This window comes from Gossypium hirsutum, chromosome D09 (assembly GCF_007990345.1).
Source record: "Gossypium hirsutum isolate 1008001.06 chromosome D09, Gossypium_hirsutum_v2.1, whole genome shotgun sequence".
In the NCBI taxonomy this organism is placed as follows: Eukaryota; Viridiplantae; Streptophyta; class Magnoliopsida; order Malvales; family Malvaceae; genus Gossypium; species Gossypium hirsutum.
In genome coordinates this window covers 11,187,728-11,259,816 of record NC_053445.1, presented here as the reverse complement: position 1 = coordinate 11,259,816, position 72,089 = coordinate 11,187,728, and the positions used below count along the sequence as shown (strand labels likewise).

At 31.6% G+C, this 72,089-nt stretch overlaps 3 protein-coding genes and 2 long non-coding RNA genes across 6 annotated transcripts; all 5 read left to right on the top strand.

The window, feature by feature from the left end:
• The first annotated feature begins 3,073 nt into the window (after positions 1-3,073).
• LOC107893007 (GDSL esterase/lipase 7) lies at positions 3,074-5,580 on the top strand. Its single transcript, XM_016818001.1, has 5 exons — positions 3,074-3,423; positions 4,227-4,357; positions 4,461-4,700; positions 4,858-5,110; positions 5,223-5,580. The coding sequence occupies exons 1-5, from the start codon at positions 3,099-3,101 to the stop codon at positions 5,438-5,440; spliced, it is 1,167 nt and encodes a 388-aa protein (XP_016673490.1). The 5' UTR covers positions 3,074-3,098; the 3' UTR covers positions 5,441-5,580.
• Positions 5,581-33,836: 28,256 nt separating this feature from the next.
• Positions 33,837-39,299, top strand: LOC107892198 (glycerophosphodiester phosphodiesterase GDPD2). Its single transcript, XM_041100170.1, is given in 5 exon segments — positions 33,837-33,854; positions 34,846-35,169; positions 35,172-35,771; positions 37,789-38,482; positions 38,572-39,299. Coding segments are annotated over 3 exon segments (594 nt in total). The 3' UTR covers positions 35,424-35,771; positions 37,789-38,482; positions 38,572-39,299.
• A 5,843-nt stretch (positions 39,300-45,142) lies between these two features.
• LOC121221174 (uncharacterized) lies at positions 45,143-45,825 on the top strand. The gene is made up of 2 exons (XR_005918670.1): positions 45,143-45,236; positions 45,480-45,825. It is a non-coding gene; the product is annotated as an uncharacterized lncRNA (long non-coding RNA).
• A 3,394-nt stretch (positions 45,826-49,219) lies between these two features.
• Positions 49,220-54,371, top strand: LOC107892200 (uncharacterized). 2 transcript variants are annotated; one of them, XM_016817216.2, is made up of 16 exons: positions 49,220-49,376; positions 49,441-49,535; positions 49,619-49,732; positions 49,984-50,088; positions 50,238-50,309; positions 50,808-50,920; positions 51,282-51,416; positions 51,691-51,759; positions 52,131-52,218; positions 52,303-52,374; positions 52,489-52,589; positions 52,869-52,986; positions 53,212-53,271; positions 53,385-53,495; positions 53,621-53,744; positions 54,028-54,371. In XM_016817216.2, exons 1-15 carry the CDS (start codon positions 49,280-49,282, stop codon positions 53,729-53,731), a joined length of 1,461 nt encoding a protein of 486 aa, XP_016672705.2. In that variant the 5' UTR covers positions 49,220-49,279; the 3' UTR covers positions 53,732-53,744; positions 54,028-54,371. The 2 variants fall into 2 exon arrangements, with proteins under 2 accessions (XP_016672705.2, XP_016672704.2); XM_016817215.2 differs by having other exon boundaries at positions 54,024-54,371.
• Positions 54,372-59,467: 5,096 nt separating this feature from the next.
• On the top strand, positions 59,468-61,042 carry LOC121221173 (uncharacterized). The gene is made up of 2 exons (XR_005918669.1): positions 59,468-59,836; positions 60,404-61,042. It is a non-coding gene; the product is annotated as an uncharacterized lncRNA (long non-coding RNA).
• The last annotated feature ends 11,047 nt before the right edge of the window (positions 61,043-72,089 follow it).

Genomic DNA, 72,089 nt, shown 5'->3' with positions numbered 1-72,089 from the left:
AGCCAAACATCAACTTTCGTCCGGTTTACTTCAGCCTATTTCAATTCCCTAGTGGAAATAGGAACGAATCACAATGGATTTTGTGTGGGATTGCCAAATTCACCGAATAAAAGAAATAATGTTTGGGTTATAGTTGATCGTTTAACGGAATCTTCTCATTGTTTTAGCTATGAGAACAGATTGGTCACTTCAAAAGGTTGCCAAAGTATACATTTATGAGATAATAAGACTTCATCGTGTATCATTCTTTGATTGAGACCCTAGTTTCACGTCCAGATTTTGGAAGCAACTACATAGGTTTTTAGGTACAAAGTTGAACTTTAGTACTAATTTTCATCCTCAATTAGACGAACAATTAGAGCATGTTAGACAAGTGTTGGAAGACATATTACGAGTTTGTATTATCGAGTTCAAAACTAGTTAGAACGTTACTTGCCTATAACATAATTCATTTATAACATCAGTTTTCCATTAAGTGTTTTGATGGCCCTGTGCGAAGTTTTGTATGTTCGGTGGTGTTGAACTCTATTGTGTTGGTTAGAACTAGGCGAGAGAACGATAGATAGGTCGGATTTGATCCAAGAATTCGAAGATAAAGCATGGTTGATAAATGATAAGTTGAAAGAAAATTTGGATAGACGTAAGTCTTATGCAGATTTCAAATGGAAGGAAATTGAATATTCTATAGGTGAGAAAGTGTTTCAAAATGTCTTTCTGTGGAAGAAAATTTTGCGTTAACACTACAAAGGAAAGTTAAGTCCCATGTATATTGGGCTATATGAAATTGTTGAGAGAGTTGGCATTGTTTGGCATTGTTACAAGAGTTGCAAAAGATTTACAATGCATTTAACGTGTCAATGCTATAGAGATATCGCTCTGATCCCTCCCATGTGATACACATAGAAATGATTGAACTACAACCCAATTTAACCAACAATGAAGAACAAGTGGAAATGTAAACTCAAAGTGGTGACTTGGGAGCCAGAAGAGATGATGACATTGCAATATCCTCACATTTTTCTAGGTAAATTTTGAGGACGAAATTTAATAAATGAGGGGATAATTGTAACGAATCTATCTTAGGCGATGTCAAAAAAATGCTATTTCGAAGACGAATTTAATAAATCAAGTTGGTGAAATTATGAATAGAAAGAATTATGTATTTACAATGAGAATATATTATTGGATTGTCGAGTAATTAAGTCAAGAAATTTGTTAATTATAGTACAAAGCCTAAATTGTAAAACTATCATTAGTATTGAGTTTTAATTTAGAAAATGCAAGAGGGTTTAGTTAGCAATTACACAAAGGACATAATAGTCATTTAACCACCATTAAGACATAATTAGTGGCTTGACTTGATCATGGCCACTCATTTCCACTTAGTATATTAAACATAGATCTTAACCATCCATTATAATCTAATTAAGTTTAATTAGTGTTTAAACATGAATATATATGTTCAGATAGTGGGAGAGAAAATAATAATAATAATAAATTTCCTTCTTCTTCCTACCCTAGGACCAAATAGGAAAAGAAAAAAAAAGGTTTGGGTTTTCTTCATTTCGTCACAATTTCACCAAGGTAATCAACCTTTTTCTTTGAATTTTTTTTATAGATTATTCATCATTGGAGCATGATTAAGCTAACCCAAGTATTAAATTCTTCAATTGTTAGGTTTATACCAAGTTGCCATCAATGAATGTTGGTAAGCTTAAGCTTGGCACTAATAAATTTATGAATGATGAGTTTGATTATGCTAGCACTATATTAGAATGTAGTAAAAAGAATTGAAATTAATTATAAATTAAGCTAAGCCTTATGGTTGATTTATGACATTAGGGGCTAAATCGAATAAATTGAAAGTTGTTAGAAAATTATTGTATAGTTAAAAGTAAAAAATCCTTATTGAATTAATATGGATACTCATTTTGATTCAATAAAAAATAGTAATAGATACCAGCATTTTAGATATTTGAGCTTATAGTGACTAAAATGAATAAATGCTATTCATGTGTAATTGATGTATTTTCATGCATTTGTGTGAAACTAATACCATTTTTGCAATTGAATTTATCATACATTGCTAAAGATGATATAGAGACATCATGAGATAAAGGAAAAATGAAGGTCGTAGATGAATACCTCTATCCTTCAAAACATCGATAGACAATTTGGTCCAAATTTAATTTGGGCATTAGAGCATTGAGAGGTTTAAGAAGGACACACCTCTAGCATACCTCCACAATTTCAAATTCCCTATACCGAATGACATGTTCTCTGCGATCGAAATAGGTGATTGAATTCCTTATTATAAAGTCATACTTGAGAACTTTTTTACCTCATACGACTCAAAAATCAATTTATACATATTTAAATAATTACATTTAAGTAAAATTATTGAACATGTATATAAAATAATTTGATAAGAATCAACAAGCCTAATTTATTAGGAATTTAATCTAGAATTCATTCAGTTTGAATAGAAAGTGAAAGTGAATATTAAGTTTAAAATTGATTTTCCAAGAAAAATTATAATATAAAACAAACTTAAACGACATTATAAAATTTTATGGCATATATGAAATTGGGTTTTTCATAAATTTTTAAAAGTTAAATTCTAATAATTGTATTAGAAATCTAATCTTTTCTTAACAATGATATTTTAAATTACTTTTTTAGTCTCATTGAATTATTTTTTTAAAAACGATGTGGTTATTATTTATCCTAATTTATTAAATTTCAATATCATAAATAAGAAACGAAATTTATATTGTAGTTTTCCCCTAACAACTAAAATTTTTAAAGGTTTTAGAACCAAAATAGAAAAATTAGAAAAAATAATATCAATTTTGTTTGATAACAAATTTCAGTTTATATTTGAGTGAATTTCCTTAGAAATGTTTTATATATTTTCTATATTTAGTTTATAACTTTCCAATATTCAAGAAGTTTTGTAACCTTAATTTATACAATTAGTTGAAGTCTATAACAAAATACTCAAAGAAACACAATATATAAATCTACTCAAAAACCAAAGCGCAATATAATAATTAAATACCAAATATTTTAATATTCTTTTGAGTGCTACAACTATCATGGTTAAACTTGATATATCCATTAATTTTTGTGTTTTTATGCTCTTCATTTATTTATTAGAATTTTGTTATGGAGATGTGATAGAAGTGCCACCATTGAACATCAACCAACAAGATCTTTTGAAGCATTTATCATTAAGAGATATAAAAATTGATTTTCCAGCTCTTTATGTATTTGGAGACTCTTTTGTTGACAATGGAAACAACAAAGTAATTTTGGGAAATGAAGATGCAATTGGAGGAGGTTATTTGCCATTCGGAATTGATTTTGATGGAAAATCTACTGGTCAAGTAACTAATGGTAGAATTGGAGTAGATTTCATTGGTATGACACACAAAAAAAATACTTTATCTCAATTTATTATATATATTCTTTATTTTATATCATACTATTGGATTTCCTTTTTATAAGATAATGCAATTATATTTTAATTAATAGTTTAAGACAAATTTCTATTTACAAGAGATGATTATAGCCTAGGCTAGATTGTGCTTGGGTCGAGTTTATGTACTGTACTAGCAAAATTCATGATTCTCGAGCCCGACTTGACCTGATATATGGACTACAAATTTTGGTTCGGATCTTGAATGTTGGAGCCTAATCTCATTCATATTATAAGCATGCCTAATTTTATTTTCCCTAGCACATTTCAAGGGTCTAGTATTTTATCTAAAGTTTCCCAAATTTCAGGCAAGACATTGGACTTGGGCGAGTAGCTTGTCCCTTGAGCATGGCTACTACTAACACTACAATATTTGCATTATTACTTTGATCTCGTTGGATATGAATCTCGGATGTGATTCTTTTAATGATATAATTTAATTTAACTAAATTTTTAACATTTTTAAACTAGTAATATCAATTTTTACTATTTTTTTCACTTAGATTTTAATTTACCCAACCCCAATTAACAACTACGTAAGTCATTCTAATTTTCAATATTTTAAACAGAAAGACTAGAAGAGACGGATCCCTTTTCTTACTTAATTATTTTCTTAGACCAATGATTTAGTAATAATAATCTTATTTTGAATAGACATGTAAGGTTTTGTACACATATGCGTGTGTGAAAGAAGTCCAATTAATTTCATTTTATCTAAATTGATTTTTTCTATTTGATAATACAGCTACAGTAGGAGGTTTGCCATACCCACCACCAATTATGGGAATGTCTAAGATAGACAGAAAAACAATCAGTACCGGTGTTAATTATGCCTCTGGTTCTTCTGGACTTCTCCCTCAAAATGGACATGTTTTGGTAAAACACCTAGAATTATTGAACCATTTAGGTTGATTTTTTTATTTAAATAACACAGTTACTATATATATTCATGAATTTGATTTGGATATATTATTTATAGCATAAGAATGTCATCAACTTCTTTCAACAAGTAGACTTGTTTGAGAACTCAACAATGAAGGATTTGAAGGGTACATTTGATAGTCCTAAAAAACTCAAGAAATACTTGTCCAAGTCTCTATTTTTCATCCATCACGCAAGCAATGATTTAGGGGTTACCTTTGAGGTCGAAATGAAGAAAAAGTACTCTATTGATACATATGCCAAACTTCTAATTAAAGAGCTTTCCAAGCAATTGCAGGTAAAATGATACTAATAATAATTGGATTTTGCTAACACATACTTACGACTCATTAGATGGATTAATTTTATTTCTTCAAACCGATAACCCAACCCATTACATCAAATATTTTAGTATTTCTTTTAATGTCTAACGACTTTTACTTTTAATATTGCAGAGATTATATACACTTGGTGCTCGAAAATTTTTTGTAAGCAATGTATCACCGCTAGGATGCTCACCATATAGCATAAATACAATAATTCATAGTGGACCATGTGTCGAAGAAACAAACAAACGAGTATCTCTTTACAATGACCTCCTTCCTGATTTGTTGGAAAAATTGCAATCCAGTCTTTCAGGCTCTAAATTCGTTCATGGAGATATTTACAAAGTTTTTCAAGATGTGTTTGAATCACCTGAATCTTATGGTGAGTAAATAATATTTAACAATGTTCCTTAGAATCACAAATGAATAAACTATTGAGCGAGATATGTTAAATTTTAAAAGAAAGATATAAATGTGTACATTTATATATGCAGGATTTAAGGATGTGAACAGCTTATGTTGCATTGATAAGAATGGAACTAGAATTCAAGTTTGTGCTCCAAATATTGATCCATGTGAAGATAGAAAGACTCGTGTATTCTTTGACCCATTCCACCCAAGTGAAGCCATGCACTTCCTTTGGGCCAGGCGTTTCTTAAAGGACTCCTCCATTTGCTCCCCTATCAATTTGATTCAGTTAATGCAAGCATGATTACTTGCACTAGTGTATGCATGCCATGTCTTTTATTCCTTGCATATCAATCATGTAAGCATAAACATAAGTTATTGAGTGCATATCAATTTAAATATGAATGCGTACCCTAATTTCAAATTGCGTTCAAAATCATCTAATCTCTTAATGAAGTCTCTTTAATTTTAATTCAAAATGCTTTATTATTTTCTCAATGAATGGAAAAGAAGAGGAAATAAGTTACATTTATATGCCTCCACTTCTTCTATGGCCCCTGATCAACACTCTTTCTCTAGTTTCACTTCCACATCTTCATTTTGAACCATATTCTCCTTACCACTCTTATTGATCTAGCTTGTAGCTAAGATAACTTTATTTGTATCTAGAGTAACATCTTCAACTCGTTTATTTTGTTCCAAGCAACACTCCATCATGTTACTTTCTAGGATTGTTAAATTATTGCTATCTCACAATCACCATTACAAGTCACACTAAAAACCTCTCCCTAATTAGTACTACTTGCCCTTATAATATCATCCATCAAACCCTATACTTCGCTCCTTATTGTTATAAATATATTTACAAATTTACAATTTTCCATGAAAAAACCTTTTTTGATCTAGTAATTGTTTAAAATGCCAACACTATCTTTCTTTACCTTGTGTGATTCTCATGAAAAAACTTATTTTGACAATATAAATATTTTTTATAAAACCAACACCGCCTCTATTTACTCCATGTGACTCCAAAAAGGAACAAATTTTATATGTAAAAGAATTACATAAGAAAGACTTCCTAATTCATAAGTTTATAAAAAAATTCAAATCTTTATTCTCAATAGTTAAAACTATACAAATTGGATAAAACACCTCATATTTACCAATCACAACTGATAATACAAAGTTCATTTATATACGAAATAAAAGTACATGATTATAAATTAATGTTATCTGTAACACTTGTCACATCCCAAAAACCAAGTTAGTAAAAATTGGGTTAGTGAATCAAGAGTGGTCAAGCCCTGTTTTAAAATAAATGTTGAAGGAGTTGAGACAAGTATTTAATTTGGCTTATTGGTTAACTATTCTGGATGTGTGCTTGAGGACTTATGTTCGATTTTCTTCCTTTCAAATTTTGATTAATTTTATCCTTATATCTAGCTTAAAGCACCTAGGTTATATTTAATTTTCATAAGTTTGTCAGCAAGAATGAGACTATTGGCTCATTGGTAAGGTTCTAGCCTACCCTTGGGTCCCAAGTTTAAATTCTGTTGTGTACAAAAGTGGAATTATTTTTGCTCCTTCCTTGCTGTACTGCCCAAGCTGTTAGGATTTGGGCCAAACTTAAATTTTTAGCAACCTGATAGGATAACAGTTAAATATGATAGATAAGGATAATATGGTTCACTATTTTTCTAAAATTTTGAATCATTATCCCTTAGAAACATTCCTTGTGTCGTCCCCCCTCTCCCCCCTCTTCTCACTTTTCTTTTCTTTTTGTTTCATGTTTGTTGTGGAGACTCTTTCCTCTTTCTTTCAGTTATTTTTTAGTTCTCCTATTGGCAACCTCTCCTTTTTCTTCCTTATTTTCCTCTTATTATTCTTTCCTATTATTTTACAGCTGCCCATACTTCAAGATTTTTTGTCGTTTCTTTCTTTGATTTCATTTTTGGTCATGCATGCTTTAGAGAATTGGTATGTTATCATAGCTTATTGGATAATCTTAAGCTACATAATCCTCTTACAAATTAAGTGTTGTGGAAATCTGTTCTGCTTTGGAGTTCAGTGGTTGTTGTAGTAACGTTGTCTTGAAAAATAGTCAGGGTGTGACATAACTTGAAACATCCGTAAAATTGGGCAAAATCTAAACTTATTGTCGATGCCATATGGCCCTGTGAGCCACACAAACGTGTGTCTGGTCGTGTGGGCCACACTAACGTGTAGGCCTACTTCAAACGATTAATTTAGGCCAATTGTGCGAGTTAGCAAGATTTTGAAATTTGGTTATGAGATTACAGTTGACTTCTGATAAGACTAATTTTTTTATGTATGTCGTTAGATGTAAACATTTTGGCAGCATGTTAAATTTGGTAAATTCGTAAACTTGTTGTATGAGTAATTGAGTGAGCATGTTCCTATACTGTAATTACAACTAAGATTTTGTACATAATTTTGATCTGCAAAATGTGTACTCTATTAACATATTCTTATATGATAAGCTTATAAAAAAAGCAATTTTAATCTGAATATATCTGTATATGAATTATGACTTTGCATATGCATTTGGCGAGGGATGTGATTATGATATGGAGGAAGTTCTGTTAGTTTAATGATCTACATTATCTGGTGGTTTAACCACATACCTTTTCTGGTAGTTTGACTACGTTTCTATTGGCTTGATCACATATATCTTTTATTGGCAAAATTACCACAAATAAATCTGGCAACCTGACTGCATATTTCTATTCAGTAATGTAAGATCACTAATTTCGTCTGTTGATTGGATGGGTCTACCATAACCCCATTTGGTGTGTTAGATGGACAAAGACGGTGTAGCAGATGGTGTAAGATCTATTCTATTTTACAATATGCATTCCTTAGCATGCCATGCCATCTGTTATCTATTCTGATATTATATTTTTGTATATTATTTTTCTATATGTTATACTTTTGGGCTAAGGCACACATTAAGCTACATAGCTCACCCAATTATCTTTATCTTCTGAGGTAATGCTCAGGACTAGGATTGGGCGGCATTCGGGAGCTTTGATTAAAATTTTCTAAATCAAACAAATTATAAAGGTTTATTTATATAAATTATGGACTTTGATTCGGACTATGGACAATTATCAGACTTTAGTTTTTGGTTTTGGGTTTCTGTTGGGTTTTTGGTTAATTAGTTTTAATTACCCCGCATAATTTTTCTATCATTTAAAAAGGATGTACAATTTTCACAACTGAAATGTTTAAAAACTTTACCACTACAAATTCAAAATAAGCAAATTAGCCTTTTTTCAGAAAGATAAAATAAGTTAATACTACAAATTTCAAGTCAATTTGGTGGAAAGTAATGTATGTTTTCAAAAACACTTATTTGACGAAATTAAGTTTTCTACGAAATAAACGAAAATGAGTTTTTGCAAAAATATTGATGTTAGAATAATCAATTATTTGAAAAAAAATTTATCAAAGCTTTGAAATTTTAACGTAACCTTAGTGATCTAGTCCCCTAGGCCGGGTTTTGGGTGTTACAGTTGGTGGTATCATAGCTCGATTAAAAACTTGGGTTGTGGTATTTTGGGTTAAAAACAATTTCATATGTAAATTTAATTTATGATTTTAATAAAATTTTTTGGGAATTAGAATATGGGTGAATTTTTATAAAATTTACTAAGATTTCATAAATGAGAATCCTAGACTCCGAGGCTGACCCAAGTAAGATAGATATACTCTAGTTACTTATACTTTAGCTAATTTAGTTAGATTGAAAAACTTTAGAGACTGTGGAATAAGACTCTTTTCTACTTTAGATAAGTTACTTTTCTAAGAATTTAGACTTAGGATTAAGAACTTTCTAAGCTAATCTTTAGAACTTCTGAACTAAAGAGAAGTATTAATGAGTACCCAGATACACATTGTCGTGGTATGTGAGGGCGTGATGGACGCTAGCTGAGCCCTTTTCTCTAGGTAGCATACCCAATCTAGAAACAAGTGAAATTACTGATACACCTACCACTAAAGCAGATAATCAGGAAACTAGAGATGATGTTGTGCACCATGTTACGCTTAGAGTTTTATAGAAGGTCGATGGGCCCAATCTGGATCTATGGGCCAAGGGTCAATGGTTGAGTAACTCCAGCTGAATGGGACCAATATAGTAAAAGTGAGTAATTGCTTGGATAGTGAGGGAAAAGAACAGAATAAAGTACATAATAAGAGGGGTTCTGGTCCTACTGGCTCGAATACGTGACTTTGGAAGTGGGCCAAACTAGGCAGACCTCAACAGTTTGAGGCAGTTGTGGGTAATGATCGAGTTCTGACTTGTGCAGTTTATGGTAGACGCCACCCAGGCGAGTGTTGGAGGAAAATGGTGGCGTGTTTTAGATGTGGGTCCGTTGAGCATCCTGTTAAGGATTGTTCACATCATTTTCTTAGTCAAATACAAGCTTTAGCTGAGAAACGGAATCGGAGACTAGTCTATGCAGCTAGGTATCGAGAAGATCGAGACGCATCTGGCATCAATATAGGTACTTTTACGTGATTCCAATTGTACCTTGTATTGATTGATAATTGGTTTTATCCAAATGTTTGTTGTTCCTGGGAATTTAAGGTAGAGGAAATCATTAGTGATATTTCTGGAGATAATTTTATGAGGCAATCCATGACAGTGAATAGGAAGTCCGTTGGAGGTATAAGGTGAAGTGTTGTCCAAACTGCACTGGAATTTGGGTTGCACAATGGAAGTGTAGTGGGCAATTGGAAAAGAGGAACTACGAACTTTGTGGTTAAGTGAGTGGTGTGATAGTAGAAATTTCGAGGACAAAATTCTTTTTAAGGAGGTGAGAGTTATCACATCCCAAAAATCGAGTACATACAAATTGGGTTAGTGAACCAAGAGTGGTCACACCTTGTTTTAAAATAAATGGTGTAGGAGTTGTGGCAAGTATTTAATTTTTCCTAGGGGTTAAGTGTTTTAGATGTGTGCTTGAGAACTTGTGTTCGAATCCCTTCATTTCAAATTTTGATTATTTTTATTTATATATGTAGCTTGAAGCGTCTAGATTATATTTAATTTTCGTAAGTTTGTCATCAAGAATGAGCCTACTGGTTTAGTGGTAAGGCCTTAGCCTACCATTGGTTCGCAAGTTCGAATCCTGTTGTGTACAAAATTAGAATTATTTTTCCTCCTTCCCTGCTGTGTCGCCAAAGCTATCAGTAAATGGGTCAAACTCAAATTCTTAGCAACCTGATAGGATAACAATTAAATTTGATAGGCTAGGATAATATGGTTTATTATTTTTCTAACTTTTGAATCATTATCCCTTAAAAACTATATTTGTGTCATCCGCCCTCTCCTCCTCTTCTCACTTTTCTATTTTTTTCATGTTTGTTATGAAGACTCTTTCCTCTTGTCATTTTTTTCTCTGTTACATTTTCTTTCTTTCAATTCTTTTTCAATTCTCCTATTGGAAACCTCTCATTTTTATTCCTCATTTTCCTTTTGTTATTCTTTCCTATTATTTTATTACTACCCATACTTCGAGATTCTGTGTCGATGTTCTTTTGGTTTTGTTGTTGGTCGTGTGTGCTTTAGAGAATCGATATGGTATCATAACTTATTGGATAATCTTGAGATGCATAATCCTCCGGTGAATTAAGTACAGTTGAAATCTATTCTACTTTGGAGTTCGGTGGTTGTTGTACTGATGTTCTCTAGAAAAAAGTCAGGTGTGTGACCTAACCTGAAAAATCAGTAAAATTGTGTGAAACCGAAACTTATTGTCTCTGCCACACAATCGTATGTCTGGCTCTATGCTCAGCCATGTGAGCCACACAGGTGTGTGCCTGGCCATGTGGGCCACACGGGTTGGACAAGTAGGGCGTGTGGGCCCATTTCGAACGATTAAGTTGGGTCAAACATGCGAGTTAGCAAGAATCTGAAATTTGGTTATGAGTTTACAACTTACTTCTGATAAGATTAATTTGTTATGTATGTTTTTAGACGTTTTGAAAGCATTTTATATTTGGTAAATTCGTAGACTTGTTGTATGAGTAATTGAGCAAGCATGTTCCTATATTTCAATTTCGACTAAGATTTTGTGCATAATTCTAATTTTGAAAATCATATACTCGATTAGCATGTTCTGTTCTGATAAGCTTATGAATAAGAATGTTTAATATGAATATATTTGTATATGAATTATGACTCTGCATATGCATTTGGGGTGGGATGTGATTATGATATGGAGGAAGTTCTGACAGATTAATGATCTGCACTATCTGGTGGTTTAACCACATATCTATTATGGCAGTTTGACTGCGTTTCTGGTGGCTTGACCACATATATCTATTTTTGGAAAATTTACCACAAATATTTGGCAACTTGACTGCATATTTCTACATAGTGACGTACGATCACTAATGTTGTTTGGATGGATCTACCATAACCCTATTTGGTGTGTTGGATGGATGGAGATGTTGTGTAGCGAATAGGTGTAGGATCTATTCTATTTGACAGTATACATTACTTAGCATGCCATGCCATCTATTATCTATTCTAATATGAAATTTTTGTGCATTACTTTTGCTATTCGTTATACTTTTGGGATAAGGCACGCACTAAGCTTCGTAGCTCACCCAATTATCTTTATCATCTCAGGTAATCCTCAAGACTAGGACTGGGCAGCGTTCAGGAGCTCTGATTCAAATTCTCTAAACCGAACAAATTATAAAGGGTTATTTATATAAATTATGGACTTTGATTCAGACTATGGACAATTTTTTAAATTTATTTTTGGTTAATTAGTTTTAATTGTACCGCATAATTTTTCTGTTATTTAAAAAGGGTGTACGACTTTCAAAACTAAAATGTTTAAGAACTTTTACCACTGCAAATTCAAAATAAGCAAATTAGTTGTTAGCTTGATTAATCAAACCAAAATTTCCAAGAGGTGCGTGAATTGGCCTTTAAAAGTTTTGGTGGAAGCAAAGAAAAAATATAAAACAATAAACACTAAGATTTAGAGTGGTTTGGCCCCAATTGCCTACTCCACTACTTTAGCTTTCCACAACTAAAAAGTTTCCCAAATTCACTAGTTTGTTCAACCTTTGAGGACAAGGTTTAACCTTACAAGTCTCTTAAGATTTCTACCCAAATCTTATGATAAACCCTCTCAAAGAATTATAAAGAAGCAAACAAAAAAATCCTAACAAGATCAGAATGTTTGCCAATTAAGCACAAATAGACAAGAATACACTTGAGCAAAAGAAAGAAAATAACAGCTCACAAGTGTGTACCAGAGAATTACGGAAATATTGAGTACAAAGGTTGTTTGATTGATAATTTTTGCTTGAATATAATTTCTTGTTTTTGTAGGATCTTTAAAAGCTGGTATTTATACCACTAGTTGATTTCCAACAGTTGAAGTTGTTGTGGTAGTTAATAGAGCTATTGGGGATGTGAAAATCAGAGCATTTAATACACCTACAACAAATAGTATAGATACCAAATAAGAAGGTATCAATATTTTTTGTTATAAATGCTAAATTCAGTTACCATTGAAGTTTCAATATCAATATCATAACAATTTTATTGATACCTTATTATAAGGTATCGATACTGGATCGATACCTAGTTGATTTTGTGAAAAATAGAATGCCAATTTGGTATCATTTATTTAAAGGGGTATCGATATTTAAAAAATATCGATACTTGGCCAAAAAGGTATCAATACTTTTTAGCTTGGAGCAATTTTGACTTGTTTAATTTGTTAAAAGATTTTTGCTCACACACTTAGTTCTAGACCATTGCAGATATTTAGCGTTGTGGTGTGAGAGTTACAGAAGTGATCCAAGTTAGACTTAGTGATTAAGTAGGTGAAATTATTGCTATTATTTTGAATTGTGGGAATAAGGAAATGTGGTAAAATTTTTGGATGATTATTGCTATGATATTTTAAATGATTGCTTGGTTTTATAACTCATTTAATTTATGGATGTTTGATGTTAGTTCATTGGTTTACTTAGCTTAAAGTATTGATGACGCTTTGAACTGCGAATTTTGGGTATCTTTGATGTTGAATTTGTGGATTATGAATGCATGATAAATTGGTTTGTGTATGGTGGAGTTAATTGCCCTGTTATGCTATGAATTTTAGTGTTTTATGTAGAGGTATCGATAATTGGGCATTTAGTATCGATACCTCCATATTAATTCGAATGTGCAAGAAGTCATTAAATCAATTTGGTATCGATACCATGTCTCAAGTGTCGATAATCGGAGTAAAATTACTAATATTTTTTGATAGGGTATTGATAGTTTGCTAGATTTAATTTTTGTAGAGAAACAGAATGTTGATTTGCTACCAATTTTCTAACCGTTATCGATACCATCTATGAGAAATATCGATATCATTGAACTAGAATCGGTACCTGTGTAACATTTTGGTAATTTTGGTTAAATAGTCATTAAGCCTGCTTTTATCTTGTTACAAGCTCATTTAATGTATGCTTAGCAAAATTTAATGTCGCCTAGGATATTTTAATCTTGGAATATTTATAAATGTTCAAATTAGATGCTGGTTGCATGCTAATGAGACGTTATGTAATTTGCGATGTTGGGACAGTGGTGCAGCGTCCTGTTACTCGGGCTCGGTGACCAGGCTAAGTACAGGGTGTTAGAAATCATCTAATGATTGGTCTTTAAGCATACTCTAACAGAATAGTCGTCAGCAAGCACAAAATCATATTATTTTCCACCCAAGCTAGTTGTCCTAATAGGACCAAACAACTTTATGTGAATTAGTTGAAGAACTCTACTTATTGGTACATCATTAATAGGTTTAAAGGAAACTCTTTTATGTTTACCCTTAATACATGCATCACAAACTTTATCTAATTCAAAATCAATTTTAGGCAATCCTCTCACTAAGTCATTTTTAACTAGTTTATGAAATATGCTCATGCTAGCAAGTCCTAGTATTCTATGCCATAATAAAGAATTATTTTCATTTTTAGCAACAAGGCATATTAGTGAATCATGAAAATATTTATTATCCTATGTCCTACAAGAAAAATGTTATTAGACACAATATCAACTATTTTACAACCATTAGACTCAAAAATGACATTAAGACCTCTATCACACAATTGACTAATTCTAAGTAGATTATGCTTAAGATTGTTGACATAAAGAACATTTTCAATAAGAATTGAAAAGTTTTTACCAATAGAGTTGATTCCTTCTACTTATCCTTTAGTGTTTTCACCAAATGTAACTACTCCATTTTTAAGCTTCAAATTGACAAAGTGGCTCTTGTCATCGGTTATGTGCTTTGAGCATGCACTATCAAGGTACCATGATTTTTTGAGTGAATCTTCTACCTTGAAGTAATGCTCCTTTTCCTATAAACATGGAATTAAGCATTGATTTTTACCTAAATTATTTTGGGTTTTGGTCTATAAGCATTAGTTCCTATAATTTTAGTCCCTTTAGGTATCCATTTTGAAAGAATGTCATTATCTTGAGAATTTATGAGTCCTTTGGGGACCCATATACTTTTAATAAGTTTTCCTTTGTAAAAATTTTGGAGACCTCTATGTTTATAAAAATTAAATCTAGTTTTAACAAAGTTTTGTTTTGAGCTTTCTCTTCTAAAAAATCATTTTGGTAAAACATTGTTAGAGTGAGCTTTTTCATTCTTAAGCAACTCAAGTTGCTTTTGATGACCGTCATGAACTTTAGAAAGCAAATTATGCAAGTCAAAATTATTTTTCTCAATATCATTTATACTAGCTTGCATATCATTTAACTTACTTTTAAGTTCATGCTTGACTTTGGAGAGTGAATTATTTTCATCTTTTAGTTTTGAAATAGTTTCACTATATTTTGAAATCATTGATTCAAACTTCAAACCCAACTCATCATAGGCATCTTGTAACTTATCAAAAGAATAAGAAGTTGAATTAGATGAGTTAGAAGTTACCTTAGAGTCGACGATGGTCATAAGGCAAAGGTTGGCTACTTTTTAATCTTCATTGATGGATGAATCTTTATCACTCCAAGTAGCAACATGAGCCTTGTGTTTTTTTCTTGAACCTCTTTTCTTCCATTGAGAAATATCAAACTTGATGTGTCCCGACTTTTTGCATTCATAGCATATGATTGGGTCCTTTCCCTTGGTAGATTCAATCCTGATTCATTCCTTCTTTTGGAATTTTCTTCCTTTATTAGACCTTACGAACCTCTTAAATCTTCTGCAAACATAGCCATCTCTTGATCCTTATCTGCATCTTCATTAGAATCAGTTTCTTCTATCATGGACTTGAGGGCAATACCAACCTTCTTCTTTTCAATTGTTTCTTCTCCTTTATTCACTCCTTTGAGTCTTATTTCATGAATGAGCAAAGAATCAATTAACTCATCAAATGAAAAAGATGTTGGATCGTTGGAACCCCTACGGCACAGCAGAAAAATTAAAAATTCAGCGACCCTAACCACGGATCCATGTGTGAGGAACGAATCGGGGTGAAGAAGGTTAAGAAATTACCTAATGTTTGTTCTGTGTAAACAGTGACGCCTTAACAACGAGTAGTCTGATCTTCTGTCGAACCTAGCCGCAATCTATCTGACCCCGGCCTCTACGTAATCTACCCAGTTGGTTATGAACGGAAGGAATCCCCAAAACAGTTTTGAAAAGGTTTTTTTTCTTTGACGGATGCTAGACCAAATTAAAGAAAAACAGGATTCTTATATATCTTTTTTAGGGTTTTTAGGAATTAAATAAATATAATAATAATTTAAACCAAAAATTATAATTACATTAATTATAATATAATTTTGGTAAACCATATATTTATTTGAATTCATATGCTAACCAAATTCATGTCCTCATTATGTGTACAACAACCTTGTACATAATGTGTTGGAAATTTGATTACCGAATTAAATTAATTCTATAATTAATTTAATTCAAGCGACCCCCAAAAATAATACCAACTATGGTTTATTCCGTTCATTTCAACTATAGGGTGTGACCCTGTAGGTTCTTGTAACGTTAGCAGTAATACTAGAACGATTCCAATGTTGCAAACAATGAGTGGCATCTAGCAATGCATCATTGCTACCTAAGTCACAAGAGATCATGATTCGACATAACCTTTTTATGATTAACCTTTTATGCAATAATCCTTAAGTCCTTTATCTCTGGATTGGACACAAGTCATGGAATAGTCACACTTGCATAGTCCATTCCATGTTCCTTGATATCTTAAGCAGACTACAATATACAAATAAGTATGACATCTCATATCAACTTATTTGAGCATGGCCATACATTTCTAGTCTCACTTAATCAAGTGGCCTACGATATTACTCCCATTATGTAGGAGGGACTTATTCTATATCAGCCAACCATATCCCTCTACATCGATTGTGGTATATCCAACATCAGCCTTTATAGAACAACCAGTTACGGTGTACGTTTGACTGTATCAAAATATACTACTCACGATGTTGGGATTATGATGATCTCAAGTCTGAGGAACATATACATATTAATCACTATGAGTAATGTCGTGCCAATTACATGATAATCCAAGAAACATACTCATAATGGGTCAGTCCAATATGTTGTTCTCTAACACACATATTCATGCATCGATTCTGACATTCCATATCAATGACAACTCTTTATCATCAATCAACTACATGTTAGTCTTAATGCATTATCGTTGTCCTATCCAACAATAATACTTGACTAAAGATCTTTTAAGAATAATCATATTATTCTTAGGACATTATTATAAAACAATTTATTTATACACACAGAAAAGAAACTGAAATAATAATGGTAATTCCTTATATTAATAAACATGATAAATCAAGTATGTTAATACAACCATCTCATGATTGATCTTTGGGCATACTCTAACAAGAGACTCCAAATTTTTAGCTTCCTTTATGGCTATAACTTTGGCATCCCAAGACATTGGCAAGCTTCTAAGCATTTTCCTCACTATCTCTTCATTGGGATAGGTTTTCCCGTAGGATTTTAGTTCATTGATGATAATGGTGAATCTATTGAACATAACTTTGATGTCATCATCGTGCTTCATCATAAATGTCTCATAATTAAGAGTGAGAATTCCTACAATTGATTTCTTGACTTGAGTGCTACCCTTAAGAGCGACCTCCAATTTGTCCCCAATTTTATTAGCATTGGAACATGACGATACCCTACTATATTCCTCTAGACCAAGTGCACAAAAGAGAGTGTGCATGGCCTTGGCATTGAATTGTATTCCTCTCCTATCTTCTTCGTTCCATTCCTGCTTGCTATTTGGAACAAAGATCTCTCATTGTTGCTTTTAAGGTATGGATGGACTACCATGATGATGCCTCATACGGCAAGATTGTTGACTTTGTATGAACAACATTCTTGTAGTCTTCCAATATGAATAATTTGCACCATTGAAGTAAGGAGGTTTGTTAATGAATTGAGACTCACAAACCATAATGGAGCCGGAAGAATACGTCATCTTGAGTGGTTTGAACAAATGGAAGTTAAGTTACCTCGAGGATCTTCTTTTGGTTGTTAGACCGTCTTTTAAATACTAGCTCTGATACTAATTGTTAGCTCGATTAATCAAATTGAAATTGCCAAGAGGGGCATGAACTGGCCTTTAAAAATTTTGTTGGAATCAAAAAAGGAATATGAAACAATGAACACAAAAATTTAGAGTGGTTCAGCCCCAATTGACTACTCCACTAACTTAGTCTTCCACAACTAATGAAGTTTCCCAAATTTACTAATTTGTTCAACCTTTGAGGACAAGGTTTAACCTTACAACTCTCTTAAGATTTCTATTCAAATCTTAAGATAAACCCTCTCAAAGAATTATAAAGAAGAAAACAGAAAAATAATCCTAACAAGATCAGAATGTTTGCCAATTTAGCACAAATAGACAAGAATACACCTGCTCAAAATAAAGACAATAAGAGCTCACAAGTATGTATAAGAGAATTATGGAAATATTGAGTACAAAGGTTGTTTGATTGATGATTTTTGCTTGAATATGATTTCTTGTTGTTGTTGTAGGATCTTTAGAAGCTGGTATTTATACCCCTTAATTGATTTCCAACCGTTAAAGTTGTTGTGGTAGTTAATAAAGCCATTGGGGATGTGAAAGCTAGAGCATTTAATACATTTGCAATAGCGAGTATCGATACCAGAAAAAAAGGTATCCATATTTTTTTGTAATAAATGCTAAATTTAGTGATAGTTGAAGTTCGAATATCGATACCATAACAATTTTATTTATACCTTTTAAAAAGGTATCGATACCGGACTGATACTTAGTTGATTTTGTGAAAATTAGAATGCCCATTTGGTATCATTTATTTGAGGGGTATCGATTTTCAAATATATCAATACTTGGCCAAAAAGGTATCGATACTTTTTTGCCTGAGCAATTCTGACTTGTTTGATTTGTTAAAAGACTTTTAACTTGGTTAAAAACATTTTAACTTGATTTTAAAGTTGCTTCAAAAAGTTTTTAAGAATTCAAAATAAATATTTAAAATTTTATCTCTTAGACTTCAATTTGAAGAATCATTTTATCAATCTCATTTAATTTTAACTTTTATTTTTATAAAAAAACTTAAATTTGTTATAAAAAATTTATCAAATAAAGTTTAGTTTAACGTTAGTTTTTTGTTCAGAAAGATAAAATAAGGTAATATTACTATTTCAGTTTGATTTGGTGGAAAGTAATGTATGTTTTTGAAAACACTTATTTGACAAAATTAAGTTTTTTAGGAAAAAAACGAAAATGAGTTTTTGCAAAATAAGTACTGCTATATTAAGCAAAATTTTGAAATCAAACAATCAAAGCATTGAAATATTAACATAACCTTCTTGATCCGGCCCTAACGTCTAGGTTGAGTTTGCAGTGTTACAACACCCCATACCCGACCCGATCTAAGGGTCCAAGCTATGGGGATGTCACATTCGTTGCCAGAGCAGCTACAATCGATTATATCGTAATTTTATAGTTAATACATATTGTTAATATTAAAACTTCATTATGACGTGTTAAACAATCATATACATGCTTTCAAAAGCTCTTTAGATGTCTTGCGATCGAATCACAACCAAATTGTAAAATTTTCAAAATATCGAGTTGACGTTGCAACTTCAGGGTTTTAGGTTGTGATGCAACTCACTATTGATTTCTCGTCGCAACTTTAAGGGTCCATCTTCATGATGTCACTGTCTGTTTGCCAAAAATCCATTTAAATCTCAATTCAACTTTAAACAAAATCAACAATTAACTTCAATTGGCATACCAAATAACCATCTGATACAAATACACATATATGCTACAAGTTCTACAACATTTCAGTCATTTAAACTATTATATCAATCTCAATTGCAAAAAGCCAACCATTTGGCCATATCAAAATTAACTATTTCTAACTTTAAATATCAACATGATCACATATTATGCAAAATAAACTCAAAACCTAGGTGCACTCTATATATTAAAATAAAAAGAGACTATACAAACAATGTTGAGTCGAAGGTTGTAGTTTAAATGCTAAAATACTTCTTGGGGATTCGAGATCCACCTAAAAACGTGCACAAAAAAACTGTACGTTGAGCGATAAAACTCGGTGGTACTTCCATGATTCAAGTCAATTAAACATTAACATTAGGCATATAAGCATAATTGATTCAAGCTTTATATCAATCAATTTACATCTCATTCATGCCAAACACTTCATTTATCATCATTATATAAACTAATTCATATATCATTCTTAATTCATGTCATCATGAATTAATATGTATTCAATATCATATAGTATAGTTCATATCACATGTCATATATTATATATCACCATTTCATTTGCACTTAATTCATCACATGGATCATTATGAATTTTCATATAGAATTCATTTACGACATACACATCTCGATTCAATTCCCAACCAATATCATCAACACGAATCAACTGATACTATTAGCATAGGCTTGCCTTATTAATGAATCATGCATTCAATACGTATATGCATATCTTTTTAATGCTCTCGAATCATAAAAGTACAAACTAATAATTCAACTACTCGTTTAGGACTCTAGCCTTTCCCTTCTCTCGCGACAGCCCGACATCATCTTTAGCTTACAATTTTTCTTGGTTGAATGTACAATAAAATTTAAAGCTTTCTTTGTCCCTAAAAAAATGGTGGACGATGTGAAAAATGGGGAAGATGGTGAATTCTCCACTATATAATATATTTATACTTTAATTAGGCTTTAATTAATCTAGTCTAATTAACTTAATTAAGATTTAATTATACTAATCTTATCATTAATTAATCTAAGTAGAAACATCATCTACATCTACTATCTCATGTTATGGATTTTTTTTTACCATTTTGGTCCTTTGGGTAATTGCTATTTAGGAGCTTAAGTCTTTTCTTAATTAAAATGCAATAGCGATTGGACTTTTACAATTTAGTCCCTAAGTTTTAATTAACAATTTTATCGGTTAAATTACTTAATGGATCATTATTATATTTTCATATTAACTTCATGAATATTCTTATTTTATATTTATGGACTCAGTTTACGAAAATGGGGTTTCAAAATTGCATTTTTTGAAACTACTGAAAATTAGGTTGTTATGGTTCTCCCCCTTAAGAAAATTCATCCTCGAAATTTACCTAGAAAGAGTTGGGGAGATTGAGATCTCATCATCTTTCTTGGTTCTCAGGCAACTTGTTCTATGCTATGACTACGCCATAGAACTTTCGCCAATAACATGTGTTTGTGTAATAGCCCGTTTTTAGTGAAATCAGAATAGTGATTTTGGGGCCACAAATTTGGCGTCAAAATAATTATTTTATTGTCTACAACATGATAGTCGTACTGTATAAAAATTTTGTTAAGAAATTTTATCATTTGCATGCTTAATTAGATAAAAAGAACTAAATTGCAATAGGTGCAAAACTTGAGTTCTATAAGCTAAAGGGATCTAATGGTTATGATATTAAATATTTGAGAGTTTTATGTGGTAAATAGACCGTTAAAATGTTGATTGGACTTTTATAGACATCTTTAAATAATTATTAAAGGTTAATGATAAGGTTATTTACGTAAATTAGTAAATACATTAAGTAAAAATTAAAAGAAAAAAAGTTGTCATCTTCAACCTAATTGAGTCCACCGGAAATTAAGTTTAGAAACACCATGGGAGGAGCTTGAGATTCTGCCAAAACCCCTATGCTTGCATATGAGTAATTTTTATCCCCTTTTTAATGATTTCTAAGTTTTTGGAGTCGTTGTAGCTTAATCTAGCTAGCCTAGGGACTAATTTGCAAAAATGTTTAAAGGTTAAGGTTTTATCATGAATTCATTTTAGTTTTTTGTGATCTTTAATGGAAGAAAATGAATCCTTGTTGTTAGATAAATAACTTTTGTTAAGTGATTTTTGATAAATTTGTCAATTAGGGGTTAAATTGAAAAATGTGAAATATTCATGGTGTAATTTGTGAATTAATGAAATGCGTGAGCTGCTATAAGCTTGTATGGTATTCGGCTAGGCTTGGGTAGGGATGAAATTGCATGAATTTCATTTTAGAGCCTAAAGACTAAATTGTAAAGAAATCAAAATATTAGGGGCAAAAGTGTAATTTTGCAAAACTATGAATTTGGATTGAATTGAAAATAATAGTTATTAAATTGATTGAATTTATTCATTTAGATCAAGATAGATCACATACGGCTCTAGATCGAGGCAAAGAAAAAGCTTTGGATTAGTCGATTTAATTTTCTACGTTTATCGTTGTGGTAAGTTCGTATGTTTAAGTTTCATTTTATTTTATGAATTTTATGCTATTATTTTATAATATTAAATTAAGTGTTGATAGAAAAATCCAACGGCGTAACGTCGATCATCGACAAATGAAAATGGATAGCTTTGGCTATCAAATTATGAAAATGATGGTGACGACCATCAGCAATGAAAAGGGATGGTGACGACCATCGAACTATGAAAAGGGATGGCTTTGACTATCGACCTTTGATGGTGACGACCATCGAACTATGAAAAGGGATGGCTTTGGCTATCAATCTATGAAAAGGGATAGTTTCGGCTATCAAATTATGAAAAGGGATGGTGACGACCATCGAACAATGAAAAGGGATGGTGACGACCATCAAATTATGAAAAGGGATAACTTCGGTTGTCGAACTATGAAAAGGGATAACTTCGGTTATTGAATTACGAAAAGGGATGCATCAATCATCGTATTATCACCTCGTGTGAACTTCGGTAAGAGCTTTCAACGTAAATTACATTAGTTGATGAAAGGTAGGCAGTGTGTACCTTGTGAAAATTAAGAGCATGAATGTACAAATATAAGTTTTTGAATTAGTTATTCTCATGTTGGATTGGGTTTACATGCTTTATGGTTGTATATTGTATTAGTAAGGTTAGACCGTATGTGTTACGAACTTACTAAGCATGATATGCTTACTTTGGGTTATTTTTCTGTGTTTTGTAGTTGTCGGAAGCTCGTTCGGGTTGGAAAGTCATTGAAGATCTATCACATTATCTATCAGCTCTTTTGGTATTTACGGATGTTTATTTTGGTTATAATAGCATGTATAGGTATTTTGGCTAATGTTGGCCATGTGTTTCAATTGTTGGTATAGCCATTTGATTTGGCTTGTGATTTAGCATTTTGATGTTGATATGAGCTTAGTTTATGGCATGTAAATATAACCTTATTATGGACGATGTTGGGTTAATATGTTTGAATTATGATAGATGAATATGCATATTGTATAAGCTTTGTAACTTGTTGTGGTTTGGTATCTTGTTATGAAAGATATATATGTCTATTGATGTTAGTGAATGAATGGCATATTTTGTACCATTTGATAGGCTATGGTAAGTTAATTCAATGGTTTGAATTGATGCAAGTTTAGTTGAAAGTTAGTTAGTCATTTTGGCCAAATTGAGTACATGGTTAAACATGTTTATATATTGTCATTTGAGGTGCCTAAGGACATATTGGTTGTATGATGTTATACCATATGTATATGACTTGTTTATGCTTGATTTTGGTGCCTTAATAAGGCTTGTGCATATGTGTATTTTGGTTATACGTACATGCTAGTTTGAGTGAGAAAAATGGCTTGTAAAATGACCAATTTTCATCTACACGGGTAGAGATATAGGCGTGTGTCTCAACTGTGTATGACACGGTCATGTGTCCCCTGTAGCTTTCGAAGGGTTACAAGTTAGGCTGTTACACGGCCTAGCACATTGTAATAGCCCGATTTTAGCTAAATCGAAATAGTGGTTTCGAAACCATAAATCTGAAGTCGTAAAATTATTTTAATATTATTTCCAGTATTTCTAGCATGTTCTTTGATATGTGTGAAAATTTCGTGAGCTAATTTTATCGTTTAATTTCTCAATTTGAAAAAAAGGACTTAATCGCGTAAAATGCAAAAGTTGCATAATATCAAATTTGATGGAATATTAAATTAGAGGTCCTTAAGTTGTAATTAGACCATAATTAAATTGAATGGACATTAATGGGCATAATATCATGAAATTTGATGGTTTTTCATTAAGGTTAATTTAGTAAAATGATAAATAACATAAGTTAAATAAAACAAAAGCTAAAATTTGGTGTTCATCTTCTTCCTTAATCGAAAATAAGAGAGGAATACACCATTTTTGAGCTTTAAAAGGTTCGGCCATAGTTCCTTATGCATGGTATGTATTTTTTGCTCGGTTTTTGATGATTTTTATGTTTTTGTAATCGTTACAGCTCAATCTAGCTAGCCCGTACCTTTAATTTCAAATTTTTTAAAAATTTTGAGAGTTTCCATTGTTGAATATATGTGTTCTTTGATGTTTAATGTTGAAATATGAAAGCTTGATGATGGTTTTACATGTTTTATAATGTAATTTTTGACAAAAATGTCAAATAGGGATTAAATTAAGAAATGTGTAAATTGAGTGGTTGAAATGTGAAATAAATGTAAATTTTGGGTTGCTAGGGACCTCTAATAAATTCGGCTAAGCATGGGTGTATTGATATTTTGTGTAATTTGTGATTTTTTGAAATAGGGACTAAATTGAATAAATTTGAACTTTAAGGGCTAAAGTGCAAAAATGTCCAAATAGATATTTTTCAATGAAATTGAATGAATAGGTGCTTAAATGAGCTAAATTTTAATTTATATAGATCAAGAAAGAAAGAAATCAGATTTAGATCGGAGGAAATCGAAAATTGATGAATAGTCGATCCGATCTGTTCATCGTATATACGAGATAAGTTCATATTCAAATAAATACCTTTAAATTGATTTATATATGTTTATTTGTTATTGAATTGCTTTGGATGTTGAATATTTGAAAACGAGAAAGTATCAACCGAATTACGACGTCTGAAAGCCCCGTACGAACCATAGGAATAGTATAGGATACATATGTCATGACATTAGGATTCCGAGGTGTGATTTCGTGTAAGACCATGTCTGAGACATTGGCATCATATATGATTTCATGTAAGACCCTGCCTAGGACAGTGGCATTGATATATTATAAAATGTAAGACCATATATGGGATATGGCATTGTACGAGCTTTATGTACTATCCGAGTATTCTTATCAATTCTGAACGGTTCAACAGGCAATGTTGAGAAGTGGATGAATATGAGATTGAGTAATCAATTCAGGTATGTATGATGGTATATGAAAATTGAAAGGTTAAGGTAAGTGACGCTTATGAATCATTAACAAGTGAGTTAGATGAGGAATGTGATATTTAAACATGTGATTAGCCATGATTTTTTTCATTAATGAGTTGGTTATATTTACTTCATGTATTACAAGTTTATTTGTATATGGCTTACTAAGCTTTTAAAGCTTACTGTGTTTATTTTTCACTATTTTATAGATTATCGAAACTAGGTCAAACTTGGGGATTGTCGGGAAATGTCATCATACTATTGATCATCTTGTTGGTACTTTTGAAGCTTTATATATATGGTATATGGCATGTACAGGCTAGTGAACTTTTGGTATGTTCTGAATTGTAATTCTAGCCATATGAGTTGGCTTGGAAATGGTGTATATGATGGAGTTGTGTTTGGGATTATATTATGAGATGAATCATGGTAATTGATGTGTATGTATATTGGCTATGTGTTTAGCATGCTTATTATGATAGGTGATGCCCTTGAATTTGGTCAATTTGGTTTGGATGTTTTGATGATTAAATGATGCAATTGGTATGATATTGAGATAATAGATTGGAATGTGGATGAGGTATGAGTTGGTTGTTTAAGTGTTGAGAAAGTGCATGTTTGAACTTAAGATGAATTGATGATTATACTAAGTTAAATTGATATACTTTTAAGTTAGTTTGTAGACATGAAATGAGTGGTAAATGAATGGTTATAAAATGGTATGATTAGTAATTTGTTAATGAAATAAATGTATGCAAATAGATGTTTTGGCATATGCTCAGTATATGAAATGTAATGATATATGCTTGAATATATTTTAAGCATTCGAATAACATGAATTTGATGGTAATGAAATGGTTGAATTTCGAAGCATGATTTGAAAATGTGATTTAATTAGTAAAGCATGTTTGTTTAAATTAGCTATGTGTTTTACTTATGTGTTTTATTGATATGGTTAAATATTGAAATAAGGTTCGATTATGTGAAATGATTAGTAAGGCATGATTGATTTTTGGTTGGCTATGAGAATCTAATATGCGAATTTGGTTTATGTGAATAGGAGAATTTAGACTAATTGAGTTTGGAAAATTTTGTAAAGAAGTGGATATAACTTTGTGCATGAAATGTAATAAATGATTGTGCTTAACTATGTTTTGTTCGGTAATTCCTCGTAACCCTAATTCGACGACGGATACGGGTTAGGAGTGTTACACACACGGTCTGGCACACGAGCGCGTGGGGTATTTTTAAGGGTACACAGCCTGGTACACGGGCATGTGGCTTGGCCGTGTGACCCAAGTTAGTAAGTTACACGGGCACGAATATGGGTTGGGACACGGTGTGTCTCTTGGCCGTGTGACCCCTACAGTGTTAAAAATCTTCTTTGTTTTCTAAAAAATTCTCTGAGTTTCCGATTTAGTCCCGACTTGTTTCTAACGAGTAATTAGGGCCTCAAGGGCTCGGTTAAAGGACAATATGTATGTTTTGAATTGGTTTTAACTTGTTTATTGATATGATTTGAAAAGTTTGAAATTTATGTCTGTTTGATTTGAAAACTCTGGTAATGCTCCGTAACCTTGTTCCGGTGATGAATAAAGGTTAGAGGTGTTATAGTTTGTTTCTCAATTCTTTCATTTATTGAGCCCATATTTCTATTGGCTCCATTTCGTACGATAAATCATGTTGTACCTCAATTACTTCCACAAGAATCACATGGGAAGGATTTGATTGATGCCATTGAAGCAATGATACATGAAATACATTATGCATCTTTTGCAATTATGGTGCTAGGGTTAAACAACAGGCAACTAGCCTTACCTTTTCGATGATTTTGTACAACCTAATATATCTGGGACTTAACTTCCTTTTGTGGCTAAAGCACAAAATTTTCTTCCACTAAGAGACTTTTAGGAATACTATCACCAACATCATATTCAATTTCTTTTTGTTTTAGGTCAGCATATGACTTTTACCTATCAAAGGCTGGTTTTAATCTCTCTTTTATTATCGTCACCATATCTTCTATTTCTTGCACCATTTTCGACCAATTAATCTTTTTCTCACTCAAATCTAACCAACACAAAGGTTTTCTACACTTTCGGACATATAAAGCTTAGTACAGAGCCACTTGAATTTTTGATTGGAAACTGTTATTATAAACAAATTCAATTAAAAGAAAATAATGTTCCCAACCATATTCAAATTCAATTATAGAGGCTCGAAGCATATCTTCTAACACTTGGACAACACATTTAGATTGGCCATCAGACTAGGGATGGAAAGTTGTGCTAAATTTCAACCTCATACCTAAAGATTTATGCAACTCCTTCCAGAATATTGAAGTGAAGCGAGGATCTTGCTCCAAGATAATGGACACAGGGACACCATGTAGCCTCACTATCTCTTGAATATACACTTCAGCAAGCTTTGAAAATGGCCAATCGATTCTTATTGCCAAAAGGTGAGCAAATTTCGTCACTCGATCCAGTATCACCCAGATAGCATTTCTTTTGTTTGATGACGCTGGTAGGAAAATGACAAAATCCATCGCGATTCATTCCCATTTCTGCTCAGGAATCGAAATAGGTTGAATCAACCTAATGGGAATTTGAAGTTCATCTTTTACTCATTAGAATGTCAAGTGTTTATCAAAATATTCAACGATTTTTATTTTCATCCCAGGCCAACAATAATATTCTCATAAGTCACGATACATTTTTGCACCACCAAGATGCATAACAAAAGAACAATCACAAGTTTCATATAGAATCAATTTCTTCGGTTCAGTATCGTCGAAACAGAAATTTGATTGTGGAATTGAAGGAGATTATTCACATTGATGTTGAAATTCTTATTCTCACCTTGCTGAGCAAGCTTTATTTTTTCTACCAGCTTAGCATCTACAAATTACGCCTTTTTTATCTAATTTCAATTCAACGAACATGTTGCCATCATCACATATACTCAATTAAGCGAACACTGATCTCTTCAAATGTTCACTTTTGAATTAAGGCATCATCCACCACATTTACTTTTCCAGGATGGTAATCGATTATGCAAACATAATCTTTCAACAATTCAATCCAACGACGCTATCTTAGATTTAACTCTTTTTGGGAGAGGAGTTATTTGAGACTTTTATGATCCATATAAATACAACATTTTTCATTCTACAAATTCGTATAAATATAGAAATTTTGAGAGATGAGATATTTGAGACTCTTATGATCCGTATTTGAGACTCTTATGTGTTTCTTAAGGTATCACTATGGAAGAAAGTCCTAAGGTTTGGGTGTAAAGGGAAGCTAAGTCCAAGATTCATTAGTCCTTATGAAGTGGTAGAAAGAATCGATACTGTAGCATATTGCTCAAATTGCCCCACGAACTTGATTGAATTCATGATGTGTTTCATGTATTTATGCTGAGAAAATATCGTACAAACTCATCCCATGTAGTGCCAGCAAATTTCATTGAAGTTTGACCTAATTTGACATATGAGGAAGAACCAGTGAAGATTATGGCTCGCGAGGTGAAAGTCTTGCGAAACAAGAAGATTCTTTCGGTCAAAGTGTTGTGACAAAACCACAAGACTAGTGAAGCTACTTAAGAAATAGAAGAAGCAATTAAGAAATAGTACCTATAACTGTTTGAAGGTGAATATTTCAAGGATGAAATGCCTTAAGTGGGGCATCTCGAGTTAGGGCCTAGAAGTTTTAGCCTCACAGGTAAGGGTTTGCCAATGTTTTGGCAAACTAGGGGTTCACTAAAAGACTTTCAGGAAAGAGCTCACCCAAAATTTGGCAAAGCAGTATTGACCGCCTCTAAATGTACCAATGTCCAGAGTAGAAATCCTGTACAAAATATATGAAAATGCAGTATTCGCAAGTATACATTTCAGGTTGTGATATAGTTACAACAGAGTAGATGAGCACTTTGAGGATCGTACCCAAAGGAGGCAAGCACTAAATTAACTCTAACCTAAGCATAAATAGATCTAATTAGTACTTTAAATGAATTATATTGCAATAAAATAAAAAGAAAGGTTTTTGTGATCTTTACTAATAATAAAATAAAGAAACTAAATAAATAAATCATGAGAAATCAAATAATAGAATATATCAGCTCTAAGCATGGGTGATTAGCTCACTTCAGTAATCATACTCAACTATCACTTCAGGTTTTCTTGTTCAATCAACTAGTCGATATCCTAGCAGGATCTTCTGATCATCCACTAGAATAACGAGTCGGTAAGAACTACTTATCTCTCAACCTCATTGTCTAGATCAGTTCAGGGTTAAGGTGTTCACGGATAGGCCATACCAAATTTGGGTTAATTCCCACCATAATGACTTCCTATGGTTGTCAGACCTAGGATTTAGGTTTTTCCTTTCCAGATCAATTGATCTACTAAGAGAACCTTACAAAATAGTTAATTAATCACACCTCGACTCGCTAATCCCTCACAAGAGGATTACTTTCTCATGGATCTCATAAACAATATAGGCTTGATGTATAAAATAGGCATGAACAATAATTCAAGAATATAAGGTTTAGAACAAGCTTGATTTGTATTAGAATTAAATGTTGAACCCTTACAAAGTTTGATTATGTTTCACAAATCCGATTTCTTCCACAAAACAAAAAATAAAAATTGAAATAAACCTAAGCCTAAGAAAAGAGAAAAACTAAAGAATAAATCTAAGAAGAAAATTATACAATATGAAAAATGTTTGTAACATGTGTTAAATGAGCCTATTTATAGACTTTAGAGTGGTTGTTGTCCTTAACCCTTGGTCACCTGTCGTTCTCGTGCTTAATATTTGATTGTACAGACCAAAATGCCCCTAGATTGTAATTATTTCCCGTATAAAGGTGATGTCACGGCACACCAACTCTTGTGTCGCGACATCGAGGGCACTATGATTCATCTTCAAGGTGTCTTCAAGGGTGTGTCGCAAGATCCTCAGGCTATGTCACGACACCGAAGACAGTCTTGAATTTTTTCTATTCTGCTCCCTATGTTGTGACATCCGATGCTCCGTGTTGCAACACAGTTACCACTATCGAGTTATCACATATTCTAATGGTCTCTTGCACACTTACAAAGTATATTAGCTCACCCTTATGTCTCATTTGGCCCTTAAAGTCAATAAAAGACTCAAATTACACACTTTATTAAATTTAACTAAAATTGTGAAAACGTAATTAAAACTTAACCAAATGTTTGTGTTCAAGTTCCTAAAGTGTGAAAACTAGTGTAATATACTACACTGAATTACGACAGATCAAGTATACCCCAAAAGATACGGTAAGAGGGTTTGTCAAATTCATTGAAAGTGTGTTAGCTAGTCTATTGGGGAGTTGGAGTTTGCCAATCTGTTTGGCAAGTTGGGGTTCACCTGTTGAGTTGTGAATTGGTGTTTTCCAGTCAAAGTCAAGTTAGACTCAAATTAGGAAATAAAGATATTGTGTACGTAGGATACTTTTCGTGCACGTAATCTTCTGCTAAACCGACTAGGGTTCCTAAAGTCTAATAGGGTATCCTAAGATCACTAAGTCACTTAGTGCCTATAAATTCAACCCTTATTCCATGAAAATTCTCTCATCAATATTTTGTTGTCAAGTCTCTAGTCTGAACAAAGTTCGTAGCAACCAAGGTAAGCCTATATCTTGTTAGGGTTGATTGTCTAGAAAGCCAGGTTTGCTTGCATATGTGAAATATATAAGTTTTGTCTGCTTAAGTAATATGTGTGTTTATGTATTTTGCGAACCAGCTAGACCATCTACCAACAAGGATAAAGGCAAAGCAAAACTCGTTTAAATTCTCAGCTTCTTTGGTGAGTGGTTAAGAATCACCATAAGTGTGTTAACTATTATGTTTTTCAGTGTAAATGCTCAAGGTTCGTAACTTGTGTGCGAACGGTTATGTTTTCCAAGAACCTTATTTTTAAACTAAGTTTTAAGAGTAAATTTTTCCTATAAAACTTTGTTTTTAAGTTCTGATACTCTGTTTTCAAGATATTATTCCAATTTATGTTTTAAGTAATGTTTTAAAAATATGTTTTATGCGTGCTCCTATGCGAGCATATGTTTTAAAGCATGTTTTAAAAGTACAGTTTTATAAGCTATGTTTTTGCTAGCTCTTTATGCAAGCTCTATATGATAATTTCCTATGTGAGCTCTTTTGCAAGCTTATATGTTGGATATATTGGTATACCAAAGGATTGTGAGTGCTCACCTATAAGTTTTGTGATTTTGGCGTTGAGGCCTTGGGACATGTGGAGAGATAAGAGAATGTCAAGCTATGCTCCATTCAATGGGACATGTTGGCGTACAAGAGATTGTTTAGCTTATGGTACACTTGTAGGAAATATTAAAGACTCTTTGAGTCATTCTGAGGCGTTATAAAGAGATCTACATATCCAATTGATAAGATAAGATAAGAAAGCTAAGACAAGTACAAGAACATATTTTATGTTCCTCAACCATTTCAATAAGACATGTGAGCATGTTTCATGCTATATAAGATCCGTTTTCAAACATGAGCAAGCTAAGTTTTTAAGCATGATTTTTAATAAGTACAACTAAAACTATTTTTACAAACTTATGTTTGATGGCAAGCAAGTTTTGTGAACTAGGTCTTGCACCTTTACCGCTAACCTAGTATGCAATACAATTTTTCAGACTAAGTCTTCCTTTTTTTAAAACTTTGTACTTTAAAGCATACTCTGATATTCCTGATGATTCATTGATTTCACAATGAACTCACCCACTCCCCTCTTATTTCTCCTTGCATGCTTACCATGTTGTGTTCTTTCAATTTTTCCAAAGTATGTATTAATATCATAAACGAGCCAGTTTGATTAAAGTATTATTTTCTATGACCCTTGTATGTTTGCGACCCCCTGTATGCATGCGGACCCTTAGAAGCAATAACCTTACTACTTAGCGAACACTACCTAAGTCTAAAAACCCTTGCATGAACATCCCTTGTGTTGTCAAGCCTAGGGTTTAAGAACATATGTATTTACACCAACTAATCCTATTGGCAAAACCCTAACTCTTCTATTAATCACCCTTACTTTCGCTCGTTAATCTCCTAAAATATTTAGCCACTCATCATCTTAAGAATCATCTTTCCTACTATTAGATTAATCATGCAAAAACACAAAATTATATAAAAGAGAAAAGATAGAAATTGTCTATATGATATTGTAAAGTGCTTGAAATAGCAAAATCCTTTGACAGTGCTCAAGATATCATCATTTGCAGAAAAATAATAAAAAGAAAAGTAATGAAATATTGAAATTGCAAAGACTTGGATTCAAATTGAATCCAAGCCAAAGAATAAGAAATAAAAATGTTAGAAAAATAAATTAAAACCTAAACTAAACTAAACTAAACTAAATTAACCTAACCTAAATCTACTAAAACAAACCCCAAAAATAATGTGACAAAAAAGCTCTTAAACCTTTCCATAACTTAAATATTTATAGGGCAGTTTAGTAGCCCTAATTAGGGTAAACACTAGCCTTAATTACATAAAAAGATGTATTGTGCGGATGGAAACACCCTTGCTTATTTTTGGCCTCAGGTCACACCTCTATTGCGACATAGACTTCTGCATGTCATGAAACACAACTTTGAATATGATTTTCTTGATCAGCTTGGTTGTGTTGTGACTCTGAAAGCTTGTATTACGACTCTGCTTCCATTCCTTATGCTTTTATCCCTAAAATTAGGTTTCCTACACACTCAAGTAAATCGTTAAAACCACCTTAAGGCTGGTATTAGCCCAATTAGGTTAGGTAACTCGAAATAATGCATAAAAAATTTTATTTTACAATATTTTAATCCTAAACTAAGAAATGTGAAAATGCAATAAAACATATTAAATTGCCTAGAAAACAAGCTCGTTAAGTGTCAAAAAATACAGAATCTACCACTACAATTTGTGGCAGATCAACTGCTCCCTATGTTGCAACACATTGTCTCTATGTCGCAACGCACCATTTAGACTGCCTAAGGAGCATACTATCATCCATGTCGCGACACGCACCAAAGGATGTCGTGACATAGCCCTGAACGCACCACAAATGAGTATACTTTCGACGATGTCGTGGCACGAGCTTGAGTGTGTCGTGACACAGCTGCGATGAGGCTAATTAAAATAGCAAGGTTGTTTTCATCTGCACAACTCGATTTAGTTATGTTTAGTCATCTATATTAGGTCTAAATTAGTCATCTAACATGACTCCTATGAATAGGAATGCTCAGAACTTAATTAGGGACTTCTTCCATTACATCTTTAGTTTTAGTTCATAAATTAGGTTTTTGCTTTGTAATTTGGGAATTCAATTTTCAATTTTGTTTTCAATTGTTCGTGTTATTGTTTCACGATTGTGAATCACTCAACATTATTACGGATCTTTTTGAAGTTTCTACACTTCAACAATATTTAGAATCAATTTCTTTCTTCTCTCTTTTGTATTCTCATATTGCATTGATTTTTAAATTCAATTTAGGGATTTTTGTAATTAGATCTATGAAGAACTAAAATCTGAGGGAGATTAACGAGTGAATGTGGGACTAGTTAACAACTACTTTAGGGTTTCTTGTTAGATCAGTTGTCTCAGGTTAAGAGAGCTTAAACCTTAGGGTTGACAACCCTAAGAAGTTATTTAGGTAGATGATGTCAAAAGAATAATCTATCGAGCATCACTTAGCTTGGCCCGGTCTAAACTGTGAGGTCGAGGAATAAGTAGTTTTTGTCGATTAGTTAGGTTAATTAGAGACCGAGAGGTAATAACTAAGTTAACTAGTAACTGATTTTTTTTGGTGTTTTAAAAACAATGATTTTATGAGTGATGGTGATAGAAAATAAGAAGGGGGTCAATCAGTGGAAATTACAAAAAGCCATAATGTGGGTATTTTTGCAGGTGACAAAGGATGATTGACCTGTCCATTTCCATGAGGACCTTATACTCTCTGAACAATGTATGTTAAGTTTTATTATATTCTTTATATGTAAATATATAGTTGAAATTATGAATTCCAACATGTATTATATTTAATTTGAACATTTAGAATTTTACTTTACTTTATTTAATATAATTAGATGTTTTTATTATTAATGTTACATTTTAGTTCAAATTAATCCTAACACCTTTAAAAATTTTGTTAGTCATCTAAAGTTAATTTTTAAAAAAAATCAAATCATGAGGTTGAATTGAATTTTTAATTTTTTTTTAATTTTTGGATCTATTCTACAAAATGAGTTTTTGTTTTATACATTTTGGATAATATTAGATAAAATTTAAAAGTATTTTTATAAATATTTCTAATTTTTTAGTAAATAAAAAACAATTAATATGTTTTATATGATATTCTTTTAATAATATATTTTTAAACTTTTAAGTTATTTTTACTATTTTAAACATGAAATATTTATTTTTTACATCATAAAAACTTAAAATTAATTATAATTTTTTTAACTTATATTTCATAAATTGTCCAAACACCTTAATTCTTTTTCGATTTTCGATTTTTCAATTTTTTTTTGTACACTTTAATTTCAGTTCTTCAACCTTACTAACAGAGTGAATGCCTCATTAGCATAAATGAAATGTTTTAGATTGAAAAATTAATCAGAAGAATATTATGTAAATAACCATAATTTCACCTTTTAAATCATATAGAAACTTTTAACTTTTCGATTTTTTAAAACTTAAATTAGTCAACTAATAAATATTTCAAGGTATTAGTGATTTAGAACATAAATAATATTAGAGGAGGAAATCATACTAAATTAAGTGTAAAATTAATTTTTTAAATCAAATATTTTACAAGGATGGAAGCCATAATTCAACCGAAATATAAATAATTTCCGTACAAACTAGCAAGGGTTAAATATTTTATTTACAGTGATAGTTAAAAAAATATAAAGAGGGTGTGATTCTAGGGAAATGTGATAGACAAAGAGTTTCAGAGGTATGTTTAGCAGAATTTCTAAGCTACGGACGCCAAAGAGAAGAAGAGAAAGAAAGGAAATGCTTATTAAGGAAAACAGATGATGGGAAAATTGTAAAATGGGATGTTGAAACCAATGATTCATTGTGTACACTTGAAGAAGCTTTCCAAAAAGTTGAGCTTTCTTTAGGTTTCAACATCGAGTTGAAATTTGAGGACAATGTTGTTTATCGGCAACGCCATCTTGTCCATGTTCTTCAACTCCTCTTGCAGGTACATACTGTAAATTGTATGAGATGTACTTAATGTTTTTTGTTTTGTGTTTGGGAAATCAACAGGTTTTCTTCTTAACAAACGGTGGGACTGAAATTTATAACGATACAAGGAGGAATTCGCTGGAGCAGGCCATAACTGTGTGCTTGGAAGGAGGATTTCAAGGGATTGTTTCAGAGATCAAAGGAGTATTCAAAAACCCAGGAGCAGTGCCTAAGATCAAAGACTCTAATCTCTCTCTCCTCACATATGGCACGCTCAAGTAAGGGTCCGTTCTTTATCCCGTTTGAGAATCACTTTTTCACCCAAAAGTGTTTTTCTCTTAAAAGCAGCAAAGAACAGCCTCCTTTTTCTCTTAAAATTTCTCCATCAAAAAAGTGCTTCTCTCTAGATGGAGAAGCTAAAAAATTCTCCTTTTTTTCTGCTGTAACTGCTTTTGGATGAAAATTGACCTAATACCCCTGTCTTCTCCCCCAAATGTTTTTCCCCTCTGCTGGTTCCCTAAATGTTCTTTCCCCTCTGCTGGTGAAATTGGAGCTTTATACCCGATTTCTTTTCCCCATTTTCGACTTTCAAAGCTCTACTTTCTGTTCTTTGTTCCTCTTCCGCAGCAGGTGAGAGTTTCTTTTATATTTCTTCTTCTGTTTTATTAGTTCCTCTTCTGTTTAATATTATGAAGCTGTTGATTTGCTGTTGATTTGCTGGTATTTCTTGAGACAAATGATTTCAACTATGGCTTCTTTTCTTGTTTCAATCTTCCTTTCTCCCATTGTCTTATTTTGCTCTCCTTCTGTTTGTTGAACTTCCCCAATAATAAATAACCAAAGAGAAGGAGAACAACTCGACTTTTAGTTGAATATCTTTATTAAAATTTGTCTAATCTGGTGGTTTCTGAGAGGAAAAAAAATGGGATCTGTTTGCCTTTGAAGATTCTTAAACTGTGTTCAAGCATTTGTTGTTGCTCGTCTTGATGTTATTCGAGCTAGAAATCATCAATGGAGGAAAAGATGGTATGCATCAAAGCACTTTGTTCACGGTACTAGTGGTTCTAGGACGGATTCCTTCTTTATACTGTTTTTGCTGTTAAGAGATGAAAAAGAATAACTGACTTCTCTTGCTGAACCGCACTCTAGCAATATTCAATTGACGTGCATGTTATGGTTTACAATACGAGGATTTTTAGCCTGGTAGACTGGTTGAGGTGTGAGTTTACAAAGGTGGATAACGAGTATGCGGGATCTGGTAAGAGAGTTTACGTAGGAAGAGTGCTGGCTTTGGCTAATATGGGGTTTTGGTGCTTCAATCTGTTTGGGTTCTTGTTGCCTGTTTATCTACCTAAAGCTTTTAAGATGTATTACTCTGAAACTAAGGTCAAAGTAGTAGAGTAGCTGAAATGAAATGTTCTCATTTCATATCTTCCCAGTAAAGTTAAAGTGGTGTGGTTTGGTTTATGTAATTTTAATCCTTCTATATAATGTGTCTCTGTAATTTTAATCCTTCTATATAATCTGTAAAACTATAATCAAGACCCTATGTGTTTGGCTATTTGGACAGAAGTTCGAGTCTAAAAAATATGGATTTAGATAGGATTTTGGGTCGGTTTGAGAATATACTTCTTATATTTTATTTAAATTTATAATTATATTTGTAAATTAATAAATAAAACTCTTAGTTTAAAAATCAACCTAGCACCGTGAACAACAGAAGAATAAGCAAATGCTACATGGTAAGCCCAAATCTCACTTACAAACCATTAACTCAAAAAGTCTAAAACCAAAAATAAAAATGCACGTAGATGGTGTAACTTAATTGTAATAATATACAAAAAAATACTAACCCATAATCATAAATTTCGATAGGATCGACCCTTCTTTTTTTAATTTACGAATAATTATTGTAGCATGAAAAGCTTCATTATTTGTTGAATGCTTTATATTACTGTAAATTTTGAAAAAAAAATTTATGCGTGGTTTATTCAAAATATGATTCGTTATTTATAAGGTGAAAATTGAGGTTATCTTTTGACTGAAAACAATGCTAGAAATTTAAAAGCTTGCTTTAAGAAAACATATATTAAAGTTTCAGGTGGTTAAAGTTGTTTCAATCAATCTTATATTAAAATGACTTTGGCATCCATGTGGGTTCTAGCCTAGGACTGGTGTTGTGGCATGCTGTACTAGGTTTTGTTCTAACCAGAAATAAGTTTTAGAAATAATGTGCCTACAAAGAATTTTATAGATATCCTGATGGCCAGAAAGGATCACTGTAGTATGACAAATATGGTAGCATGATGACTGCATGTTTTAAGTTTGTTTATTTATCTTCTCTTTCTCACAGTAAATTATTGTAGCATGAAAAGCTTCATTATTTGGCATTGTTGTTTGCATAGTTAAAAAAAGGTTAATTTCATCTGTTAAATACATTCAAAAATTTCATCTGTTAAAATTCTTGAATTCTTGGTTTATTATGCAATAAGTTAAAGTTTTATCAAAGTTTTCTCTTATTACTAAGGTTAAAAAAGTTTAATATGGTTTACAATATATTTTGTAAATGATTTACAATATATTTAAGTTTAATATGATTGATTTACAATATATTATTTTTTAATTTATTTCCCCTTCACTATTTCAGCTTATTCTCAATCAACCTATTCTGGAATTCCTTGGTTCTTGGACTTGACAAAGTAAATCCCAAGTTTGTGAGCTTATTACGTTTCTTTTATTGCTTTTGCCTTGGATTCTGAATAGTTGGATGCAGTTAACATTGATGTATCATTTTGCAAAATTCTATTAGAGAAAAATATTTTCATACACATTTAACATGTAAAATTAATATTAGAGGAAAATATTTACGGTCGGATCCATTTTTTGGTAAAATTAATATTAGAATATGTATTTTCATACACATGTAAACAAATATACTTATGTGACATTTGATTTTCTTGATTGCTTTACTGGCTTCAACGAATATTTTCGTATACACAATAGATGAGTACTTCGGTGGTTGAAGTTAGTGGTGAAAAGGTGAAAGCAATGTGGGATAAGAGATTGACAGAAATATTTTGTGATATTTGTATTAAAGAGATATTGAAAGGCAATAGACCTAGTACTCATTTTACAAGAGATGGATGGTTGAAAATAATGACCAACTTTGAGAAAGAAACGTGAAAGGGTTTTTCACAAAGACAACTTAAAAATAGGTGGGATGCCCTAAAAAAGAATGGAAAGCTTGGAAGAAACTTAAAGGCGAAGATACTGGTCTAGGGTGGAATCCTATAAAAAGAACTGTTGATGCATCGGATGATTGGTGGGAGAGTAGGCTACAGGTACATTAATAATTCTGAATATTTTTGTTTTTTTCTTATTTATGAGGTTATTGATAATTACTGTTATTAAACTATCATTTTATATGTAGGTTGTGCCTGAAGCTCAAAAATTTTGAACTTCGGGCATTGATCCCAAATTTGAAGGGAAGTTAGATCAAATGTTCATGGGGATAGTTGCAACAGGAGATAAAGCATGGGCACCTTCTTCTGGTACACTCCAGAGTGATTTTTTTGAGGATGTTACCGACGAAATACCTGAAGAGAATAAAGATGAGTATATGAGAAATGATGTTCATATTTTGAATGATGTTCACATTTCAAATGATGTTCACATTTCAAATGATGTTCAAATTGATGGGAACGGTCAAAAAAGAAAAAACCCTGAGATATCAAGTTCACATTTTAAAATTGGAAGAAACAAATCCTCAAAGCAAATTGGAGGGGCTGCAAGATTGTCCAGTCAAATAGAAAAATTATGCAATGCAGCTGACAATATGAGTCAAGCCACATCTAGTTTGACTCCTGTTATGGATCCATATGGTATTCCGCAAGCAGTCAAAGTGCTTGACAGCATGTCGGAGGAAGTTCCAGAAGCTAGTCCGCTATACTTTTTCGCACTTAAATTATTGCTCAATAAGGACAAGTGAATTATGTTTTTATCAATTAACCCCATGATTAGAGCTTTGTGGCTTAAGTCAGAAATGGAGGATAGTTGAACATTTTCTGATCTTCTAGGGTTCAAAGATATCTATTATGTGACTAAACAACAACGCTAAACTAGTTTTATCAATAGTTATTTATGTTTGGTTTTTGGATATTGAATTTATGTTCTATTTATTTATGTGTAATCTAGTTTTATTAATAGTTGTTTATGTTTGGTCTTTGGATATTGAATTTATGTTCTACTTATTTATACTAAATTAGTTTTATCAATAGTTGTTTAAATATGATTTTGGATATAAAATTTATTCACAGGTGATGAGTATAGTTGAGAATTACAGCGGTGATGAAAATGATGATGAAAGGGAAAAGAAAGAGATTTTACAACGCATGGAATGTTTTAATCGATTATTTTTTGCTGCATCTTCTTCCGTACAACTATATTACGAGAAGTATATATCGAGGCAACCATGCATGGATTCAAAACAGTCAGGTGAGACATGGATACGAGAGATACTCGACGGTCATGAATCACGCTGTATGATTAATTTTAGGATGTCTAAAATGGTATTCACAAGTTTGTTGAGAGTTTTGGAGACAAGATACAACTTGCAAACTTCAAGAAACATATCTTCTACTGAAATGTTGGGAATTTTTTTATACATCTTGGGCACCGGCGCAAAAGTTTCCCAATGTCGAGAAAGATTTCAGAGGTTTGGATCAACAATAAGTCGACACTTTGCAACTGTGTTTGAGAAAGTTTCAAGGATGACCACTGATCTAATTGCACCCAAAGATCCTTTTTTTAGCTCAATATCCGAACAAATACATAATGATTCTAGATATATGCCACATTTTAAGGTTAAAATTTAATTTTATATTATTATATTTTAATATTTTTGGTTGATTAAAAATATGTACGAGAGTAATATGATTATTTGTTTAGGATTGCATTGGTGCAATTGATGGTACTCACATTGCCGCTATTCTTCCACCAAATGAACAAATTCCCTATATTGGAAGAAAAGGTATCCCGACTCAAAATGTTATGGCAGTATGTGATTTTAATATGTGTTTCACATTTGTCATGGCTAGATGGGAAGGATCGGCACATGACACTAGAATATTTCTTGATGCAATTCGAGATCCGAAATACAAATTTCCGCACCCACCAAATGGTTAGATATTTTTTTTATATGTGATTTTTTAAATAATAAAGTATAAGTTCTATAATTCATAATTTTAATAAAGTAATATCATTAATTGTTTGTTATATTATGACTTGTAGGAAAATGTTATCTTGTTGATTCTGGATATCCTCAAATGAAAGGTTATCTTGGACCATATAGAGGTCAGCGATATCATTTACCTAACTTTCGTAGAGGTAGACTGGTATCTGGTAAAGAAGAGATATTTAATCATTCACATTCATCATTACGTAGCGTGATTGAACGAACTTTTGGTGTTTTGAAAAAAAAATGGGCCATTTTAAGGGATATGCCAAGTTACAGTTTTGAGAAGCAAACGATGATCGTTGTTGCTACAATGACGATACACAATTTTATCTGAAATCATGTCGGTCGAAATGATGCAGATTTTATGGAATACGAAGATATTAATTGGGCATATGAGAATATTATTGATTCAGAAAATGCGCATGGTCGAGAAAGTGATGATGACGACGACGATGATAATGATGACGGTGAATCAAACAATTTAAGTGGTTTTGAAATGAAATTAACAAGAGATGATATAGCTTCTAATTTAATGAATTCACTTTAAATTGTAATGCTATTGTAAAATTTTTAGTATTTATATTTGATATATAAATATTATCCCTTTTTAAAACTTTTATCCAAATATATGTAATATTTTAATTCGTTAGGTTTATGTTTTCTATGTTATGTTAGTAAATATATGAGTTATATATTCAAATACATTTTAAAATAAAATAATAAAATGTGTTAAAAGTATTAATTAAAAATAAATAATACTTTTTATAATAATATAATCGTGTCAATATCTAATTACAAATATTTAATTTTTATATTTAAATATAGTTTATATATTCTAATTAATTTTTATAAATAATTAATATTAATTACTTAGAAATTTTTAAAATTAATATTATATATTAAAATATTAACAATAAGTTATAATAAATTATTTTTTTATATTTTTGCTAAAATATCATAATATTAACTAATTTAAACATTATTTAAATACATATTTGTTACTTTATAATCTCATGTCTAAAATGGACATTTTATTCTTCAAAAGTACTTTTTGACAACAATGCCAAACACTCAAATTTCTCAAAAGCAATAAAAAACTAGCCCTAAGTTCCCTACACTGCAATATGGGCTAGCTAAATCATGTTCTAATTTTCAGCTGTTTTTGTGTGATTAGTGCATTAATTAATTTTTTGTAGCAATGTGTGGGAGGCTGTGTATTGATGGAGAGATTGTTGATTTTGTTGAAGAGATCTCAAATGCAGTGGGAGAGATGATTAAGCCTGCAACTGAGATAAAAATGAAAAATTATAATTGTTTGTATTTCCCAATCATGTACAAAATGAAAAATTATTATGTTAAAACATGTTTGTACTGGCTATGACTTTAGATCATGATTGTTGGTATTGTAGCACTATCAGTAGTATTGCTTGGTGTGTATCATTTTAGCTTTAAATAAGTATCAAGTAATTTAAATTTTGTTTTGATAAAATTTTGGTTTGTTTTGATCAATATCAACAATGAAAGAAATGTAGCAATCATCATAAATAAAAAGTGATTAATTACAGGGTGTTCTCTGCAAATTTTGACTCCTCTTAAGAGATTGCCTGACTCTATTTTTTATTAGCATCAGGGAAAGAATGTTTTGGCATAGTACAAACAAATACGAGAATAAATGGTCTCCCTATTTGAGATCATGGCAAGGTGCCCCCAGAGGCTTCCATTAACCTAAGTAACTGTTGAAACGCATTGAAGAATAAGGGAAATTCATTTGTAGCCAAAACCCATTAGTTCAAGGATCGCCTTGAGAAATACCCATCTGACAACATCAAAAGATTTACCCATCAATTTCCAAAGCAGCTAAGGACCTCTTTCTTTTATTCTTTCTCCTAATGTTCTGAACTTCACCTCCAAGAATCATTAATAGTCTCTCATGTACGAAGGAATTTTGGAATTGAGAGATAATTTATTCGCTAAAACTTTCGAGAGAATTTTTTATGTCTCATTATAAAGGTTAACGGGTCTTTAGTCCGTGGGCATAACTTGGGATTCACCTTTAAGAATAAGGGTAAAAATAGTTTTATCAAAATTTTTTTATAAGAAACCAAAATCCAGAAATATAAGAGTGGATCAAGTTGCTAGAAGTTCTATGATATTCTAAAATCATTGTTAGAATATGCCTGATTTCTGAACTTGTTAGACACATTTGTGGACATAGGTATAGAGATATTACCCTTCAAATACATATCCCTATAAGATAAATGAAAATGACATCCGGGTTTGAGTAACATAGGACTTCACTCTCTTTTTTTTTTAAACGAAAAAGAAAAAAAGTAAACATAAAGTTTACTTTAGTGAATGCAACTCAGGCATATTATATATTTGTTACAATTGGTCATCTTCTAATTCTTTTACTTTGCATAGGAAGTCTTAATATTAATTTCTATATATGGCTTTTAGTTGATAATATATGAAGATTATTTTTAAGATGTTTGACATGTATTGTCTTATATTCCAATCTGGCATTTTGAAATATGAATTTCTCTGCCAAAGGTTCTTCATAAAGATATTTTCTTATTACGGTTTAATTTGTTTTTTCTTGTTAGCATGGTTGTGTTATCTTTACTATGCTTTCAGGACATCAAAAGAACTCAAAGGTGGTTTCTCCTATCAAACCTGAAGAGTGAAAATCGTCGTCACTTATTGAAGTGCCTGCATTATCATTAGAAGAACTGAAAGAAAAGACAGACAATTTCGGATCAAATGCTTTAATTGGGGAGGGTTCCTACGGAAGAGTTTATTATGCAAACTTGAATGATGGAAAAATTGTGGCTGTTAAAAAGCTTGATGTTTCCACTGAGCCCAATACTCTTTTGTCTTAGATTTGTTTATATTCTGATATGTAATTTGGGGTCTTTTACAGGATGCTGAAGAGTGTTGGACACAAATTTTATACACCCTTTCTCAGTCTCTTCGATCAGCTGGTTCTAGGTAGGTTTCTTGTTCTTTGTCATTTAGATATACTGAGTTATACTTACTGGCAAAATTTGAGCAAGTCCATGGTGCCTTTAACAACGGAAACAACTGAAACAGTTTGAAGCTGTTGCTTTTGGTTTATCAAACTTTTTCTTCAAAATTAGGGATCTCTTATTTGGAGCAGTGTTACCTTGCATAGTTCTTTTGCCACTGCAATGCTTCTCTAGCATATATCTTTCTAATTTAGCAGCAAACATCTTTTTTAGAAAAAAAATTCTAATCTCTCGCTGTCTTTTTTTTTCTTTCTATAGTGAAAATATAGATACTGTAAAGGACCTTATTGGTATTGACCTTGCAAGCAGGTAGATATCTACAGATTTGATAGTCATTTTTTTTCTTTTTAATATGATGACATTACCTAGTTAGACAATTTATATATGCTGATGCCATTTTCTATAACTGTTGAAGAATTGTTGCTGCTATTCAAATTTTCAAATACCATTAGTGCCGTTCATGTAAGAAATACATGTAAAAGTATATCATCTTTATACCGAGGGAAAAGATAAAGAATTTCAAATTTCAACTAGTCTAAACAAGCAAAACCAGAACATCCTTCTACTTATGCCTACATCGATATAGTTTATGCAGTTTTTAAGTTCAAATCTGTATTCCTTTTTGTCCTAGCCACTGTTCCATGCAGTTTTCGTTACAAATTAATGATTCATCCTTCTGTAGCTTCATTGGCTTCCAAATGAAGAATACTATTTCTAATCGTTAACGCATTTATTGTTAACATGAGTTAATAATATTTCTGTATTTTGGGTGTTTGGTTGATGAGAAAATATAAGAAAATTTGGTAAAAGATTTTTTATGAGAAAAAAATTATAAATCTATAATTGTTAACTAGTAGAAAAAAATATATAATTGTTAACTAGTAGATTGAGCTAGGTAATGGTGGTGGTGCTAATTTGCCTGCAATCAAAGAGAAGTTTGGTCAGTACATGGTGAGTAGGTGCTCCACCTTTACGGCGCAAACATGTTTACAACATTGCTACATAGTTCACTTAAGTTTTTAATAAGAGCTTGATCTGAATTTCCGACCTTGCTTCAGGTGACGATGAGTGGGAATGGGCAAGTTCCATTACTGGCTATTTCAAGCAATTTGTTGAAACCATTAATGTTTTCTCTACTAAAAAAAGTCCTACTGCAAATATACATTTTTTTCTAAAATCTGTCATGTTTACATACTGTTGATTGAATTGTGCAAGAGCCCTAATACTTTTCTTAGTTCATTGGCAGGGAAGAGGAAAGCAAAGTTCTATAAATACTGGAGCAATGCAATTTAGCATTGGCAGTATCATCTATATCTTACATCCCCCAACTGTCGAAGCTCACTGAATTGATATGCACACAAGATTGGCTGCAGATGCAATCAGATGGTATGTATGTGCATTATGTTTGATTTTTTCACACAATATCAATTTTGGTTCATTATATATCACTAAAAAGATCTTGCTGCACAAGAGAATGGGTGTGTATTCTAGTATCTGTTGCAATACACTTTAGGGAGCAGTACTTGAAGTACTTGTTCTTCATAAGCTTATTTCTTAAACAAAATAACTTACATTGTGTAGTAATTGATTGTGAGGTAGCTTTATAGGTATCTGAGTCTTTTTATACTAACTATTTATTGCTATTGGTTCCAAATATTTGGTGAATTCAATTATTAACTTGCACTGCTAGTTTCGTGGTGTCATATGCCTTTTGTGTTAGAATTTGAATTGTTCCCCTAAACAATTTTCTCTATGTACAGGTTTGATTGTGGCATGTTTATGTTAAAATATATCGACTTCTATAGCAGAGGCTTAAGTCTTTGTTTTGAGCAGGTAAGTCCATGGAACAATTTTTCATCCTTGTAGTTCATGTTTTATTTGATTTTTCTGTGATTAAACTCTAGTACTCAGGGCAGTAGTTGTTGGGATGTAAAATCTGTTGTCCATCTGCCTAAATATATGACAAAAGGCAGAAGTACATATTGGAGATACTCTCACATGCACATTCATTCGTTTGAAACCCGATATCTGGTTTTTTGTCTTTGAACTGAGTTGGATTTTTCCTTGCTTATGTAGGAACACATGCCCTATTTTCGTTTAAGGACTGCCAAGGAAATTCTGAAACTGAAAGCTGATTGATCGGATGTGTATGCTGGCTTTCATCAACTACTTTCGAAGGCCTTACTAGGAATTGAAATGGTGTGCAAAGAGATTGCTTCTTCTGATCTGATTTTTCAATATAAATACTGGACAAAGTATGGATATTTCTTGTCAGTTGCATTTACTGCTGTTAGTAAAATAGGATTCGCTTCTTAGGATCTTAGTTTCTTCACTTGTATTAGACTCAACAATGGCTTGCATTGCATTGCATTGGTGTTGATTTTACAATTTTTAATTTTTATTAATTATTTACGTTTTCTCACTTTTATTAATTTTTATTATTTAAGTTTCCTTTATTTGCCTTCTTTTATCATTTTCATAGAAAATTTAATTTAAATAATATTTTTTATTTATCCTTAAAAGTATATTTAAAGTTCAAATTTAAAAAATAAAACATAATACAATATTTATCATAAAAATAAATATTATTGATTAAAATAAATTTTTTAAATGTTATGTTTTTTGTGGCGTTTTTGCGAGAAGCGTCGCTAAAGGTTTGTTTTTTAGTGGCATTTATGATAAAAGCGTCGCTAAAGGTCATGTTCTTTAGCGGCGTTTGTGATAGAAGCGCCGCTAAAGGTCATGTTCTTTAGCGGCGTTTGTGATAGAAGCGCCGCTAAAGGTCATGGCCTTTAGTGGCGTTTCTTCACATAAACGTTGCTAAACTTAGCGGCGATGACAATAGCGGCGCATTTTGCGGCGCTTTTAGTGGCGCTTAAAAGCGCCGCTAAAGGTCTAAAAAACACCGCTAAAAGTCTATTTTGCTGTAGTGTGAACTAGTGATTTTCAATTTGCAAATCAAGAGAAAGGCGACGATCCTGCAATGCTAGGCAAGTTCATTCTTGATATTTTTTAGGCTTTAGACGAAATAATAAATTGGAATCCATTCAAAAAAGATTATAAAATGTAATACAATAAAAGCTGAAAAATTTTTGGGTCTCTAGTAAATGAAACATTTATGGTGAAAAATTAAAAATAGTGAGTATTTAATTAATTTATTTTAGTTTAAATTTTTTTCCAATATTAAAAGCTAAAAAAATATTTTTTTTTGCCCTTTCCAACTCTGTACCTTGAACAACTATACTCTCAAACAACCCAAAGAGCAGCCTGATGCTAGGGCTCCGAACGTTACTAACAATGTCATGGCACTAGAGGTGGGTAATCCACATTGCTTCGAAACAGTAAGGCCTTCGTTGAAAAGACTGGTTACCATTCGTTAAGACCACCATCAAACCATGATACAAATTATTGTTAAAGAGGTCAAAGGTAGATATTCTGACATGATAGAAAACATAACGAATTAGTAAAGGCTCTATTAAGCCTTTCCAATACAACGTCTTGGCCTTGCCAGTTATCGGCCCACGTATAGTAGGAGTCTTTGATATTTATATAATCATATGTTTAATACAATATAATTTTAATTAATATATAAGTTTATATTAAGTTTATAATTACAGTCATAAATGCAATTACAAAAAGTACATATGAATGATTATAAATAATAATACTTTTTCAATTAATATATGTAAATTTATATTAAATTATAATTACGATCTAAACTTAAATTAAAATAAATATATATACAGGCCCTCGTATGTTAGCACATAAACTAGAATAAGTATGAAATTCATATAAGATTTACATAGAGTGACACTGAAATATGAAATCTTAAAATTTTTGGGGTCCACTAATCTAAGACTAATAATTTTGGGATAAATTCTTTTTTTTTCTTTCTTCCTATATTTTTTACTTTTATATTTTAATAAAAAAATTCATTAAAACCTTTTAAATAACAATAACTAATTGATTTTACATTAATATAATTTAATAAACTTATCTCAAGATTAATATATAATTGAATCAAATATAAATTTAAAATACTTAATTTTAATTTAATTTAAATATTTTTTTTCAAAAGAAATAAAATATCTTTAATTTTATAAATTTTATAATACTTTAATATTTAACTAAAATTTTCATTACTTTATATTTAAAAATCTAAAAATAAATAAAATAAAAGAATACATAAATAAATAATAGGCAATCTACACCATTAATCACTAAGGGTAAACTACCAAAATAGTCATTTTTGTTTGTCTCAGGTTACATTTTAGTCACTTATATTTGAAATGTTATATTTTAGTCACTTACATTTTCGTGTTGTAACATTTTAATCACTGAGCTGTTAATTTCCGTTAACAGTATAACAGTAAGCTGATGTGGCACGTTAATTCATCATTTCAAAATTTTGGGTTAAATTCTAAAGTTGATCCCTATATTTTTCATTTTGAGCAATTTAATTTTTTTTTTGTTCTTTTAACTTTCATTTTTTCCCATTCTCTTCTGTTTCTCCCTTTGTTTTCCTCCCTTTTCATTTCTTTTAACGTAGTTTTTCTATGTTTTCTATTTGTTAAAACTAGTCCACAAGCTCGCTTCACTCGAAAAAAAATAAATTGTTCAAAAAAATAAAAGTATAGGGATTAGTTTTAACAAATAGAAAACATAGAAAAACTATGTTAAAAGAAATGGAGAAGGGAGGAAAACAGAGGGAGAAGCAGAAGAGAATGTAAAATAAAGAAAAAAAGGAAAGTTAAAAGAACATAAAAGAAAAAAAAAAGAAATGGATCAAAATGAAAAAAAATATGGGGACCAATTGTATAAATTAACCTAATTTTTTGTTTTAAATGATGATTTAACGTGCCACGTTAGCTTATTGTTATATCGTTAACGACAATTAACGGCTCAGTGACTAGAATGTTACAACATGATGACGTAAGTGACTAAAACGTAATATTTCAAACATAAGTGACTAAAATGTAACCTAAGGTAAACAAATGTGACTATTTTAATAGTTTACCCTAATCACTAAAGTATGGATAAGTTATCTTTTTGATCATTTAACTAAAAAATTTACAATTTGATCACTTAAATATTTGAAAGTTTTCATTTAAGTCATTAAGCTATTCAAAAGTTTTTATATAAGTCATTAGGCAATTAAGTTTTTTTTAAAAAAAATTACACCAGCAAACTCCAAGCGACGATTCGATAAACGGTATGGTAGACTAATACTCATCAACAAGTATAAAAACATACCTTAGAAGAATGGATCGAAAAATGCTTGATTGGTTGCGAACAGATAAATGCAACATTTTTAACAATGCAGTGACTTAAGTGAAGACTTTTGAATAATTTTGTGACCAAATTATAGTTTTTTTATTTAAGTGATCAAAATAAAAATTTATTTCATGATTAATGATATAATTGACCTTAAATAATAAATATATTTTACAATGTCCCTCTTTTATCCTAAAAAGTAAATTCCCTCTGTCAAAGAAAATTCAACTAAATTTCAGCTGTTTTTTTTTTTTGTCAATAAAATTCAGTTGGATTGTACGCTCGAAAAATCAAGCTTGTCAGATATCTCTAAATACTGAATGATTCAACTTTTTTACTTTGTTCAATATATATTTGTTATATATTGGAAAAAAAAAAGCGCGATATTAACAAGATCGAAAGGCAACAAAGGTTAAAGAGGGGATATTTCGCTCCTCCTAATTTAATCTACAGGGATTAAATTGCATTTGTCGATATAACAGAGGGACTTCCAGCATACTTTAACCTTCTTCATCTCAATCTCATAAAGTCATATTTCTTTCTATTTTCATCATTCTTTCTTTCGGTTTGGCCTTTGAATCCCTGACTCAAACTTCTCTGCAATGGGCAGCAAAAACAAGGATGTAATTCGACTAGAGCGTGAAGCCGTCATTCCCATTCTCAAGCCCAAGCTCATCATGACTTTGGCCAACCTTATTGGTATGCTTCTCATTTCTCCACTTCCTCTCTTTACATGAGTCTTTACTGTTTTCATGTGTTGCAGAACATAGTTCTGATCGGGCTGAGTTTCTAAAGTTCTGCAAGAGAGTTGAGTACACAATACGATCTTGGTATCTTCTTCAGTTTGAAGATTTAATGGTATTGCTAACATATTCCTTCAACCATTTTCGTTCTTGTTTCTTTCCTTTTGTTCTAATTTTAGTTTCAATTCATGTTCACAGCAATTATACTCCCTCTTTGACCCTGTAAATGGGGCTCGGAAATTGCAGCAGCAAAATTTATCTTCTGAAGAAGTAGATGTACTTGAACAGAATTTCTTGACATGTTTATTTCAGGTATTCTTCTTCTCCTTCTTCCTCTTGTTGTTTCTTCCAAAACCCCAAATTGGAACAGGAATACACAATGCTGTCACTGAAATATATATTAAGTCTGTATAACAACAAGCTGATGACTTGAATTTCGTTTATGTTTAGTGTGTCTCTGATGTTTTCCCTAACATGACTAAACTTGAATCCGACAACTGCTACTCTTTTTTACTACAAATTTCGCATTACATTGTAATTTGAAATTCCCTTTGGTGTCACAGGTGATGGAGAAGAGTAATTTTAAGATAGCTACAGATGAGGAGATTGATGTTGCACATGCAGGGCAATATCTTCTTAATCTTCCCATAACAGTTGATGAATCTAAGGTCATCTGCAACTTAGTGTGTTTTGTATATTATCATGGCCGTTTGTTAAGTCTTTATTTGAATATATAGTGTGTGTTTTTGTTCCGTGTTATTAATTGTTTCTTCTTCTTCTTTTTTTTATCTTGACCTTTTGTTTTCACTGAATGCAGATTGACAAGACACTTTTGAAGAGATATTTTTCAGAGCACCCCCAACCAAACCTCCCAGATTTTGCTGATAAGGTTGTGGTTACAATTTAGCATGGAAGGTGCATCATTGTTTATGTTGTTTCAGATAGCCACTAGTAGGATGAAGGTTCTCTTTTCTTGAGTTCAACATGCAACAAAATCAATAATGATGAAACCGAAAGGATTTTGATTTTGAACTTATTTCCTTTATTGTGCCTTTAGTTTGCACTAGTTTGTTTTTTCTCTTAGTATTTTTCATGTGGTGTTTGCTATGTATTTGTATGATTAGATGGACCAGAGTCCAGAGACTTGCTTTGGTTAATGGCACGATATTATGCTTGAGACCTGTGTAAGATGATTTTCACAATTATTTTGTACATGCCATCCAATTACTATAAAGATATAATATATTCATAAAATGTATTACAAATTCAGAGCCATTTCAATACCATACCATCAAAGAAACTTTGCAGATGTTTACTTGTACATATTTGATTCAGATGTATTAGTTGATCTCTCTCTGAACCTAAGCATAATTCTTTTTGTCTTTAGTACATCATCTTCAGACGTGGGATAGGAATTGATCGTACAACTGATTACTTTTTCATGGAGAAGGTAGACGTGATTATTGCACGTCTTTGGGCCTTTCTCTTAAGACTAACCCGGTGAGTATGTTTAGGGAAATCATTACCTTTTATGAGTTGTTATGGTATATTATTGGTTAAAGCACTTTTAGATGCAGCTGCTCAGATGTAATTTGAAATTAAACCTACGGAATGTAATTTAACAAACTTTTTGCCAACTCGAAATATCTTGGAATTAGTATGATTGGCAGGTTGAGCTAATGTTTGACCAACCTGCGGTCTTCACTTATTAAGAGTCTTAAATAGTTAATTTACTGCGCAAAATATAGAGTTGAACATGAGATGCTTTTAGTATTCTATCTTCTCGTCCTTACAAACTTGATTATTTTGTACATTTTCTTTCTCTTCCTTTTAATGCGTTCCAGATGTATGATCCTTGCAGATTGGAAAAGCTTTTGAGCAGAAGATCAAGAGGACGAAATAAGAAAGAGCCAAAGAAGGATGATGAAATTAACCCTGAAACGGACAGTGAGGATTTGTATGTTGAACGGATCCGTCTTGAGAATATGGACCTAAGGTTGTGAAGTACCATCTTCTTATGCTGTTATTTTGGAGGACAGTATTTATTCATGAACATATATACCATATATCGTATGGTGGCTTTCTAAGCAACTTGAAATATGCTTTCCTTGCCATCATCATTAAATTTTTGAATTAGTCCAGAAAATTTTCAAATTTCATGCAACTACTTCTTGATCTTTAAGTTTTAGCACTATTATTTGTGTATTTCTTTCCTCTTCAATTTCTGGTGGTGTTGTTACTCAATAACTTGCTTATTCTGTATTAAGCAGCATCAAGAACTTGGTGGGCAAGACTACGATCCAAGAGCCTACTTTTGATAGGATAATTGTTGTTTACAGGTACTGCTTGTTGCATCTTAGCATGCAAGTTTCCAGTTGAGATTAATTAGAAATTGTCAATGGTGTCTTTCTTACTTAATTGATGTGGATATAACAGACAGCCAGATTGTTGGTCTATTTTATTTCGAGGTTGAACATATTGATTGCTGGGAGAGTATTCTGAAAGTACCTTAGATTCTTAATCTCTTGGTCTTGAGAGAATGATCTTTGTTTAGAAAGAAAAAAGAAAGGAAAAGGGCACCATGACAGAAATTTTATTTTCTTTAGAAAAAAGGCTAAACTACCCTTTGATCTAGTGTCTTTCTAAATTAGTTTAATAAATATCGTGAAGAGCAATTCATAGAAATCTAAGAAGTGAGGTGAACTTCCAGGACAGCAAGTGCCAAACCAAATATGGATCGAGGGATATATGTAAAACATTTCAAAAATATTCCAATGGCAGATCTGGAGATAGTCCTTGTAAGTCTCTCTTAGCTCTTTGCTCAAAGCTTTTATACAGCATGTGATCATGCGTATGATATTCTTTTTGTTTCCTTTTAACAGCCTGAAAAGAAAAGTCCTGGATTAACTCCTATGGATTGGGTCACATTCCTTGCCTCTGCTGTTGTGGGGCTGGTCAGTTAAGCAATGATGTTTCTCTGTCAATTGTTCTTATCTTTCCACAATTGTTTCTTCTCCGCCTGGTATTCATATTGATTGAATGCACTATTACTGTGTCTTTATTCACAGGTTACTTTGTTTAGTTCTCTTCAAATGCCTGAAGCTGATCTCTGGGTCATTTTTGCCATTTTGTCAGCTGTGATTGGTTACTGTGCCAAGATATATTTCTCGTATGTTTTCCTCCATCTTTGGTTAATACATGTAATATGTCTTATCATCTTTGCTATATTAATGCATGTGGAAGCCCCATTATTGTGGGACTTGATCTTGATGGATCCATTCAGAAATATAAGTCGGTAAAGGGATGTCTTCTTAATTATGTGTTGTTCCACATGCCTCTGGTTGGTTGTCTAGGCTGATATACTTAATTACTCAGTGTCTCGGTTGCTTTATGTGTTTCAAATTGTTTGACCAATTAATGGTGATATTATTTTCATATTACCATTTAGGTTTCAAGCAAACATGGCTACATATCAGAATTTAATAACACAGTCCATGTATGACAAACAACTCGATAGTGGAAGGGGTACTTTACTTCACTTGTGTGATGATGTGATTCAACAGGAAGTAAGTTGCATTTTTTTTGGGTTCCTTTCTCCCTTTATCCGTCTTGTGTCAGAAATTTTAGTACATTTTCCTGCTGAAAGCAAAGAAAATATAGTATCTATTTCTCTGTTGTGTAGGACATATAAGACATGATGTTGAACTTAGCGTCTTTCAAATGAGCTTACTTTTTGTTTATTTTCATTTTTGTTCCACTTCCTTTATTCTGAACAACACCCTTGTCTGCAGGTGAAAGAGGTAATCATCTCGTTCTTTATACTAATGGAGCAAGGTAAAGCCACCATGGAGGTACACATAATTGGTTTTTCTTCATTTCTTGTTTTATAGATATTCTTCAATTTGACAAGTTTTTTATTCAGGTCCCCTTTTTTAGTCCATAACCTTTTAATAATTCAATATAGGATTTGGATCTAAGGTGTGAGGAACTAATAAAAGAGGAGTTTGAGGAGAGCTGTAACTTTGATGTGGATGATGCAGTTGACAAGCTAGAGAAGTTGAAAATTGTTTCTCGGGTCCTTATATTCCACCTCTACAAACTTTAATTAGATTCACATTTGTTAAATATAATCATTTGTTGGGTTCAAGTTAATGAATAGATTTCTTGTGGGTAAATTGGTGTGAATGTTTTTGAATTCAGGATTCTATTGGACGATATTATTGTGTTGGACTGAAACGTGCAAATGAGATTATTGGTGTAACCACTGAGGAACACGTGTTTAAGGCAAGACAGGGTTCTAGTTCAGCTTAATGCTGCTGCCTTGGTAAGTTAGGACACTTTCATCCACACATTATTTCATGTGCTTTGATATTATGAAATTTATTTTACAATTAACAGAGGACTAATTCAAGATCAAATGAGAAATGGCATGATAAGGACTTAGTATTAAATATCTAGGAGTAGGAGGTGGAAAATGTTGAGTACAATAACAACAGTGAGTGTGAATTTAGAGTTTACCACCTGTGCTGTGCTGTTATGGTTTAAAGTTTAGTTATGGATTATGATGTTTTCTTCTATACTAACATAGTAATTGAATTTGAAGTCAGGGTGGTGAGTGAAGCATATACATGTATGAATCTGAGTCAGGTGTGTCACGTGCCACTGAAGTTGTTGGAACCCTAAAATCCTTCATATCACATGACACGGGGAATGGGATGTGGGAAGACGTGATCTGACAAGCAGCTATGCAATTTGTACGGATTGCTGAAAAAAAGTACACACACAAACACACATTTTAATATATATCTCTCAATTTGAGGGTTTCATTTTTGGTGTATGTGGCATGTAGCTTTGTGAAAATTGCTAATTCGTTATATTATGCATTGAGATTTTGTTTAGAAACAGGAGAAAGATTTTGTTATATCACACAACATACTCTGTTACTCCTTTCCATCTAACTCAAAATCATGAAACTTGTTGTCCTTCATTTTGCTACTTTCATCTTATGGATTGGGCACTGCCCTTTAAAGGCTGAGTTTATATAAACCTTTTGGACATTGAAAAGATTCAGCCAAACCATAGTTCCACTTCTTCAATTGAATAAATAGACTGCATTGCAGTCTGCAATGGCATGGCATGCCATCATAATTACGAAATAGAGCTCTCTACTTTCCTTGCCTCTTTAATTTGCCCTCTGAGTGGCAAGTGGCACTCGTAAGCTTTTTTTCTTTTCCTTTTTTTTCCGGAAAGAGCTTTCTCAACTGAAGTTTCAAAGGATGCTCAACTTGGAAGTGAAGGTGGGACGATGTGGCCAAGTTGAGTGTTCTTCAAAACTTGAGGCATTATTGAAACATAACCAAATAATTCTGTTGAAACAGAGCACTGATTTCATCTTTTATGGGTTATGGAAACGCAGAGGAACTAAAATGGGCAAACAACAGTGGGTGATGTTGAGAACAGTAACAAGGAATGCATTTAGTTTATGCTAACAAGCAATTGCCACCTTCTTACTTACAGTGAGTAATGAATCATAATGACAGACAGATATTCAAATATAATTATTCATCTACTACTTGTTGAAAACAAATTTCATTTTCGTGCATTTGTTCATTTTAATATTTTGAGGTTACTTATCTCATTTTTTTAGTACTTTAAATTGTTAAAGAAATAATGTTATTTGTTGGTTAAGAAAATAATGAGCAAATTGTGATTTTATACATATATAGCAACCACAACTCAATTTTAAGTTTGATTAAGTTGGTTGGTGGGCTATAGGTTAATGAAATATATAATCAAATCAATAAATTTAATCAACTTATCGAAAATATGTATTATTTTTACTTTCTTAAATATATTTATAATATATAATAAATATTAACTATCTACCTACCTATATTTGAACACGTTGAATAAATAAAACGAAAGTGAATGTTGCATTTATGGTTTAAGAATGTTAAAGTTCCTGTCTTTGAAATTTAAAATTTAATCTTTATACTTTAATTATAAGACATTGACTCCATGTATTTTTTTATTTAAAAATTTTTATCCCCCATCTAATTTTGCCGTTAAAATTAGAGATGTCAAATGTAAAATATCTCAATTTGGTCATTATCTTTTTAAAACTACTTAAATTTTTTTAAAAAAAAAACTTAATTCTTTTTCAAATTTTAAATAAAAACATAATAATAATAATAAATAAACAATTAAAAAACTCTTTAGAATTCAAAAAAAAAAAGATTTTAAAAATATAAACAAATTCTAAAATTCAATATTATCTAAGTTGGACTAGATTAGCCAGTTGGATCGAGAACATGTTGAGGCATCGGTCCTACAAGAGGTAAAAACCGGTTGACCTGTGAATTGATACAAGCTGGTTGAACCGAGTTAAAATATTGATTGAACCAATTTTGAATTGGTTTGACTAATTGGTTCCCAAAATGACCGATTCAAATCAAATAAATTACTAAAAATATAAAAATATAAAAATATTTAAAAAATATAAAAATCGGTTCAATTGTCACTTCAACTGATTTTTTATCTCGATTTAATCAATCCATATCAGTTCGTGAGTTAATCAATTTTTTACCTCTCATTGGGTCAATACCCTAGCGGGTTCTTGATCCAATCGGTCCTTTCTGGTTGAGATGATATTGAATTTTAGAATTTTTTTGTATTTTCAAAATATTTTTTTAGTACTTTTTAATTTTTTATTTTGAAAGATTTTTTTATTTTAAAAAATTATAATTTTAAAATTTTTTATGGTTTTTTTTGTTTAAAATAAGAACAAAAAAACTAATATTTTAAAAAAATAAATACTTTTAAAGGATACAAGACCAAATTGATAAAAAAGAAGTTAAAAATTTTAAAAATCGATAGACCCACTAACTGGCACGAATTAACTGAATTGGGCTAAAAAATTAATTGAACTAGCAATTGAATCAATTTTTATAATTTATCATTTTTAATATATTTTTTTATTTTTTAAAAATAATTTATTTTCTTTAAACCAGTTAGACCGATCGTTTTAGGAATCAATTAGTCAAACTAGTTCGAAATTGGTTCAACTACCAGTTCAACCAATTTTTTAGATCAGTTCAATTAGGTTGTATCACTTGTGAGTCAACCTATTTTTTACCTCTCACTGAACTGATACCCCAATCTGTTCTCAGTTCGATTGGTTGGCTAATCTAGTTTAGATAATATTGAATTTTAGATTTTTTATATTGTTAAAATATATATTTTAAAATTTAAAGAGCTTTACTTTTCTCATAATTTTTATCTTTTAAAAAAATATATTTTATGTTTTTATTTAAAATATGAAAAAATAAATTTAAAATTTTTATATACTTTTAAAGGGTAAAGACCAAATTGAAAAAAATTGTAAATATTAAGGTTTAAAAAGTTGTTTTACCTTTGACACTATTAACTTTAACAACAAAATTAAATGGAGGGACCGAGATTTTTAAATTAAAAAAGTACTGAGACTTAATATCTAAAAATTAAAGTGTAGGGACTAAATTTTAAATTTCCAAAAGAGTTCATGAATCTTTGACATATTTAAACCTTATTTATTTTTACGTAATTTTTTAATTTATTAAATAATAATTTTTATAATATCAAAGAAGGGTAATTATTTGGTACATTGTCGGTGAAGTTTTAGACTCTACAAGTAAGATTAGGGGGTTGACAAGTGTCATGTAAGGATATAGTAAAATATTTAAAACTATATTTAAAAAAAAAGGATACTTTATAATTTTAAAAAACTAGTTGTGAAATAATAAAAAATATACAACCTAACAAATAATATATATATTACTAATTAAATGATGATTCCTTTAATTTATATTGAAAGTGAATAAGGTATTTGAGACAATGAAATGAGGTTTTAAAAGTGATAAAATTAAAATTAAAATGTGTAAAATTAAATAATTAAAAATTCTAAACTTGTTAAATAAAATAATTAATTAGTTGTCACTGCGAATGATAATTTGTTTTTTGTACCATACTTTTATTTTCGTTTCCATTGTTTCTAAATTGAGTTTTTTTTAAAAAAAATTAATTACCAGATAATAATATCTGAAAAAAGTAGAAAAAAATAATTAATAGCATGTAAAAATAGAATATATAATTAGTAAGTATGATATTATTTGCTTTAGTGGTATTTTAATCATGTATTAAATCCGTTTTTTATTTTCAACCAAAAAAATAGGGTAAATGATCAAAATAATCACTTTTATTTACCTCTTGTTATATTTTAGTCATTTATGTTTTAAGTGCTACGTTTTAGTCACTTACGTTATTGTATTGTAATATTTTAGTCACTGAACCGTTAATTGCCGTTAACAGTGTAACAGTAAGCTGACGTGACACGTTAAATCATCATTTTAAATAAAAATTTTAGGTTAAATTATACAATTGGTCCCTATATTATTTCATTTTGAGCAATTTAATTTCTTCTTTTATGTTTTTTAACTTTTTTTTGTTTATTTTCCATTCTATTCTGCTTCTCCCTCCCTATATTTTCCTCCCTTTTTCATTTCTTTTAACATAGTTTTTCTTTGTTTTCCATTTGTTAAAATTAGTCCCTATACTTTTATTTTGGTATTGGGTATTTCCTGCACTTTCTGTTTAATCTTCCTTTTGATTAGTTTTTAATATGTTTTCAGTTTAGGGTGACAATTTTGTACTGATCTTCAATGAAAACCCAAAATAAAAATTATTTTTTTCTTAATCTTTTTTTGCTTATTATAGACAATTGTGAATTGCGGTTTCTGATATTTTATAGTTATTGTTGAAGCTATACAAAGGATCCAAAAATAGATTATTTTAGTGATTTTATAGAATTGCTTGGACCTGATATTTCAATGAAGATTCACATGAATCTGGTTAACCCTTTTGATCTCATTAGGGTTAGCTTAGTTTCTTGTTATTGGCATCAATTTGGTAAGCAAATCAATGTCTTTGGTATAATTTAGCTTGGTGTTCTATTATAAATAGTAGAAGAATCGATATTGGTTATTTCAATAGGATCAATTTTATTCATCTTACAGTGATTGAAAACAATCTTTGGTTTACAAAGAGAGTATGTAATCAAAGATATTCGGCTTTAACAAATAAAGAAATAAAAAGAAAAAATTTAATTGTTCACCAAAATAAAAGTATAAGGACTAGTTTTAACAAATGAGAAACATAGAAAAACTACGTTAAAAGAAATGGAGAAAGGAGGAAAATAGAGGGAGAAGCAAAAGAGAACGGAAAATAAAGAAAAAAAAGAAGTTAAAAGAACATAAAAGAAAAGAATTAAATTGCTCAAAACAAAAAGATGTAAGGACCAATTGAATCATTTAACCTAAAATTTTCATTTGAAATGATGATTTAACATGCCACGTCAGCTAACTGTTATACTGTTAACAACAATTAACGGCTCAGTGACTAAAATGTTACAACATGATAACATAAGTGGTTAAAACGTAACATTTCAAACATAAGTGACTAAAATGTAACCTGAAACAAACAAAAGTGACTATTTTAATAGTTTACCAAAAAAATGATATTATTTGATACTTTAATTGTATAAGTAAGTATTATTAAAATCAAATAAAAGTATTAATAAATATTAATTATTAGACAAAACATTATATTAAAGAAGCATTAACAATTATGTAAGTAGGTATTAGTAGAATAAAAATAAAAGTATCAAACATCAAATAAAAATAATTAAGCATATCAAATAATAATGAATAATAATGAAAATAATATATTTTTTCGTTAAGAAATGCAAAATTTTAGCTTTAATCAAAACCATAATTAAATGATTTTTTACACACTAATTAAATGGTAGTATGTGTAATTTAATATAGGTCTAGATTTTAGTTACATGATAATATATATAAATTATCAATAAAATAGTTGTAATTGTAATTACAATTGTAATTATTTTTTATTTTAAATTAATAATTTATTATCGAAAAGAAACATAAAACTTGATTTTTTTTTAAAGAAATTCAGATTGGACTTATTATTAATAATAAAACATAACAACCAAAACAAAGGACCAGAACCAAAACTAAGCAAACCGAAACCAAAGAAACCAAAAGTGTAAACAGAAAGACAAAACAAACCAAAATCGAAGGCCCAAACAAAATTAAAGGTCCAATAAAAGAACAATCTAGAGTAAATGCCACCAACAATTTGCCCAATTAGAAGCTTTTGGCACCGCCCCAACTATTTGTAGTCATTTCACTTTGTTGACGGTTCCCATCCTGAAAGAAGCGTGTTAGACAAAACATTTTTATCAACAGTGTTCCCCACTCTCCCCCTTCTCCCTCGTCGCATCGGAGTACCTTAGTCTGGTTCCTGCTCCCTTTCCATGGTCATCTTCCACTCCACATAAGCAGGGACTCCCCCCCGCACATGGTAAACTATCTTGCCTCGCTTTAAAGTTTTCGTAGCTAAAATATGGGATAAGCCATTAGCCGATCTGGGTGTATATTTGAAATCGATGTGTTGATCTCTATCTGCTAACATCTGAATATCTCGTATATGCACTCCAATCTGTGACTTATCTATTCCTTGGAATTGACATTTCTTTATAATTTCTAATGCATCGCCTTCCATTATTACCTCCGACCACCCCCTTTCCAAACCCGTTTGAGTTTTCCGGACACATGCGAAGGCTTCGGTAGAAAAAACATGAAGAGACCCCCTCGTGAATCTCCGAATAAGAGAGCAATACATGTCCCTCGACATTTTACACAACTATCCTCGATGCCGACTTAAAACGACAGCAGTCGTACGCTCTATCGAAATTAACTTTATTGACTGACCCAGAAGGACCACTCCATTTCACCTCTGTTAATCCTTGTTTAACTCTCCTTTTATCTACTCCCTCTAGTTTAGTACAATAATGGGTAATGAATTGAGCAATATCCTAACCAATAATAAATTTTTTGATCATGAAATCTGGCATTTCTATCACTCTAGATGGCCTAAAGTACAACACAAACTACTCGCCTCTACTGATTCAAGCATACTCTAAATACCCAGGTGAGCCACCCAAAGAAATCCATTTCTGGTTTATTCACAAAAAAACGATAATCCCAATTCTAACCAGACTTCAGCCGAATCGAAATAAGTGGTCCAAATTCTTAGTGCCTCTTCCACATTGGGGACAAGTTACAATAAATACCAGTTTCCTAACTTGCATATGTGCTAGAGTAGGTAAAAAGTTCCAAGAAATCCTCCATAGTGTAATTTTAATTCTAGAAGGGGGGTTTAGGCTCCAAATTTGTTTGTAGAAGTTCTTGTAGTTGGTCTGTAAAGCATAAGCATTAGGATTACAGGGAAAATTTTGTAATAGTTTATAGGCACTATGTGCCGAAAATTCCTCCGAGGGCTCACCATGCCATACAATCGGATCATCGTGAACTTCCATCGCTAAAGGAATATGAAAGATCCTAGCCGCGTCCACTTCCGGGAAGGTATTAACTACTAACTCCTTTTTCCATGTTCTAGTATCAACATTTATAAGATCTACCACTATCAAATTTTACATGCAAGGAATATAACAAGATAATCTATAGTTATTAGGCTCTAGGACCTAAGTGTCCTCATTAATTGAAATTTTTGTGCCCAAGCCTACCCTCCAACAAAGCCCTTTGCACAGAGCTCCCTTTGCAGACCAAATTCTTTTCCACGTATAAGAAGGCATATTACCTAAACCTGCATTAATGAAAACGGTATTAGGAAAATATTTAGCTTTAAGAACATGATAATTAACGAATTCAGGGATTGAATGAGCCTCTGTCATTGTTTCACCAATAATGCAACATTAAAATTAGCTATACTTCGAAGACCCATGTCCCCTTCTTCTTTCAACTGACACATATGCTTCCATTCACTCTAATGTATCCCCCTCCTTCTATACCATTTCTGTCACTAAAACCTCGCCATTAAACTTTCAATTTCCCCAAAAAATAATTTTGGTAGCAAAAAACATGCCATAGCGTATGATGTATGACCTGCAATACAGATTTAATAAATACTTCTTTCCCTCCCTGTGATAATAATCTTGTACTCCACCCTTCAATCCATATTTTAACCCGATCTCTAAGATTCTGGAACAATGCCTTCTTCCTCTTTTCTACCATATTAGGAAGCCCTAAATGATTTTCTAGGTTTAGGGAAAATCGTATTCCCAACATTCTCGAAACTCTTGCCCTATCATTTTTCGACGTGTTCGTACTAAAAAAGACTGAGGATTTATTATAATTCACACATTGACTTGAGCAATACTCATATTCTTTTAGAATGTCTTTCAAAATTGTTGCACCTTTATCAGTCGCCTCACCTAATAAAATACAATCATCAGTGAACAACAAATGTGATATTTGGGGCCCCTCCTATTAGCCTTAGCTCCTCTCAACAAACCCTTCCCATAGCCAATCTCATCAATGCCGAAAGCCCTTCACTAAAAATGAGGAAAATAAAAGGGCTAAGTGGATCACCTTGTTGAAAACCTCTCGTTGGTCGAAAAACTGTCCCACTACTCACATTAACATTTTCCAAGTATGAAACTGAAGATATACACTTCATTATAAGATCCACCTACCCCTTGTCGAAACCCATTTGTAGCATCACTACCTTGAGAAAACCCCACTCCACCCTATCATGTGCTTTGCACATATCCAACTTCAAAGCCATATAGCCTTTTTTACTCATTCGCTTTTGGCGATAAGTGTGCGAAATCTCATAACCAAGAAACACATTGTCAGAAATTAATCGCCCAGGCACAAATGCACTTTGGGCATTATTAATGCAATTTCTGATAAAACCTTGAAGATGATTTGCTAACACTTCTGCTACAATTTTATAAATGATTGTGCATAAACTAAGAGGCTTGAAATTCGCAAGATCGGTAGGATTCATAATTTTAAGAAGTAGGATAATATTAGAGATATTTGTCGATTCAAAATCCATATCGTCATTCAAGATACTTAAGTTGAACTTAGTAACATCGCTCCCAACAACGTGTCAGTATCTTTGGAAAAACATGGCCAAAAAACCATTTATTCTGTGCGCATTGGTTGGACCGATATCCTTCACCAACTCATACCTCATTATCTTTATATTTGGCCATTAGAATCATATTAATTTTTAAAGAAATACTCGCTTATATTGCAAACAAAATGTGAGAAGGATCACCAATCCCATCCGATGAGAATAAAGTTTGAAAATATCTAGTTGTAATTCCCCTAATCTCCTATTCATTGTAGACCTCCTTGCCATCCTCACGCTCCAACCTATTAATGTATTTATGTGCCTGCGAGTAGAAGCAAATTTATGAAAGAAAGTTGCATTTTTGTCCCTCAAACATAACTAGTTAGCACGAGACCTCTATTCCCAATAAGCTTCGTCTTTATCCACCTTCAAGTTAAGTTGAACTGTAGTATCTATGAAATTGGCCAAAATGTCATCGTCCCTGTCCAGCTCCATCATACTATCAAACTTCCTTATAAGATCCCATTTCATACCATCCCGACTATCCTTAATACCTTTTGCCTATACCTTCAAACCGTTTCGCAATCTATCAAGTTTTTCAAAAATCGATCCAAAGGAAGACTCCCATATCCTTTTAATTTCCCATTTTAACGATTCTTCTATCGTGCACCAGGTTTCAAACCAAAATCTCGATTCACCTAATAGAGCCCTCCTATGACTTGTATTCAAAAGTAATGGACAATGGTTCAAGAAGGAATGAGGAAGATGAATGATTCGACCATTTGGAAATAGAAACAACCATTTGCCATTTGCAACCCCTCTATTTAATCTCTTCCTAATGTTCGTCTTCGGTATATTTCCCATTTCCCATGTAAATTATGGCCCTGAATATCCTAAATCCATTAACTGACACTCTCCAAGAACATCTCGAAAGAACTCCATTCTCCTCTCCTCTCTTGGCATGCCTCTAACCTTTTCAAAAGAGTACATGATTTCATTGAAGTCGTCACACACAAACCAAGAAAAGTTTTGATTTTTCTTAAATCTCCGAAGTAAGTGCTACAAACCATTTTTGTCACTAGCAAAGGGTGATCCATAAAACCCAGTGAATCTTCATTCTTTTTCCTCACTATCTACCTTTACCAACACATCTATATGATTCTGAAAAAAGCTTCTTAGATTGACTACAATATCACCTTTCCACGCCAAGCAAAGCCCACCTCTGGAACCTTCTGTCTCAACTTCAATCCCACACATAAAGCCACACCTCCTCTTTATCTTTTCCATACGCTTATCATCAACTTTTGTCTTTATTAAGAAAACCATCTGGGGATTATATTGCTTCAGCACATATCGAAGACTTCAAAGGACCCGTAGGCTCCCCAGTCCATGGACGTTCCAACATATGATTTTCATTGCACCCGGTCGGTTTGCCTTTTGGCAGCCATCGATCTTTTTTTAGTAAGAGCTAAAATGTACTTCGGAGTAACCATCACCAAATCATTAGAATTGAGGCTATCGAAGTCCTAAATTTCAAGTCTTTCCTTTTTATTATCCTCCTTATGCAAAATTAACAAATCAAACTCATTGTCCCCCAACAAATCAAATCTCTTTTTCCCTATTACGCTTTCAACTTTGGATTTGTCATAACATCGATTCCCATTCTCTTTCATTTACTCTGCTTGGGCTTTTGAGACTTACCCTCCTTTGGACTATCAAACCCATCATGGTCTATTGGCCCCAAATCTCATCCTTAATTGGTGGGATTCTATGACCCCCAAAATCCCTAGAATTATGTGCAAAATTAGTAGCTTCCATATCTGCCAAAACCTTCGTAGATCCCCCTCTCACCTCTGTTTGACAATTCGCCACCGTAACTTGGCTGGATGTAACATCCGTACTAAACATGCCCTCCGCCCCATCCACCTCGTCGAAATCTCCCACATATAAGCATTCCATCATCGACTTCTTTGTAGAAGCACCAAATTCTAAACATTCTTTCTGCAACAAGTTTGATTTGTCTTTTAGCGCCAATGAATATGAGAGTTCATCTTCCAGTTTATCCCTTACACCAGTTGGAATCCTATCACATTCCTTTAAACCATGGCCCATTCTTCCACACCAAAAGTAGAAATTTGGCAAATTCTCATACTTAAAAGAAAGCCAAAGTTTTTCTTGATTACCAGTTGAGACAAAGATCCCTCTTCGTAACGGTTTCTGCACATCCAATTGAACTCTCAACCGAAAAAATTCCCCGTTGACTTCTGATCTGATCAACTCTCCAAGATCATATCCAAATCATCCTCGTTCTCAAACAAAATCAAGAATAAATTCTAACTAGCCACTTGGATCTCAAAATTTTTTCTCGTCTTCCAAAAACTCTTGAGTTGAGCACGAAAACTGTCTAGATTATAGGATTTCCTTCTCCATACAGTGTAAATTAATGTCAGACTTTCGCTCGACACCACCAGTGAACTCTTTACAATCAACTAAATAATCTCTTCCTCTAGGAGGAAGATCTCATCCTTCCCCATTTCCAAAAAAGTCACCACCCTACTCCAACCCAACCACAACAATCACTAGTTCTCTGGGACACTAAGAGAGAGCACTCGACTTCTTTACCTGATTCAGAATTCACCAAAAGTAAAAAAAAAAAACATGAATTTTAGGTTTATACTCAATGTTGATAACAAAAATATTATTAATAAAATAATTATAATTATAGTTATATTAATTGTTTTTATAAAATTAAAAAATATGATAAACATTGGTAACGTAAAATATTAGTTTTTAATTAGACTATTTCTTTATCTTAGTTTCTCAAGGGTTTGTATTGGAACAAGCCGATTGGATTAGTTTCAATTACTATTTATCAATAAAAAATTAATCTTTAATTTAATTATAAATATATTTATCTTATTTTACATTTTTAATGTAAATTAAGAAAAAATAAACGTCTATATTATAGATACTATTAAATTACGAATATATTAATATAATGTAAATCTTATGGATTCAAATTCTATGGATTATAATTTTTTTATAACATAATTTAGTTATTATTACATTTAAAATCAAATTATAGACAAAAAATATTAATTTAATTATAAAAATATTAATTTAATTTATCCAATTATATTAATAATTTTATAGATTTAAATTTTTATTAATTAATGATATTTATGATGTGAAATATTAAAAGACATGTATTGATTCTTTTTAATGAATCGATCCGATCACAATTTCAAATATGAAATTCAAAGGGACCAAATAAGATATGATACTCTGAACCATAGAATTATAATAAAATATATGATCAGCCAACATTTATCGAATTTAAAAAAGACTTAGAAAAAATGGTTTCATCCTCTTATTTTCATTTCCCAGACCAAAAGATCCAAAAATCGGGATCCTACTCCATATAGATACAAATGATCCAATGGGAGCAAGAATTTCTAGGAGCATTTGGAACATTTCGTTTATTAGTAGAAGAGCCCCTTTCAAGTAGTGTTTGACCGATTACGTATTAATTAATATTCAAACGATTGGTCTGTGATTATCGACAATTTTTTTGTCTAAGTCACTTCATTTCTTTTTATCCAAGTTAATTAATTTCATATTAATATATTATCATGTAATTATTAATGACTTTTTATTATCACATAACTATTAATATGCTAATAAATTATTTTTTAGTGTCAATCCAAAAGTTTTCCCAAAATCATGCTTTTATATATACTAGTTTCTGATATGACATATGTTGCATGTAAATTTATGTGTTTAATTTTTAATTAATTTTTAAATAAATTATTTTTAATTATTGTTACCTATCATTGATAATAATAATTTCTCTTAATTTTTAAATAATATACAAATTTTGAACTATATAAAAAAAGTAAACTATAATAATAGTTAAACTAAGTTAATCGGTAAAAGATGTAGCAATTATAATAATAGTTCATGATAAAGAGGAAATATATTTAAACTAAATTGATAAATTTTTTTAATAATAATGATTAAAAAATAGTTGTTGAAATTTGTTTTTTTTTTTCAAAACAAACGCACAAAACAGTTTTCACTTGACTAAACAAATAACATATAGGTAAAAATAAATAAACAACACTTTCTTCACATAATATAAACTTATATAAAAGTTTAAAAACATATATCATAATATCTATTACCTCATCATCAATTAATATAATATTTTATTACTCTCTGATGCTATTGTTGTTCGAATATGATTCAATATTACCTTTTCGAAGAATTATAGCCTTATTCTTCATTTTTTTTGTATTATAATTCTAACGGCTAAAAAAGTCTATTTTTATCCCTAATTTGTCTTAAATTCTACTTAATTGAATATGCCTAATTATAGAATGATATTTATAAAGCAAAATTTTAATTTTAATTGGTATATAACTCTAATATTAATTAAGTGATAATTAATATGCTTAGAGTTTTATCCAACTAGTAATTCTATTTTACATCAACAAAGACAATTTTAAAAAATAAAATTAACATAAATTTTTTAAGTCAAATTATTTAACTAATAATTATAATTATCACAAATTTTTTTCTATATTTCATTTTTAAAGTTCTATCCAAGTAATAGCTCTATCCTAAAATTAGTATAATTTTTAACTAATAATCATAAATTAAATTATAATTATTTTTAAAGTTAATCTAGTAATATGTTGAAAAACAAAGGGTTTCGGGTCAGTTTAAAAATTTTTCTAAACTTATGTTTTAATATATGTTATAGACGATAGATATAGATTATAAATCAACTAAATTTAATTATATTTTACTGATTTACTAAAGTAATTACTAAATTAAAGAAAAAATGTTTTTTTTAAAATCGACCTATATTAATTTTTTTATTATATACTAGTTGTCATCATTAACGCCATGTTCCATGTTGTTTTATGCTACATTAGCAATTTGGATCATTTCACAAACGTTATTATTACTTTTACGTACTTGCTTCCATCAATGTTTATTGACATATAGAATAGAATAATTATATACGATTTTCTCAATTCTTAATAATAGAGGGATTAGTTGGATGCTTTTATGGAATAAATATAGAATAGAATAGTTACATATGATTTTGAAAATTTACAGAAGCCATTAATATCTTAAGAAGATTTTACACTTTTAAGAATATAACAATATTTAAGGTTGATATAATGAAATATGTTCGAAAAAAAATTATTTGAGAAATTTTTTTTTTAAATTTATCTATTTATATTATTTTTGGAGAGAGAAAGGAAAACACAAGGCCTTCCAGTATAATCAAGTAATTCGTGTTGTCCATCTCCATCGAAGGCGGTGACCCCGTTACTATAACATGTCACAGAACTAAGGTGTAACAAGTTATACTAACAAGGTCATTGTCTTCAGTGGAGATGTAAAACACAAATTACTTGATTATACTGGAAGACCCTTGCGTTTTCTTTCATCACACTTCTGTATGGGTTTTATAAAGCATACTCCTTTGACGAGGAGAAACTCGTTGTCGTGCCCGAATAACCACCGTCAACTAGGGCCCTAATTATGCTCCATCCTTTGATAGCATAATCTTTGTAAACTTGAAGCCTTAGTTACACTTCAACTTGAGACGATATAATCATCGTCAACTTGGACCTCGAGTTGCGATGCGATCTCGGCTTCTCAAGTGATGGCTTCATACTCATACGACATGTGAAAATTGTAGGCTACTGAGCTTCACGACATCACCGTGAACCTAAATATAACTTAAAACTATGAATATGTCTCCCTCAAAGCGAGAGAGATAAACCTTTAAACCCAGAAATTTCAACACGCAAGAAAAAGAAAAAAAACAATTTAAAGGAGACTAAGATATGTTGGAATAGGGGATGATAATGGCCATTTATATAGGGGATGAAGCGGTGTAAAAAGGGAAAATTTTAAATTTACCCCAGGAATTTTTGGTTGCAATGTATGAAATTTATCCTAGGAATCTTGGATTGTAACACCCCACGCCCGACCCAATCATCAAATTCAAGTATGGACGTCACGAGTCAAACCATTAAAGGTACTAAGCTTTTTTATTTAATTAACTTTGCCATTTGACGAGTACCATTTTGTCAAGCAGTGTACCGATAATTTGAATATATATACTTGAAAAAAATTAAAATGGTACCGCACCACTTTAAAATATTAAAGATATAAGTAAATAGCCCTTGATGACAGCTTAGACAACATCCATAAATCACAAATAAATGATAAGACAACAAGGCTGTTAATCAACATCTAAAGATTTAAAAATATTATTTTCAAAGTAAAATTAAATGACTTTTAAATGGAGGCATCTAACAATCGTCCTAGTACCACCAGCAAATATATGTTACCCACGAGAACAAAGAAGGCTCACAGATGGCTTCTGATCTGGCTATTTTCCTTAAATCACCCCGTTCAACTATCGACCTGAAAGTAAGAAGAAGAAACTAGGTAAGTTCGAGGGAACTTAGTGAGTTCTCGAGAAATGAATCCCACTAAAATATCATTAAACATTAGGATATTAAACTTAACTAACAAACTAGCATGCCACATTCAACAGATACAACTCTCTGATCTGAAGTATTAGCTGGCGGATACTATCGCGATCAAACTCAACCTACTGACGAACACTAACTGGTTTGGAAACTCATATACGACGAACACAGGCACAATTGCTCCGCTTGTATGCCACTTTTGTAGAGTACCCTTTTTCAACTTAAAGGCTTACTATTGCTTTTCATGCAATGTGCACTGCTATTTTTCATACATGCACCCTTTTCCTACATATTCCCTTCCTTGTGCTAGCTTCTAATCCCAGTTCTGAAGAACCTATTTTCCTGTATCCTCACACTGCTCATCAGAGATACCAGTCATTACCTCCGTACCTCTTAACTTTTCTCTTTTTTTTTTCAAACACACGTGTTCCCCCACAAGGTCAAGTTTTCACTAGTCACGATTTGCACCAGAGTATTATACCGGAGGCAAAACATTTTATCTTTTGTCTTCTTTTTATCATCATACACAACATCCCTCCGTTGCCTCTTTACATCAGTATGGATACGAAGCTTGTGCACCAAGGAATGAGTATTTTCACTGTGAACATATCAGATTTTTGGGTCTATTTAACTATTTACAAAATTTATGGAATAACGTGAATGTAAATACATGCAAATAGTTTTTGGATAGAAGTTCCCTTCCTATCCAATATCCAAATGAAAATCATACTAAACTCTCTTATAGTACTATGCTAAAAATGTGCCCCACTAAGTACTATGCTTACATTAGCAATGACACAAAAACACAGGTGGTGGTCTTATTAGTAGGAAAGTCCGCCTAATAAGCTTTTTACCACCACCAAGAACTTATATCCGTGTAGTGGAACTTCACAACTTTGGAGAAATTCTAGAAAGTACTTTGCCACGCAGTTACCAACCTTATTTGGTCTACATTTCATAAATTTAATTGTATACCTCAAAAACTCGTGATGCCCAGGGCATGTGTTGTTGTTGGAATTATTTGATGTACTTCGGGGTACAAGCTCTATAAAATAAACTGAATATAATCCCTTAAGTTTTCATACCGACATTTCAATCAAATTGTTTCCATAAGGATACTTGGCATTAGGATTTATCGGGGTTGTCGTGAAACACTTGAATTTCGTACCTACGCTGTTGTCCAAGCAAAGGTAATTCGTTTAATTACGTGTAGCTCTTTTAGTTTAGGTGATGACAACTATAGTTTTTACATTTTTTTTATTTTAATCATGTGGAACAAGCTATTTGGTTCAAGATGAGCAGATAAGCAAGATCTATTATCCATTACAATGGTCAAATTTGTGAAACCAAAATAGGGCCCTTTTTGTATCAACCCAATCTGAAGATTTGGCATTCAACTGGAGCATGACGTTAAAAAAAATTTGGACAAGGATTAGGCGCAAAGTAGGGATCTGGAGAAGAATTCGAGCCTAAAATGTAGAATTCTTTTGTCATTGGACCCCATTAGATATGCCATTTTTGAGATCACAGCAGTCAACAAGCTAGAGACGGTGATTAAATCCTATTACTCTAGTGGGAATGTTGTACTAGAGTTATATACCAACTTCGTCAAAGAGAATGAAGGTGACCCAAGCTCAATTACACCGTATCGGCTAAATTCTACAACAGATCAAGAAGTAGAAAGTCCGACAACATGATTGTACGGTGGATTCACATAATTGTTGCAAAGCTCATACCAAGACACCCCAGAATCGTCATAAATGGCAAGGAATTCATCGATTTCTCCTTTTGATTATAACTTCGGGAGACTATCAGACGTATTTGGTCACTAGGCCTATGACACACCGGTATGACATTCTGTCAGTGCCTTTGGTTTCAACTTTGACATGTGTAACGCTCGGGTTGTGCAAGTGTACACAGTCGTTATCAAGTAATAAAGTAAGTAAAAGAGTTATCGTCTCCACAGGGACTGTGTATGATAATCAAATAATTGTAAAATTAAACTTTACAATGTGGTGATAAAAACACAATATTTTGAGTGATGATGTTTAAGCTAAATTAAATTGTCTAAATGCAGGATGATCCCTAATGCAATTTAATCTAAATGCAAAGTATGAAATGAAATGTATGAGATGAGTTTAGCAGCAAAAAAACAAAATGCAACAATCAATAACATGAATATGCTAGGATAATTACACTATTCAACTTAGTTTATTTTCTTATGCTTAGTAGTGTTCGGAAAATATTTCATGGCAACTCGATCTTTCATGAGTTTGGAAACCAAATTTAATCCTTTCGAAATATTTTACTTAGTAAAATAAGCATTTTACTAACCATATTAAACTAAGGGTTTCTTAGAATTCATGTGAAGTAACAAGGATGGATCAGGTTTGAAACAATTTAATCACAAAAATCTAAAAACTATGCAAGATAATAGAGCTCGTCAAAGTTATTATGAACCTTTAATTTAGTTGGATCTAGATCTAATTTAAGCATGCACTTTTCAATTATTGTGTTAATTAACTGTCGTTTGGTCAGGATCGTTCAGCTAATTCAAATGCATCCAATCACGTATGAATGAAATACATACTTGAATTTAATTGAAAAGATGATTGATTAAGGCACAAACAATATAAACATGATTTAACAAACTTCATTGAATAAATGCAATGATCCTAGCTTAACAGATTTAAGCTACCATTGTTGATGACAAGATCATAAAACACATTGCAAACATAATTAAATAAAAAATAACAAAGTAAACGAATTATAAAATCTGTTCAAATCAGTAGTCTAGCAAACTCTGAATAAAGATATTTTCCTCCAATCCTTGTGTTGCTCCTTTGCTAATGGCTCCTTAAGTTTGCCGACCAAGAGATAAACTTATCACAATTTTGCTGGCTAAAGTGCTAGGCGTGGAAAGAATGAAGAAAATGAGAGAATAAAAAAAAATGAATGAATGAGTAATGAATGAAGGAATGATGGATGATTTTAGGGATTAAGGGATGAATGAAAATGTGAGAGGAGTGTGGTATTTATACTTGAGGTTGGTGGCTAAATTTACTAAAAATGGCATCAAAGATCCCTTGGTTCTCTCCCATTAATGGGCGGCCATAAAAGTGGAAATGGGGGTGAGTTGTTGCTTGATT

Excerpts from the sequence above, each read along its gene's own strand:
- LOC107893007 (XM_016818001.1), top strand. The coding sequence starts at position 3,099 with ATGGTTAAACTTGATATATCCATTAATTTTTGTGTTTTTATGCTCTTC. Across the intron at positions 3,424-4,226 it reads AATTGGAGTAGATTTCATTG|CTACAGTAGGAGGTTTGCCA; the intron begins GTATGACACACA and ends TTGATAATACAG. Across the intron at positions 4,701-4,857 it reads AGCTTTCCAAGCAATTGCAG|AGATTATATACACTTGGTGC; the intron begins GTAAAATGATAC and ends TTAATATTGCAG.
- LOC107892200 (XM_016817216.2), top strand. The coding sequence starts at position 49,280 with ATGGGCAGCAAAAACAAGGATGTAATTCGACTAGAGCGTGAAGCCGTC. Across the intron at positions 49,733-49,983 it reads TCTTGACATGTTTATTTCAG|GTGATGGAGAAGAGTAATTT; the intron begins GTATTCTTCTTC and ends TTGGTGTCACAG. Across the intron at positions 52,590-52,868 it reads TGTGCCAAGATATATTTCTC|GTTTCAAGCAAACATGGCTA; the intron begins GTATGTTTTCCT and ends ATTACCATTTAG.